This window comes from Megalops cyprinoides, chromosome 22 (assembly GCF_013368585.1).
Source record: "Megalops cyprinoides isolate fMegCyp1 chromosome 22, fMegCyp1.pri, whole genome shotgun sequence".
In the NCBI taxonomy this organism is placed as follows: Eukaryota; Metazoa; Chordata; class Actinopteri; order Elopiformes; family Megalopidae; genus Megalops; species Megalops cyprinoides.
In genome coordinates this window covers 20,350,602-20,422,690 of record NC_050604.1, presented here as the reverse complement: position 1 = coordinate 20,422,690, position 72,089 = coordinate 20,350,602, and the positions used below count along the sequence as shown (strand labels likewise).

Here is a 72,089-nt window from a genome sequence, read left to right as displayed (position 1 = left end):
CCAAAGCGCTGACCCCAGATCAGCTGCGGCTTTTTCGTGGAATGCTTATCCTTAGGATTAGGCTTGGATGATCTGATCCTGGATGGGCTGTTGAGGTTTGAAAGTAAACAGAGCCTCCCACCAACACAAGGAAATCTTCACACTGCCACCAAACAGCTGGTGCAAGATTGCTTCAAACCACAGATCAGTCCTTGCTACCACACATGCATTTATAGAACAGCACAATCTCTGTAACTGTCAAACGCTGCAGCTACGAAATATGCCCACACCTTGCCACAATAATTATATTATCTCAAACACTGAATTATTGCTCCAATATTACCAATAGGCTAAATTAAACAGTAAATATATAAATTAAATTAAACAGTAAACTAAATTAAACAGTAATATATAAGACAGGTTTGTCAAAAAAAAAAAGATGCAGTAGAGAGCCCAGGCTGGATATGCCAAACCACCATGGTGGGAGACTAGGCTGAACTTTTTTGGTGGATAGGCTGCTGTAAATGTGTCTGTCCCACACCAGCTCCATGCTCCCTGGCCTCGGCTCCGGGGCTCGGGGGGAAACTCAGGGGGACGCGTCAGGTGGTGATGCATTGCCGCGCGCAGTTGCACCGCTGCTCCACGCGGGCCCATGTGTCTGTCTCAGGCCCCTCTTTATGACACTGACGGGGCTGCAGATAAGATAAGCCCAGACCGAGGAATACAAATAGCCTGCCTCGGATCTCATCCGAAAACCGACAGCATTCCACGTTGCATTTAAACGGAACCCGCGTCGGCCGGCGGACGAGATAAAACGGACGGATTTAGGGAGGCAATATTACGAGTTCCGCCCCGAATGAGGTGCAGAAACGCAATCTGCCCTTTGCGCTACCCTGTACCCTCTTCCTGAAGCGTTAAGGATATTTACCACGGGCTTAAATCTTAATTAGGGTTAAAAAAAAAAAAAAAAAATGAGAGTCGTGAGAAGCAGACACGCATTTTGTCCTTCCAGCCTCCACTTCCCCCGGTTAAGAGAATACAAATCTTGTATCAGAAGAGGAAGTGAAAGCAATTACAGGACCATTAACAGTCCCTCGCAGAATCCATTAATCGAGGAGCTGCAGCTTGCCACTGTGGCGCTGCACACGTCTGCTGAGCGCATGTAATACAAAACAATTTACATGCAACCAGCACCACTGTGTGACCAAAATCCACCCCGGATTGCTTCGTGCACAACCCACCGCAATCTATCTGCAACGTATTTGCAACTCCTTTGCAGCTCATTGCAGAGCGTTCGGCATCAATCCTATCCCATGCAACTCATTTTATGCCAGTCGGCGGGCAGATATGCGTCATGTGATTCGCCTCTGTCTAAACCATACTGAGCAGCCCGACCTCACCCGTTGTTTTTCTTGTCTTTCCTTGTCCATCCATTTCTGGGAGTTCTAATAAGGATAAACCTCACGGAGCTCTGCCTCTGTCCAAAATACACAAGGCCTTGTTGAGCAGGAATAGCTGCATATTAAATCTGCACTATGATCAATACTGAGCGATGCGTTGAGTGAAGTGACTTCTGGTGGGATGCTGATGTTGTGTTCTTAGATGCTGTTCTGTGTGGAACCTTAATCACAGCAGCTTAAATCCCCCCGCCTAAGCAACCCATAGAGTTTACACATCATCATGCTCATTTTGCTTGACTGAGTTATGAGTCAAAAATGCTTATTCTTTCCCAGGAGATAAATTTGTACACAAAAACTTATCCCTGTGCCTGCAGCTGTCATATCACATTGGGACATATTAAATTTGTAAGTAATAGGCTTTTAATGCTGTATAATGGATAGAGGAGCAAATTAGTCTCAGCGTTAGCCGTGTAAAGTGTAAATATTACATCTGTAACCTGTTAGTCATTGTTTGAATGTTTTGCATGAAAGTGTTTTTGCTGAACGTTAGCTGTAGATACAGCATGTTGAGAACTGTAGTTGTATGAGAAGTGGGAGTTGAGACTCCCCCCTTAGCAAAAGATGGGCTCAGTCCCATTGGTGGGAGGAGACAAGGTCAAACAGGCCAGCTACAGGGATTGGAGCTTCTGGACTGAGGGCTAACCATTCACAAAGAAACACCATTAGCATCTTTTCCACTGCTGAAACCCATACTTGCAAGAACTGCCATGCTAACACCTCACCTACTTTCTCTGTTGACATCACCATGATGTCACCAGTGTCTTAGAATAATAGAATGTCTTAGAATAATAGAATTGCAAAACGCAGTTGCCATTTTTTCCATCCAGAAACAAATTGGACAGCGGATAACTTTATGATGAGATGCACATAAAACCAAACCCAAAGAGGCAAAAATAAACATAGGCTGTAGTGGCTGTAGTGCGATTTTCACAACAAATCCAAACAGAAACGTTCACATTGATCAGACAGTGTAGCTAGCTTGTGGGGAAGATGTATGACAGCTTCTTAACTTAGTATTTTACTGGCATAGATAATTATCTGGCTATGTATTATAATACTTTCATGACCAATTTTATATTTTTAAATTTTTTTTGAGAAGGGATAATAGAATATTTTTCTTCTAGATATTTTTTGGGTCCAGATAACGCTACCTAATATGATGACTGCTAATTTACTTTTAAAGCTATGATTGCTGGTTGCTTGAATGGCTGCGACTCGAACTATTAGCTAGCTAGCTACGGTAGCTAGCCAGCAATTCTCACCAGTAACATGGAATATTCTTGCAACTGACTTCTAAACATGAAATGACATAACTTAATGAAATGTTATGTTATCTTGTCGATACAAGATGGTTCAGATTCGGTGTACCCAAGTGAAATCCTAAACCTTCTGCAGTTAAGTTAATATTTCAACCTCAGCATTTCTTAGGTGCTACTGGTGCTAGGTGATACTTTCATACTATGTATTGTATTTATATGCTTAATGTGAATATGCTCAGGCCATATTATCGTTACCGCAAATTTCCTTTTCTGTTTCCTTTTATGTACAATCTAATGTGAGATTATAGAGGGCAGAGTTTTGTTTAAGAAACACTGTTTTCTTCCTGATCATTGGGCCCGAAGTGGAAGATCAGGTGTTTCAGGCTGCGTCCAAAAAGTCTTCGCATTATAGGCGGGAACAGCTCAAACCACTTGTCTGTGGTCAGCGAGTTAAACATGCATATAAATTCAAAACAAAAACAAAATGGGAACTCCTTTATATGAATGCACACAGTTGCATATGAGTTATTAGTATTTTATGTGAACATTATAACTTAAATATATAGCATATGATACACTAACTCATTATAAGCGTTATGTTTTGCAGTACCATTGTAGCAAGCTAACAAGTCATTTATCTAGCTACTAAATGATGTGTTAGCTATCTGGTTAAAATAACTTTCTAATTAGCTATAATACATGATTAGCTGGCTGGCTATTTGTCTCGCTGCCTACGTACATAGCTATCTAAATCAGGTGTTGAATTGCAGGCTAATGGCTGCCTGTTACTGACTGCTTAATTTTTCTCACTTAAAATCCTTGCAGGGACCAAAAACCAAACATAAACTTATCTCAACAGTACTTTTCTTCTTGAACAATTCTGTTATTGAATGCCATTTTTGCTAGAGGATGAGTAAGGAGAGAAGGGGTCCTAAAGTGAACATTTTAATCCTCCCATCTCCTCCCCGTACGGTCTGCCAACTCCTTGGCCCACTCAGTGATGTCAGAAAATGTTCACTTTTAGGTGACCTCCTTTGAACGGGATAGAGGAGAGGGGGCAGTTTGGGACATGGCATCAGATCAGCTACGATTGGGATGCGGCAATAAGGAGACATGTGCCGAGTTCCACCATTAGGGGGAGCAAGAGAGACTCCGTTCTGCTAGCTTAATTAACGTGATTGAGTGGGCAACGGTGTGGACTCAAGGAAAGGATAACATACCCTTTAAGCTGTCTCACTACTGACACCTTCTGATTACTATTACTGGCAAGCTCCCACAAGCCTACTTTGTGGTTAGCTGATGAATTGAGGACGTTGAAGAGTCGCTTGCTGGAACTAATTTGCATTCACATCTTGTTGCTCTGTTTCAAACAGGCAGTAAAAACATAAGTTACGTGGGCAATGTGTAATTTTTGACTACACATATCATATGACACAATATGTGGGCCAAGGATGATAGACACCTAGCTAGCATAAGGCAGCCGAATTAAATATTTGATAACATCCACTATTGCTACCTTGCCTTACAGTTGGGAGGTGGAACTGTATGCTGGGATATGGTGGGTTTTAGACAAGTTATTTCCTGCTTTTGATAAGTCTTAGTTCTTGATTCCCAGTTAATTGACTAACCTTCATAATTGATTATGGCTTGCTAGATCAACAGAGGGGTAGATATAGCTAGCTGCCGGCAGAAGCTAACTTTGGCATACATAAGTCTTCGAAGCCCTACTGAGTATGCTTGCACCACACATGCTGATCAGGTTATTAATTTTACTCTGTTAACCAACTTACCCTGACAGCACCTCATGTCATTGAGATCCAATGCGCTTTGAGGCTGGGGGGATATTCATAAACATTCAAAATCACATCAAATGGATAAAAAAGGATTGTGCAGTGGTAGGCCTTCTTCATTCAAAGTTTGTCCGTAAACCTTATCTCAAGTGGGACCCAAATCGTAACACCCCCACCACCACCACCCTTCCCATGCGCGTTTGCAACAGTGGTCGCATCACAATATTCCTCTTCCAAGCTGTCCACGTGCAGTTGAAAATATGCCAAACATTAATTAATAACACAGCGCGCAGCCTGAACAGCTCTGCCGGTTCAGCAGGCGACGCATTACCATTGAAAGGTTCGGTGCAGCGTGAGGCATTTTATTTTACTCTTTTTTTTTTTTTTTTTTACTGCGGCGACTCATAAATTCCTGTGAGGTGTGTTTGGGAATGCAGAGCTTGTGCCTGAGCGGTGCGCGCATATCCTACACTCGCTGTCAGCTCGCAGCATCTTCTTTATCGTGTGTTTTCAGGATAGATGCCTTTTTGTGTGCATTCATCTGCTGCTGCCCCTGCGCTTTATTATCTCATTTTGACAGGCGGCCCCGCCCACCTGCCGCTGCGTCGTTTCCCCGCGAATACCTCAGGGACAAGCGGGGCGAAGCCTCCGGTGAACTCAATCGCAAAGTGCTAAATACGCGGCGTGCTAGGAATGCTAATTTACTGTACCGCCGCCACCGCCGCCGCTCACTCGGGCTTCTTGCCGGTTGCAGCCCGAAAGACCTCTTGTCATTGCAGGCTGAAGTGGTGCGGCTTCAAGCGCCAAGTTCCGCTTTTTTAGAAATATATGAAATATTCATCTGAAAAGGCAGGCCGCGGTTGGCGTTATGTGAGAGCTGATAAAATAACCCTTTTTTCGGCTTGTCGTTATATTATTATTATTATTATTATTATTATTTCCGTTTATTTTTTTACATACTGTGAAAAAGTATTATTAAATCAGGCATCATTTCTGTTTTAGCGGAATAAGATATGTTTGATTTATTTGAATTTGCGTTAGCTCTTCCTCAGGTTGTAGCAGATGTAGATGTCTTGCTAGAAGTAACTGTGGTTGTAGTAATTCTTGGAGCGGCTGTAGTAGTTGTGTATAAATTAGCCCGGTCATCATGCCCTCATCTTCTACAGTAGCGACGGGATTGATTTCAGGTGTTGACTGGTGTTCTTGAAGGGGGCCCTCTCTCTCCTCTCCTGTTTCGACCTGTCATCACCCATCTCTATGGGTGCTGAGCGCCATGATCCAGCATTTAGAAGACCCTTTCACCCAACCCTCCTGGGGTATGCAAACACAAGAAATGCTGTAACAAACCCAGTGCTGTTGGTTACATTAACACTGTAAACTGTAAACATTTTTTTTAAAGAAAAAGCATCTTTAGAGGGTAATTTCTCTATCATCCTTTCATGGTGTCAACTTCTAAGAAATTCACAGGTCAGTAACTAAATAAATGGGCACACCGGGAAAGCAGAGAAAAACCATCTGATATGGAATGGGACGTTTTAGCATTTTGGGTTGGCTTTTTGATGTCCCACCGACAGCATCCCATGCCATCCAGATGGGCAGGCTAAGCTGCCCGCCCCTCAGAGAGCATGCTGGGAAGAGATCCAGCCAGAGCCCCCGTCGCCCTCTGTGGAATGAACTGGAATGGAATGTGGAAAAATGTCAGCAGAGGACCGGAGTTTGGAACATGACAGATTGTGACAGGGAGGCCGTACCGCAGAGTGGCCAAACACTGCCTTCGTGCCCCGCGCCAGTCCTCCCATGGGCATGCGGTCTGAGCACCTGAAAAATCATGGCCAATCGAGTCCGACTGTCTCCACATGCTTGGCGGTCTGGAGTCCAACTACAAAAGATCATCAACATTCTCGTGCTGCGTAGCAGGTTATGGATCTTGGCTTCAAATTAAATTCAAATCAAATTTACTGAGAGGCTCTGACTCGAATTGAAATTTATTACAGCTTAGACTAACTGGTGGCCTCTTTAGGGCTTCTTCAGTGCCTAGTACCCTGATTTTAGACATTTTAAGATTATAATCATAAGGATATGTTGCATAAGGACATGAGTTCATATGGGAGGGAGGCCACATTTTGAAGTATGCATCTACTTACAGATTGTATAATGACAATTCATTTTTTTGAATTGTGCATCTGCATTCAAGAAATTTACAAAAATGTCATCTTTAATTGTGTTACAGCAGAAAACCCTGTGTTAGGACAAGGAGGAGGCTGGGAGGTGAGAACGAGAGCGAGAAAAAGAGTCATTTGAAGCAGCAAAACACAGAGGTCTGAAAAACCCAAATATATAGAAAAACATATGTTTTTCCCACTGGGTGTCTTTGGTTTAGTTTGTTGTTTTGTCTTGAATTTGTGACAGAGGACTAAAAACTAAATAAAATTTACTTATTTCATCCTTTGGGTATGTTGGCTTTCTGTCTGAGGACTGGTTTTTGCCTTTCTCTGTGTGCTGAATCATCATGCAGCGCATGTCACAATATAATTTAATTTAATGCCATATTTATCTATTGCCAACTCTCTCTCCCTCTTTTTTCTTTATATAGAAATATATCTACTCTCCGGTGGATTCTCTTTTTTAATTAATAGCCTCAAATACTTCTCAGCAAGTGCATATGTATTCTGAATAGTGCAGGCACGTGAGTGATATGATATTGCATCAGAAAATGGGATTGTGATACACTTAAACTACGAAATGAACTTCTATTTTCCCAGTCCTCATACAATGAGTGTACAACAATCCCCATCGGGCGATTATGTTCACATGTGAATGGTCCTCTTCCGAAGTGTTTTTAGGCCAAAAACATTTACCTGGTGAATGCCTTTACTGGGTAGAGAATTATATTGCCATACACATGCGAATGGTGATCGTGAAGCTTTGCCTCTTGTTATGAAGAACACTTTCGTGAGATTTCACCCCAAAATCTGATAATCCTGATTCTGTCAGCCCTGCTTCAACCCGACGCATCAGTAATTTCACCCCAACAGCCTCTGCCTCCACTCCACCCCCTCCTCGCACACGGAATGGATTTGGTCAAATTGCCTAAACCCAGAGCAGTTGTAATTTCTGGAGAGGCTGCCGAGTGGCGCTTTGAAGTGCCTCTGGAAAAAAAAAAGCAGGACGGCGATGTCATTGGGTATGCAGGCAATCGGAGCGAGGCGAGGTGAGGGGGAAGGCGGTGTTAAGTGCTCTCCGCCAGGAGTCGAGCCGTCCCCCGTAGGTCGGAGCGCCGCTCTTGGCAGTCGGATTCCCTTTGAAGCAATTACCCTTTCACCTGCACGAGCTCATCAGAGCCGGCCGCCCAAACACGAGCAGAGAGGGCTCAGCCGAAGGCGGTCGCGCTGAACAAAGCACGCCAAATAAAAGGTTTCTGATAGTCCCCATGATGCTGCACGTTTACCAGTTTATTCGTTATTCTGTATCTAACAGTGCATTTAAATGAAATAAATTCATAATGTACGATTTGGAAATTTAGAGCCCAAATTTATTATATGCACATTATTATTATTATTATTATTATTATTATTATTGTTATTGCAGGGCTAAGGGTTAGTGCGTTTTTTCAGACTAGCGGTGTTTTGAGTCGAGATAGAAAGTGAGACCATTGAAAAAGACCCTCTTATCAATTCCAGAAGGATTAAAGTGTCACTGTTTCAGATAAGTGAGCCTTCAGAGCACCTTCAGCGTAAAAACGAACTGTGCGTGTTTTTAATGTCACATGTCTCTCAAAACAAGTCCAATGTGACAGACAGCGGGATCTGCATGTTTGTTGGGCTCGAACGCGCAGCTGTTTTTTTTTTCAACGCGTGATTTTTTTTAAGGTACCAACATGCTTCTTTCGCGAGGAATATAAATGTACAGTGTGGAAAATAAACGCACGGAAATACATGTATATGTGTCTGGAATTTGGCTCACACGCGGGCCTGTCATGGTCTTCTGCGGCTAATCTTTATGCTCTCTGTGACCTCCTCACTGCAAACCCTGCTAAATATATTATTCCCGAGGGGCTTTCATTGCTGCTTGGTGTCAGAAATCAATATGTATGAGGCGCGTAGATGGGAATTTCTAATAGATCTCCGCGGCCCTACGCTGCTCTTCAATATCTGCCTTGGACTATTAGTGCCGGCTCAGTGGCGGTGAAATAACCGAGATAATCTTTTAAGGTACCTTTCTTAAGGTGGAACCGCAACTCCGGCTCTCATTCTGTTTTTCAGCTAGAGCTCTCTGACTGCTGGTCACTGGATTGTTTTTGTGTGAAAATATCCGTTGTAAACTCTGTATTGTGTCTGCATGTTAAACTGAGAGCCGTTTGCTGATGTATAATTTTGGTATTTGCATGTGGCAAAAGTCTGTGAGCCTTTTCTCACTCTCTCTAGCACCTGGGTGGTATTCTCATTCACATTTTAACCTATGATAACCTACGACAAGGACTGAATAGGGAATGTTATTCAAAGCAGCTATCACTATTGGGTTATTTCTTAGTTATCTCTGCTTCTGCTTCAGCTATAGAATAATGTATAAAACTCCCCCACTAGCCCCCACGTCACACATAAAGTAATTATATATATCCTTCACCATCCATAAAATTATATGTTACACACGCGCATAGATAGACACACACACACACAGACACACGCACGCACACACACACACACACTGTCCCATTTTATCATCATTTTACGTCGTCTCGGGCCTTTTAAAAAGCGACACACATGCGTGCGAGTGTGTGCGCCCCGCGTGCGCGCGCGCATGTGTGGGGGCGCGTGTGAGAACGTCGAGCGGTTGTTTGCGAGGGTGTGCTCCAGCACTAATTGCCCGTATTCCAAAAACGGGGGGTAAGATTTGCTGCAGCGCACAGGAGCTTGGAGTCTGGCTGCTTTGCTCGTGTCTCTCCTCTCACAGTAGAAAAGACATCCGGCGTCAGCAGGCAGTTAGGGGATTGGAGGGGGGGGATGGGGGTGGGGGGGGGAGGGGGAGGGGGAGGGGAGGGGGGCTCAGACAGCACACAGTCCCAGGGGAAAGAGAGGCTGAAATTATTCTACGGTCATGGGCTTTTTTTTCCTCTCCGTCTCATACTGAGGACCTCCAAGTATAATCCGCTCTTCTCACAGTGCCGGTATATTTAGCATCCCTGAGACAAAAGGTTATCTCCCTGTACGCCGGACATCGACCACAGATTTAGCCATGCGACATAGCAGCAGGAATTCCTTTATTTAACATTTCATTGTCTTATTATTATTATTATTGTTATTATTATTATTGAGCTCTCATCAAGTACACACCAATGTTTATCATCTCCAATTAAACTAATTGCATTCACTCCCTCTCCATTCTAAATTACAGGTAGTGCATTGTGCACACTGTGACCAACTGGGGCATGTAATTCTCCTGATTTAGACACGTAAAGCTCCCCCCCCCCCCCCCCAGCAATACCTCTCTTCTTCTAATTCTCTTACTGCCTCACAAACCTTCATAAGGGTGTACCAAAGGATCTTTAAGATTAAACTCTCCTTTTTTTCTTGTTTACATCCAGGTGATTTTTCTTCTTATTATTTTTGATTATCAGCATTCTGTGTGTGTATGACACCTGTGTTTGAATTGTATTGATGAGCACCAGCATGCATGAGGTGATATTGTTATGTTCTGCCAGAAAGGCTGCTGTGTCGTTATGGGAATGATGGGCAGCTGGGATGAGACTCTCCGATTGGCCCTGGTGGGGAGCGACAGTCACCTTGTGACGCCTCGTGATCAGATCGGTGTCAAATCTCAAACCGCTGTGAGTAACCGAAATAGGAAGGAAGCTGCCCACAAGACCAGCCGTGAAGGTTCCAAACAGACCAAGAGGGAGTTGGTTGATTTATCTCATTTTGCATTCAAATGACTTGCTCAGGGACACCACCACAGCACATGGAAGAAGAGCTACATGTATAGCGGGTCATGTTGGGTAAATACTTTAACAGATGTATAGAATATATAGGTTCCAGTGTTTCTCAAGCCTTGGTGTACCATGCTGCTCTTAGCTCCAACTGTGAGCTCAGTTAGTTAGGCTTGATTGAACAGTTCCTTGATGGCTGACTTGGATTTGACATCCCTTGACAGTTTTCTGCTGTGTCTGACATTGGGATAGAAATGTGTTGTCAGAGCTATGTTTGCGCTACTAGAAAGATAAAAGAAAAGGGCCTTCTCTTTTCTTCCTCTGTTCGTTTAGGACTGTGGTCTGATTTGATTAAGTTTAATTCTTTAATTGTTCTGGGCCCTGTAACTATTAATCAGTCCAACAGGCAATTAGCTGTAATCAAGTATCTCAAATGTAATCTGTGCTGCAAAACTAAGGGCCACGTTCACATCTATTTTGTTTGGCTGTTTGAGTCGAACGCAAGTGAGGTTCAGGTTTTGTTTGAAGCTATATTTGAAACCTCTGACTGTGACGTAGTCACGGCAGCTCTGGAGAAAAAATATCCAAGTGGGGGGGGGGGACCGTGGATGTGAAGTCTGCTGGCGGGACATGCTTGTCTTTGCTGCAACCACGTCATGCTCTCCTGATGTCGCACAAGAATCGGAAAAGGACAGTGTCTTCCGTACGTAGACACGACACTTTTCCCCACTGCTTTCTGCTTCCGTAATGGTTAATTGGGAAAAAAAAATCACCAAATAACACAGAGGAAAAGCAAGGTTGCGGCAGGCGGAGGGGGTCTGTATTCTCCACCATGGCCGTTTATTCTCTGGAGAACATCCACTGCAGGTAAACAGGTGAACCGAGCAGATAGAAAATGTGAAACTAGTGGAACTCTGGTCTGCATGCAGCAGCAAGTGGACCAATCAAACGGTTGCAAAATGAATTCAGGTCAAACGGAATTCTTCTGGTCTGAAATGGAGCAACCAAACCGAAAAGGGCTCCTCGGAAAGTGCAAAAGGTTGCGAATCACTTGCATGTGAACTTGGACTGTGAGTGCTGCAGGAGGCAGTAATAAGCAAAATGTCAAAGTATCAAAATATCATCACCCTGATCCTTTTTCTAAACACAGCTCCAGCTACACATTTCATACTTCAGTGATTTATGGCAGATAACTATCAAAAAAAAAAAAAACAAATCCAAATCAGCAGTCAAGTAACAGCTCAATCAGCTCAGATTAATTGGGATCAGCTGGAACTAAAACCAGCGCACACAGTGGTCCATCAGGGCCGCGATTCAGAAACAGCTCCCTGTAGTATTTTGTTCTATCCTTCAGCCAACGGAGCAGTCTTTTCATGGAAAGCGATTGTTTTGGTGTAATAGTAGGAGGGACGTAGGGAGGGATTAAGCTGAATGAGGAAAGCCTATGTTGTCCAGTAAAAAAAAAAACAGCCCAGAAAAGGTCACAGGAGATCCCGCTGCATGAGGTCCTGGTAGCAGGAGGTGTGAAGGCTTGATTTTCGGTATGCAGTAACACAGAGCAAGGCCAGGCCAGGCCCCTGTCTCTGTTAATCTAGATAATGACCTCCCTCAGGCATAAATACACTGAGATCATAAAGTCCGCCCCAGCTCACGGGGATCGGTGCCAGAGGAAGGGGAAGGCCCTTACTGGTGTGGGAATGACGGCGGGGGGGGGGGGGGGGGGGGGGGTGTCACAGGGGACCTCAACACCACACCTCACAATGGAAGGAGAGTTCCTTAATTGCACCAGATCATCTACGAATATTAATATCAGTCACTCCCGATTGGAAATGAAAATACATAAAATACAAACACTAAATCAAAATAGCTGTCCCCTAAACTTCTTGATCCTGCTGAACATTTGAAGTGCTTTAGTGTCTTGCCGGGAAAGAAATTGGTTTATGTTTGATGGAAATGTAGCAAAAGTGAAGTGTATAGTACTTCATCCCAAAGTCTTGAAAATTGTAACTAAAGTTTGAAACAAAACTTTCTTTCCAAGAAACTTTAATGTCCTTAAATAAACACACAGAAGTGGTCAACGCTTTGCAACTTTGTGTGCAACTCTGATAAATGTTCAAATCGCAATTACACACATAACTCACACATACGAAACAGCAGAAATTAATTAATTCAAAAATTAATCTCACCATTGGGGAGCAAACAAAATGGACACCTGGGAGAGGGGGAGATACAGAGAATAAACATTATAATGTAGAGCTATAACTGTGTCTGCATCCCTTGCAACATCTGTGAATGTTAGTTTGAAAACATACTGTGCGGTACATAGGTGTTTGCATGCACACATTTGATGGTGACGAAAAACCCTTACCATACTGCAAATCAATCATAGATTAATTAGGAAATTGATTAAAAAGAAGATGGGATTAAAAGCATTCAACTGGGATTAAACTAATTTTAAGGGCAATTTCAAAGTGAGGGGCTGTTAAGATCATATCGTTTTGAGGATGTTAAATGATGTAACGTCCCATCTTAATTGCTACCATAAAAAAAATCTGCTATGCCCAGCTCCACATTTGAGCTTCATTAATCACAGCGAGCTCTAACAAGGGGAGATACGCGCTGAAAATGTTTTGGCTTGGCTGTGCCACGTTCGATGAAAAACAAAAACGGCTGGATCCCTTAAAGGAGTCCCTGCGTCACGCAGCCTCCGAATTCCAACCAGCCAAACGCGTTGAGCAGACTTCAAATACGGGAAGATTCCTTAGGTGCATGAGATCAAAGCCCAGGAGAAATCTGTCCTCGCCTCCTCCAAAGACGGAAGAAAACAGCAAACACGAGGAAGTGCGAGGAGTGGGAAGAACAATGTGTCTCCCTCTCTCTCTTTACACCCCTCCCTCATTCCTACTCTCCCTCCGTCTCAGGGAAATGAAGTTTTATGGGCATGATGAACCAATGATGAAGTGTTGCTAGTTACATACAATATTGTGTAACTAAGTGTATTGTGTGTGTGAGGGAGATAGAGAGAGAAGAGAGGGAAAGAGAGCGAGAGAGAGAGAGAGAGAGAGAGAGAGAGAGAGAGAGAGAGAGAGAGAGAGAGAGAGAGAGAGAGAGAGAGAGAGAGTGACAGATGTAATGGTACATGAAGTAAAATAATAATAGTATTAATAATCACCAATAAAAGTAAGTACCATTAAAGTTTGACCTGTTCTGACCCTCTGGCGCTGAGAGTGTGACAGGTGGCTGAAGGCTGGGCCACTACTGCTGCTGTGAGCCCTCCTCAGAATATTACTCCCAGCCTCCCTGTCAGCCGCCTTTGTAAACAGGGAGAAGGAGAGGCCTGATAACAAAGTCAGTTTTGTGTGAGTTAGCTTCATTGACCCAATGTTCCAAAATGAGGAGTGTTTTTGGTTTTGTTTCTTAATTTGGGTACTTCTTATTAGCGGCGCTGGTCTACGCCTGGTGTGCATCGGTGTGGATCAGTCACCTCCGGTACCGCCAGCTGACGGAAGGGGGAAACACTACACGGTCCGGCTCTCGGGGGTTTGAAACGTTTTTAAAATAACGCGTCCTTGGGACTCCATTTCAGATGCATCTAGAGTCGGAGCGCTATCTCCGCTAGAGCGTGTCCCCAGCGACGGCGGCGGTGCGGGCTGCCGGGAGGAAGCTGGCGCGCATCCCCCCGGGGGTCGTCCCTGCGGAGAGCCGCGGCAGCTGCGGTCTGCTCTGCCTGGCGCCGATCCAACCCAGCCGTGCCTCGTTTGGGCCTTCGTCTGCGGGCCACGCATCTGCACCGCCGCACCTGTTCACATCCAGCTCCCCCTGCATGCGAAGAACAGAGCCCCCCCATCCCCCCCCCCAGCCCCCACCCCCCCTTTTTTTAAACCCGGGGTTACCAGTCAGGCGCTGCTTCTCACATGATAAAGAGAAGAGAAGGAGAGATCTGTCTGAGGCCCTGGCTAGATACACTTATGCCCTGCTGTGTGTATCTCAGGTTCATTGTTCTCTCACAGTCAGAAGAATTCAACTGTCAGGGAAAAGGGAAAGGGGGGGGGGGGGGGGGAGACAGCATTTATGGACTAAATCCATTTTTAGACAGAACCGAAAAGCCCCATCTGTGACAGGCGTTTAGCATTACCTAATTGGGGGCCGTGGGATGCAGTCAGGCTCCTGACTGTGTTGTACACAGGCTCCGCACACCTGACGCCGAGGCGGCTCTCCGACCCCTCTCTCGGCGTGTGTGTGTGAGTGTGCGTGCGGACGAGGCCGCTCTCTTTAAAGATTAACCGCGAGCAGCTTTCGAACAGCATGTGGGGTGACTCCGGCTGCTTCCTCACCTTGGAGACCGGGGATAGGCGTGCGCCCGCGCCTTGATGGCTTCATTATCCTGCTCAGAACGGGGCGGGGGGAGGAGGGGGGGGGGGCGGTGAAAGCACACAGGCAGGTAAAGACCTCGCCGTTAGCAGAAAGACCGGGGGTGAAAAATCCGTGATTGCCGCGGCGCCGATTTGTCCGCGTCTTCCTGTGCTGGGAGACACACGTTCTGAGAAGAGAAAAAAAAAAACGCTGAATTGTCCATTCATCCAGGCAGCGGCTGAGAACGGTGGAAAAGGCATCATCACGGGCGATAATAATTACCCAGCGTGTGATTTGTGGCAGCATCCCAGCTGGGCAGCAGAGATTTGGTCCTCCCTCTCATGTTGGCCTGCAGATATGACGGATTGAATTACGGCCACGGTGTAGTCTGCGCTATAGGTCCCGCCTTAGCAAATAAACCAGAAAATAATTACTGCACCTCATCACGTGTTTTGTCATAAGTCGCATCGGGCAGGAACGTAAAATACATTCATATTATGTTTATGAAATCAGAACGCAAAAATCAATTCAAATGAAGTTCGATTTAAATGGCTCAAACTGAGTCTGTTGACGGGATATGAAAATGTATAGACGCTGATACTGGTGGTGGGAGGTGTCTCTCAAACAGCGTTATATACTATAATCTGCAGATAAGTTTATCAGAATAGTTCTTAAACCGATAGTGTTTAATGGATTTGCATCTGGAAAGTTTCTGAGAGTGACACAATGAATGGTCATTCTTTTGATTTTTAGAGGAGGACTTAATAGGAGCCAGAGTTGAAATTTGGAACCATTGCACCTATACTTGCATCTGCAAAGCTTCTTTGGTAACCCTAGAAATCTTAGACATATTTTCATGGTTTACCGTTTACTGTTTGTGCTTTTTCTAGCTAAGGAGTAATTATTAAAATTTTTCACAGCAATAAGACCATCGCTAAGAGTAAATGGAACGGATACGCTATATTGAAGCGACGGGCCTCACATTTGTTCTTTTAAAAATGATTGTGGTTGTGAGGTAAAAAAAAAAAATGCTGTCAGATGGAGTGTGGCGGTGAATCATTCATTTCTCTGAAGTAAGGGGTGTGTTTTAGGACCCATTTGTGTACACTAGGGGGTAGAGGGTGTGAGGTCGAGTTAGGTTTAATTGAAGATTATCTGCTTAATTACTCAAGCACAGCCAGCGCTAAATTGCCTTGGATAAAGAGACCATCTTCACAGACCTCTGGGTTCAACGCTGCGCCCAATTAGAGAAATCCTCAATCTGTCTTCTTTTTTTTTCCGCCGGAGCATATTATCTACATGCAGGGGAGGAATTAGACAAAGCACGCGGACAATGAGATGATCCTTCGCTGTTTCCTGGCCTTCTTGTAAACCCCCAAGATGTCGACGGAGGAAAACAAAAAAAAAAAAAAAAAAAAGGTCGGAAAAGATACCTCTTGGTACGCTGACAGAATTACCGCCCACGCAATGCGGGTACAGTGCCTTCATGTTTCCAGGCGTCCGTTGACCTAAAAAATGGTTTAATCCATACTTCCTGTCAGTCATGTTTATCTTGCGACCGTGCTGCCCGGAGGGGGGGGGGATGGGGGGGGGGGTGGTTGTTTCACGAGACGGGGGCTCATCCTTTTGTCTGTCTGACCCCGGTGAGGGACGAGGTTCAGGGTCACGTGACCTGCCGGGGCAGCCTCATTGCTCATCTCCTCACTCCGCCCCCCCCCCCCCCCCACCCCCCACCCCCCACTCCCCCCTGCCCACCGCCCCTCTTCCACTCCAGTCAGAGGCCATCGAAGGGCCGCCTTAAGATGCTCAGGAGGGGATGGATCCTGACAATTCAAGGTCGTTTACCGAGCACGGATCTGCGCACCTTTCAAAGGACACCAACGTGGCCGCGGGGAAGGGAGAATCCTGGTCCTTTGATGGTTGTTTCTCTTCTCTTCACCACATGACAAAACCAGACAAAACCAGAGTATTTTTACCTCCCACAGTATGTGAAGCAGTGTGGTCAAGGGTTAAATACCTCATTGCTGTACAGTCATCACAGTATGCTTCAGTTAATTTCGAGTTTGGTTATGCAAGAAATATTCAGACAGTATCTTTTTCACAAGTTTATTTTTTGCTGTAGATGTGGACAATGTGGTCTTTACAGCTCCCACAAAGAGCACCATGGTATCCTAAAACAAACAACTATTTTTGATCACACTTTTCAAACCCCACAACGTAAAGAAATATATGTGCACATGAGCAAGCATAACAAATATTACAGAATGTCCAGTTCCCAACGATATTCTGTAAACACAGTGCAGTGTAACATCAGAGAGGAACAGTCAATATTTTAAAGAATTACTGTGGGACTAAAAAGGATGCTACAGGCAAAGATTAATGATTAATTCTTGTGTCTTGTGCAATCCTCTTTAGACACAAATGTCAGGTCAAGCTTGTTTTCTGACGATCTCAAGCAGATCCCTGAGGAAACGTTAGATGGCCATCTTGAATTATTTGAGCACTTAGGAGAATATGAGCATAATAATTGATGACAAATGTTGCAAATGAATCACAGAAATGCAGGTGTCACATAGCTCCCTGGCCATAAGTAGAATATAATACACTATTGGTCTGTATTATAAAGCCAAACAAAAACATGCATTAGTATATCTGTCCAACATCTGACTTAGACGCACACGTGGAACATTGAGTTAAGATAACTAGACTTTAAGTTTGAACTTAAATTTGCCAGCTAGATGCCTGAAATTAAACCTGTACTAGCTACCTAGATACATATCACTGAAGAAGGGGTAGCTAGCTATGTATCACTGAAGAGGGGGTAGTAGGCTACATATCCCTGAAGAGCGGAGAGCTACCTGTATATCACCAAAGAAGTGGTAGCAAGCTATATATCACTGAAGAAGTGCTAGCTAGTTATATATCAATGAAGAAGAGGTAGTTAGCTACATATACCTGAAGAGGGGATAGCTACCTATATTTCACTGAAGAAGTAATATTTTATGTATGCTATTATGAGCTTAGCAAAAAAGGCATAAAAACAAACGTAAATGTGTGAAAGAAGGTTTGCAATCAACATACATTTTGTAATGACTTCAAACAATCAATGTAGCATGAACACTATCCTCAACATATTGATTCAAAGGCATCAGAGACACCAGGCATGTGCAAAGCTAGTTGAAAGCTGTGGCATGCCCATCCCTTGGATAGATCGACTCCTTAGGAAACATCCATCCACAAACATAAACCAGCCGCCAACAGACGCAGCAATGCCGTGACTCATTAGAGAATAAAATCCGTAACGTTCAGGACCACAGTTTAGAAATCTCTGATCACAGGATCGCAGTTTTCTGTGATGCACAGAGGAGGGGGGGGGGCATTTTTGCCTTGTGCTTACCCAGTTTTTCTCTTTCCTGGTCAAATTCACACAGCCACAGAGCAGAGCGCTGACTTTCAGACAATTGATAAGAACGAGCATTGTGATGCGCGCCACCTCGGCCGCTTCATTTGGAAAAACAGCAAAGCGCCGGGTGAAACGCGAGGCCTTCCGCACACAATGGCACTGTCTCTTTGGAAGCCCTCGCATACATTACAGCTGCTTTACATTAACAGTCCTGCTTTCACGGGAGAGACGACTGCAGCGTGGGTGTGGGGGGGGGTGGTTGACAAAAAAAGGGACCGGATCTCCACGCTGTTGAGAAAACGTAATTGGCTACTTCTCTGAACAACAGTTAGTTATTCTCAATTAAACATGAAAAGATGTTCATATTGAACGGACGAGGCCTTTTTTCTGTCTTTTTTTTTATTATTGTTCTTCTTCAAGGTAATCTGATACAGAATCTGCTGCCCTCTTTTGTTTCATTGTACAGTTCTGTAATTGTGTCATCTGGTATCTGCAATGCTATGAAAATCAGCCAAATAAAAAAATGCACACTTTTTAAGGACACAATGGGCCTTAGTCTCCCCTGCTGATGTGCACAGTATAAATTGTTAAGTATAAGGCGCTGATATGAAGCCCACTCCCCCCCCAGAAATAATTGTCCCATGTCCTATGTAATACAAAAAGGCAAAAAAAATATATATTTAAATTAATTTAAAATATTGTAAAATACTTTTGCTGGGAATTTGACGGGAGATTGGATTAAATAAAGCTCAGTAAATCCACATTACCCAATAAGGAAGAGGAAGGGAGAACATTGGGCTTTGATTTAATCTGACCCGGGGGTAATATGCTGCCACTTTTAGCTGGGTCATTGGGGTTTTTCGGGTTGTGAAATGTTTTCTGGAAATCAGAACGCAATCAATGAACATGTTGGCCCCAATTGTCCTGCCTCGCAGACGCCGTGGTCCATTAAGCTAAAATTGAGCGGGCTGAATCATGTCAATCGTGGGCGGTGTTGTGAATGATTACATCCGTCTAAATCCGGTAGAAATAGGGGGCATGATGCACTGAGGGAATGGTTTTGCAATGTCATTCATATGGTATGTACGTTATATCAAAGAAATAATGTACTGATTAGATTATTTCAATGCCCCAAACTATTAATATTGGTAGCATTAAACCACAGAAAGAAACAACTTTAATTTGATTCTTGTTTCCTGGCATAAAATATATTGTTTGTGTTCAACAGATTTTGATGGCATATACATGATAACATTTAAACATATTATTGTTATCATTATTACTACTATTTTAAAAAAAGGATTTAATTATGATCTGACTTCCTCGTCTGAGGTTGCCTGTAGGTCTCTTTGTACGGCCTGAATGTTTCAGAGTGTTTCCTTGTGATACAGAGCTCTGCTCTCTGCAACACATTCCCAAGAACATATTGTTCCCTTCAGCGGCGTCCTTACATTAGATTACATTAGCTTAGCAGACACTCTCATCCTGAACTGCTTGCATTGTTTACAAGTTACCCATTCACACAACGGGGTATTTACCGAGGCAGTTCAGGTGGAGCACCTCGCCAAAGGGTACGATGGCGATCGAAGCCGGCCTCCTGGGAATCGAACCGACAACGTTTGGGTTACAGGCCCCGCGGCTCCCTCGGCCCTTAGAGCTAACTGGCGCCTCTCTCACTCCGTTAGCGCCGTTAGCCCCCGGGGAGTGCTGGCTAAGCAGAGGTGGCCGTCGGCTTCGCCGCGGTGATCGACAGCGGGGGGGATACCGAACCCACCCCTCGCACTAATTCCGTTTAGCAGCGTTGCGCTGAGTTTGCCGAAAGCCGGAACCGATGACGCTGCAATCGGACGCCTTGGGAACGCTTTAGGAGCGCCACGTTCGGATTGCTGCCTTTATAGCCAGTGAGGAGCATAACAATCAGGAGGTTATTTTGCAGGTAAGTGCAAAAAAGTAGTAAACACCCTAATTGCCATTAGCTATATTTTGTGATAAACCCACGCTTTCTGTGAGATAGACAGATAGAGCTATCCATGCTTTAAGAGGATAGCTTTAGGTTTATCCCTAGTCTACCCTCCTCTCTATCTATCCTATCTATCCCTATTTTCTTTCACTCTACTCTAGTTTAGCACTTAACTCAGTGTTTTACTGAACAAATGTTTGATAAGAACAAGGAATCACTACCAAGAAATTCGGACGTTCAACTTTTCGATCGCTAACTAGCACGATACACCTCACCGAAAATCAACCAAAAACCTGCTGGTATTTCCTTCTTTCCATCTGCTTTGGTGCTGACTAGCGAAGCACTGACATCGTCACACGGTGTGCTGACCCCGGCCTTGGCCAGTGTCGGGTATAGTAGGTTATGGGGCCAGAGGGTAATGGGTCTTGCTCCAGTGGATAAGCGTGGGGAGCCGAGTCCTCAGTGAGTATAATGGTGACATAAAGATCTGCAGTGCAGTGGGGGAACCAGCAGGACACGGCGGAGGTCAGCTCCCACTCTCTACCTCTCCCTCTCTCTCTCTCCCTCTCCCTGCTTTTCTTTCCTTCCTTTATCCAATGAAGCATTTTGACAAACAGATTTATTGGTTACGTCATATTTCTTCTCTCTTTTAATCAAATGCCGGGGCGGCGGGGCTGACTTGCGTTTAGATTAATATCGCAATTGATCAAATTGGATGGAGGTGTCCGCACACCCACGCTGCTTCCAGAGGGAGGGCCGCGCTCCTCTCAGAGTTCCAGTAATCTGGACCTCCCTCGCGTGCCCCTGTGTGTGTGTGTGTGTGTGTGTGTGTGTGTTCAGGTGCATACATACTGCATGTGTGTGTTCATATGCTCATGCATTAATGTGTGTTTGTGTGTATATGGAAATGTGTGTGCATATGTTGTCATGCCCTAAGCGCGTATGTGTGTGTGTTTTGTGTACATATGTGCACGTGCATGCATGTGTGTCTGTGTGTGTGTTGTTGTGCCTATGGGTGTGTTGTACATTTATGTGTGTGTGTTTTTCGTGCATGTACGTTTGTGTGCGTGTGTGTGCGTGTGTTTGTATATACGTATGTGCGTGTGTGTGTGTGTGTGTGTGTGTGTGTGTGTGTGTGTGTGTGTGTGTGTGCGGTGCAGGCAAGCAGGAGAGCAGGTGCAGCCGGCGAGCCTGGCACTGCAGCGGGAAGTCATTTTAACAAATGCGCGGCCGCGTCTGGGGTTAGCGGTGGCCCCTCAGCGTCCCCGAGCCGCCCGCTCCGAGCCCGCCTGCCACTCAAGCTGAGGCGGCGCCGCGCGCCTCCACGCTTCGATCACGCGTGACACGAGGGTCAGCCGCCTCGGCGGTGAGGTGAACGCGCTGCCCCCCGGGACGGCGAGCGGGGAAATTACCACACATCTTTTGTTGCTAAGTGCACGGCTGACTGATGAACAGAAGCGGCCTTTGGCAGACGCTAACTGCAGGGGTGTCGTGGGGGGATTGAACGGGGAGCGGGTGGCTGGTGGGGGGTGGTGGGGGGGGGGCGAGCTACTGATTAAGGGTGAAGACTGCCTAGGAGGGAGAAAGGGGGAGGGAGGGGAGGGGGGGGGAGCAATTTAACACAGGCTCAAAGCCTCTGCCATCTCAGAAGACTGACCGATGACTTTCAGCGAGGAGAATTCTGCCGTGCTGCATCAGCAGCCTTATTGTATGTGTCTTTTCTCTGTTTGTTTATAGATTTTGGCAGCGGATGGTTATGAATAAGTAAAGAAAAATTTAACCTCAGGTTTACTAGAGAGGGAATCGAATGGCCTTCTCTTTCAGACGTATACAAAGATTAAAGGCACATCATTTCCAGTGGAAATTCGGGATTAAACTATTGTTTTCAGTGAAGGTGATGAATGATGCTGTACTTAGATGTATAAAATGAAAAAGTCAACAGTTAGAGACTTCTATCCCCTCCATAATTCATTATGCATTGTGGCATTGTACCAAAATGTCAGAAAATGAATACTTTTTTTTAATGATTCTGAGAAGTTGAACTGAAATAGCCGCCATTTAACCTCCAAGACATAAGCAGACGAAAGCCCTCCCACGAGAGAGTGAGTGTGAGACAGAGAGAGAGAGAGCGAGAGGGGGAGAGGGAGAGAGAGGGAGAGAGGGAGGGAGGGAGAGAGAAAGAGAGAGAGAGAGAGAGAGAGAGAGAGAGAGAGAGAGAGAGAGAGAGAGAGAGAGAGAGAGAGAGAGAGAGAGAGAGAGAGAGAGAGAGAGCACCTGTGCCATTGTTATGCCTGTTGCCTGGTAACAACATTCTTCACTGAGCAACACAGAGTGAGCGGAAACCATGCATGAAGAAAACCTTCCCCTTTAAAGTGAACAAAGAATGCCATATTTCATGGACATTTGAAGAAAACATTTAGTCAGAGATGGATGGATATTGCATCTGCATCTTAATTAAGCAATATGTCTGTCTACAGTGATTTCAACAAAAACTGTCCAATGCTGGTTCCTGGAATGAATTTTTTCGGGCCAGAAATGGGTTTTGCTGCACAGCTTTAATATTACGTATTAAAGTTAAAAAAAAAAAAAATGTTTCTAAACAAATGCATTTTGGAAGTAAAATTTCACTGAAAGTCAGAATGTGAACAAATCCCATCGATACGTCAGAATTAGAACAATATGTACATATTTTGTAAAAATGCTGAATAGAAGACACAAACAACAGACGAATGAAGATTTTTAAACAAAGAAAGAAATATTGCCCATTTCTGCACCTTACGGACAATGCCTTCCGGTGGGAATGGGGGGGGGGGGGGGTCTCGAGGCGGGGGGACTGGCATTATCTCCAACATCTGGGTTTGGGTCTGAACGACTTGAGCTGTCCTCCCTCATGAAGGGCCTCGGGGTATGAGGCCTTGGCGTGAACTATGAAAGCTACGCCTCGCCACAGCTTCTGTCGCCCGCATGAAACACTTTCGCCTTTGATGGTTGTTTCTGTCAGGCCTCCACCACATCCCCCTCCCTATCCCTTCCCCACCTCCCTCCCCACCCCACCCCCACCCCCAACCCCCCCCTCTCTTTCTGTGTCATGTGAATGCTGCCAGAGACGCCTTGCAGCTCAAAGCCTTCGCCAGCCTTGGATGGCAGGCTCCTCTTCCTCCCGCGGTCGATAAGCGAGGCCCCCCATTTTCATTTCAGGAAGGTGCGCCAGCGTGCCTGCAGCCCCGCTCCTTGGAGGCCCACTTTTTTTTTTTTTTTTTTTTTTTTTTTTACTTAGGAGTAATTACTTAAAGAGGCAGGAGTTGAGTGTGTGCCTAACCTATGATTTACGCCTCTCGTCCCCTTTGGCAGACATTGAAGGCGTCAGCATTTTAACCCTGTGCCCCCCTAATGTGATTTGATAGGTCAGGCTTTGTTGCAGTGCGCCCTCTGACTGTCTTGAGAGGGCTCCTGGTCTGCGGCCACGACACTTTCCAATTAGTTTATCGCTTCCCTCTGAACAAAAAAAAAAAAAAAAAAAAGAAAAACCGAGACGCATCACGAGACGGGCTTGCGGACACAGAGCAGGCAGTGTCAGAGCGGCCCCGCTCTATCCTCCGGGCTGCTAATTGAATGAGGTGCGCCGGGGAGGGGGGGGGCGTTAGCAGAGATCATGCAGCTCACGCGCTCACGTGGAGGCAGAGGGTCTCTCCTCACGCCAGGTTTCGTATAACTGTCAGGAAGGTCAAATTCCAACAGCCCGAACACCGCCCCGTCAGGAGGGAGCCGGTCACTGACACCGATCTACCGTTACAATGGCCAATCAGAAGATTCGTACATTGAAAACTGTTTTTTTTTTTTTTGTGCTGGAAATTGCCACAAATAACTTTGAATGGTTTTTTTAAAGGCCAGCTGGGGTACATGAATCTGTGACATAGAGAAAAAAGAAACATATCTGCAACATTATCATTACTGATTTCAGTCTACCTACTTACTTGCAATCAGTTAAAATCAAAAATAAAAATCTTTTGCAAAAGTTTGCATTTGGTGGAGAAAGAAACATCCAGAGACGTATCTTCTTCAAAAGGAGATAGCACTATCATCTATGGATATTTAGTGCATTTGTGCATTTTACAATGTACCTAAAAATAAATACAACGTTTAAAAAACTGCAGCATTCGCAAAGAAAGGACAGAAAATCAGAATGGAACTGTGCTGTTTTGGGAAAGTAAACTTTTGATGTTTCTAACGAGCCCTGCGCCAGACAGAACCATTATTTACACACACACAGCTGAAACGCCCCCTTCTTGCCTGCAGAAGCCCCCTCTCTTTGTCACCCCCTCGACGCTCACGTCGCTTTTAGCTACCTGTCCTGCTCCTGGGGTGGCCACAGATGCATTACTGGGGGGGGGGGAGGGAAGTGTTGTCTGTGGCAGAGAAATTGATTTTAAATGCTCTCTGCAAAGGCACTGTTTACTACCCGCACTGACAGCGGCAGCATCAAAACAAGATTTGTTTTCCTCCTCGGAAAAAAATAAGCATTTCCTTAAGTCATTGGCAGAGAAAAAAAAAAACTGTTGTGTTTTACCTAATGAGTTCAAAAAAAAAAAAAACCCACAATAATTGTGGATTTAATGTGGCACTGAAAATACCCATATAACTGACCACAAACCACACAATTACATTACTGTCAAAACTATGGTGCAAGCATGTTCAGCGATCAAATGTATGTAAAAGTGTAAATGCACATACAATTAAATATCACACAGGCGCACGCGGTTCCTTGTAATGTCAGGAATGGAGGCGTCTTGACTGGACGGTGAAGGATTTTGAGAATCAGTCAGTTCCCGCTGTCTTCCCAGCCCAATCATACATCACCAGCCGCTGCACGTTGGAGGTGCCTGATGCTCCCCTAATGCTTTCCTTAATTCATTAGACCTCATTATTTATGGGTTTAACGTGACAAACAGTAGACAGATTGTTTTCCCCATGCCTCACAGGCGCTCCGTCTTATGGGTTTCAAGGAGCACCGGGGCGACTTGTGTCACACATCTATTTGTTGCCAATTAGAGAGCTAAAAAAGGGGAGGGGGGATTTAACACTTCATATACAATGTACAGCTGTGAGCTCTTCCTCACAAAGTCTTCGATCTGATATACGCCGAAATACGAACCTGAGTAAGAGACGCAGTGTGACAGCTGTATATGAAGCGGGTCCTCATGACAGAGCACCGTACCTTAAAAACAAAATGGAGGTCCCCCGACTGGGACTCCAACAGGGCTATAAGGGCTCAGAGACCACCTGCGTTCTGAGCCGGGGTCATCAAAATGATTCATTTCACACCGGGGCACTTCTATTTCCTCTCTGCCTGGTGGATGCAGGCGATGTTGCACTACTGTGTGTAAGGGTTTTTTTTTTTTTTTAATATATATATTTTTTTACACTGTTTATTTTGTTAGCCTGGAATTTCAGCGTTCATCCAATCCTATCTTTCTGCTGCATCCCGCACTCTGTTTGACTTAATGACTTTTATACATCAACAGGTTGCACACCTTTAATACTGAACCATAACAACCTCTAAACACACGGGCATTGTGCATGAACGTGGGTGGGTGGGGGGGGGGGGGCGGTTGAAGGACTACAGAAGTCAGGGGCTGAAAAACGAAACTCATCTACAAAGTCCCCGCTGTCACTAAGCCACTAGTAAGGGAAGTTTAGCCTCCCCCTGCCTCCAGCCAGCGCATTAATAATTAAGAGCGCAGGCTCCCACAGAAACAGGCTTTACAGAAACCTCTGTGAAGCTCTGTGGAGAGCTAGGGCTTCTCTCAGGATGTGAAGACACACACGCGCGCGCGCGCGCTCACTGTGGGAACGCTTTTTTTTGACAGGAATTCAAAAGCGTGTGGGTGGAGGCGCAGGCACAATCATTACCGCTCATTTGTCAACACAAAACAAGACCATGTGACCGCCATCTTTCTAATCAGGGCCCCGGCAATTATCATTAAGTCAATCTGGAGCCATTGTTACGGAAATCACGGTTGTAAAAACTTAGCGATAATTAAGCTCAAGAAACTCAAGAAATGATCCTCCACTCCAGCAGCCGAGTAGCATTGATTCAGTCTTCCCTCTGGTTGAGAGTATTCCTAAGTTGATATAATGATTTTTTATTTTTTTGAGATTTAGTACTCCGAAAGGAAGCAGTCTCAAGATACCCTTCTTAGTTGCACCGGGAGAAAGAGTTTGATGGAATCCAGGTTACTTTCGTGCATTGGTGCCATGGTGATTGACAATGTGAATTCAGAGTAAGGAAACCCAGGTGTTGTCCAGTAACAGTAGGCTGTTTGCCTCTGTTTGCGTTAAAATTTAAATGTAGTCAGTGAAATCAAATTTGCCTGAATTACATTAATTGCATTGTTTGATTTCATGTTTCAGAAAGTCATTTAGGTTCCAATCATTATTTTACACCTACAACTGGATTATATTATTCACCTCACTGGAAAGAAGCCATTTTGTCATTCAGAAGCTGAATTGAAGTCTAATTGATTGTGATCCAAATGCTGCCAACTGTCATTTAAAAGGGAATCTGAAATGGGAGTCTTCCTCTGTTCTTCAAAGAGAGTTCACCAAGGACATCCAATTCCGTCAAGGTCAGTTACACAAGGATCAGTGAAGGCGGATAGGTCAGGCGAACTGCTGGTACATCCAGTCACTCTTGATTTGGAAACATTCAGATAAATTTCTGATTACAGGTACAGTGAGCATCTCCCTGAGATCCAGGGCATTGGCAGTTTAAAGTTATGTATGAACCAAGCCAACCCACGAGTCTTTGTTTAAAGAGCTCTTGAAGATTCACGTCTACCTCTGTAGGCATGGTGACACGTGATGGGTTGTAAGTGCCCATTTAAACATGTACACATGAGATGCTCATTCACAAGCTGAAGTCTTGGATCTTTTAACATTTGGGATCTGGGGCTGCCTCGGTTTGCTCAGCTCCAGGCTTTTTTTTTGGGGGGGGGGGGGGGGGGGGGGGGGGGGGGGGGCGGCGATAAAATAATGGGATGAACTCTTGCGATGTGTAAGTCTGTATTATTCAGAGCTCTTTCCCCTGCTGTTTGTGCGAACAGAGCCAGATTCCTTTATTACAGATCTTTCGTCCAGCTGCATATCTACACTCCAAGAACGAAACATATGCCTCCTGGACATCTACACTGCTCACAAACACTTGAGGCCAAAGGAAAGAACATGTGGATAACAACACCATTGACCTCCAGCTCTATAAGCTTAAACGCCATCACCAACATGCTCAGCATTAGGGAACTGGACGTTCACCTCCAGATCCAAAACTTTCACTTTGCATTGACACCAAAAGGTAGAGGATGTTTCAAGAAATTCTGATGTGAATTCATTACGCATGGGTAAGAATTAGTTACACATATATACCGTTATATTTTGATGCTGATTTTTTTTTTTCTTACTTTTTCCTCTCCCAAAAAATAACAAGCAGTCAGTAGCAGATGCAAACAACAGAACAAAAGCTTTGATCTTTTTTGTGGGTCCACGTTCAGTTCCTTAGAGACTGAATTGGTTGGCCAAAATTAACATGTTCCTTAATTGGGATCACCATTCTGACCTCATATTTCAGCAGCTTTCTACCACATGCATTTTAATGGCATACTGAGTCCACTCCGGAAAGGGTTATCTAGATCACACCGCCAGCTAGCTTTGACTGAACATACATCACTCAAACAGAGGCAGACAGCTGGATCATTTGCATAGATGATAGAGTGATTACACTGCTATAGATCATTAATCACAATAGCGTTCATAAGTGCCCCTAATGTTATCCTTTGGGTTGTGGCTCAGTTGAAACTCTTCCATTTTGACTTACTCGGGCTCGTCTCTCCCGTGTGTCTGTCAGAGAAGATGAAGAGTTCTCACTGAGGGCTTCGCTAGTCTGCTGGCATCAGTTTCAATCACACAGAGGGGCCCTCTTTTAAGAAAAAAATAAAAACAAACTTTGAATTTAAATCAGTTTCAAAAGCAATATTCTCCTTTTCTCCCATTTATGAATTTTGACTCGCCCGTTGTTATTGACTATGAGAGCTGTGAATATAGAAGACTGGGAGAGAAAAACGCCAAATTCTGTGCACCAGATCAGACAAAGTGCTGCTTTCTTTGCCAGGTTTTTCTTTTTTCTTCCATGGTGTCTGAACTCAATGGGAACATAACCCAGAACCTTCCGGTGGGCTTTTTTGGAACAGAGGGGTAAGGATTTCCATTTTGTCCAGCGTTGTATTAAATACTGGGCATAGGACATGTTTTTTTTGCACTATGGGATGCTGAAGCCCGCCAAGAACATGGTGCACACAGGGCGGCCACTTGGTACACCTGTCAGGTTCAGCTTTATTGTTAATCTCTCAATTTCGGGATTTGTCTTCCAGTCAGAATAGCATTCTGTAAGCACAACTGTTTCCAAGTACAGTCTTCCTGATAAGAGAACATCTTGCTGCATTTGCCGTAAAAATATGTATCTTCCAATCACTGCCCACTGGACCTTGACAGGCACAGGGGACGGCCTTATATCCAAGAAGTAGGAATTGCGTCTTAAACGATGTGGCGGCGGGCCTAAAGTTCTGCTTTGCAGGACGCGAGATCAAGTCATCTGACACGTTTCCACTTGCGCAGCTAGTGGCCACAAGGGGAAATATTCTCATGGGACAAAGGGCTTAAAGCCATGATAAAAAACAAAATATTTGTACAAAATAACGCAAAAAAGCAACAGCATGAGCATGTCCAACTGCTATACTTTTAACAAATTGTACTAAATGATCCAGTCCATGTAATGCATTTCACATTGACAGACTTATTTGCAATAAGGTGCAGTTGGCAGCCTTGCAAATGCTTGATCATTTGAAATATCCCATCTGAAATGGTGGCCTGCAATGCTAAATGCACTGTACTTGTTTCCCCCCCCAATCAATACACGCATGTTTTCATATGTCCCAGAACAGAGGCACACTGGGATGGAGCTGGCTGAATACCTTTTCAAGAATAAATACTTTAATATAAATTAAAAAATAAATAAATAAATAAAAATAAAAACCCCTCCCAGGACTGGATCAATACATAGACCCAATCTAAACTAAAACAAGGAGCGCAAAAAAAAAAAAGTTTAAAACAAGGAGTTTAAAACAACTCAAGCAATCCTCTCAGCTCCATCCTGTTGTTGCTGTTTTTTTTTTTTCCTCTTATAATCCTCCTTCCATTTGTGTCACCTGGTAGGAGGTGTGGCCACTCAAGCAGTTATCCAATGCCGGAGCAGATATCCTCATGCGCACTGACATTCTCATGCACACAAACTAACACACGTGAAATCGATGTGAAAAAGCTTCATTGTTGCAAGGTTTGTAATCATTTGATAAATTCAAGATTCTGGACACAAACACGCATTCATACAATGAAATAAAAAAAGAAAATTGGAGGAAAAATTTGTCCATCTTTCATCTTCACATTTTCCAAGAGAAAGTCAGAGGAACACACCCCATCTCCTTCATTTCATCATTTCCATCAGTTTTCCAAACGTAGTTATCCAATTATATAGCTGTGATTAATATATACCATTATATATGATTATGATTAAATCAGATTTTTTAGCCAGAATGGAAGAGGTCACAGCTTTGAAAATTCTGTTTGTTCCTTCTCTCCAGGGGAAGGTGTGTGTTCTGAATTGCTTACAGAAGCAGTGTTACGGTGCTCCGAAAAAAAAAAAGAAAAAAAAACCACCACAACATTACATTGCCCAGTTTCATTGTCCAGGTTCCATATGTGTATTTCATTACGGTGGCCGTCCTATCATGTCTTTAATTCGTATGTTTTTCACGTACAGATAATGCCGGTTCCTCTTTCAGTGTCACATATGAAGGACAAGAGAGAGTGAGGAAAAGAGGAGAGAGTCACAGCTGCATACTGAAGGCGACTGCGCCGGGTGTTAACATGCGACATGGACAGGATACAGATTTCAATGCAGTTTACGTTTTTTAACATGTACATGTGTTCCTCTAATGCACAGACCATCTAAAATGCTAGTGCCTGGACTCCTTCCCCCTTAGTAGGACCCGGTGTCCAGCCGTGAGGTTTTGAATAATGTGGAGGGATTTCAGCGGCGTGTCTGGAGACGCGTGTGCCCATCAATCAGCCGCCGATGCCCCTCTGGGGCCGCATGCGCTCGGGACGGCTGGACCCTAAATGTGTAAATCTTTCCATTCATCACTTACCTGAGAGCTGTGGCCTGTCACCACCGCGCACACGCACACACACACACACACACACACACGCATGTGCGCACACACACGCACACACACATACACGCACACACATACATATACACACACACGCACACACACACGCACACACACATACACGCACACACACATACACACACCAACACTCTGGACGCCATGGTGACGGACCCAGGATAACTAATCAATCTAAACCTGCCTGGCTCCGGTAGATTGGGGGGAAACTGGAGAGCCCTGGGAGGAGCAGTTGGGACAGAACCAGGAGCCAGCACACCCCCCTCAGACAGGCGTCCCCTGCCAGAATCACTCTCAGGCCCTGCAGCATCACTCTCTCTCTCTCTCTCTCTCTCTCTGTTGGTCAATCCATTAGCGCACCACGTGGTAAAGCTGGTCCAGATCTCATACAGACACGCAATCAAACTCAGCATACCGAAAATGGCTCTGTTAGAGAGGGGACATCAGAATCAGCTCTTAAGTTTTACTCTTACAACAAATTCAACTCCCAGGCCCTATTCTTACATCAAATTAAACTCCTACATCTTACTCTAACATCAAATCCCATTCTGATTTCCTACTTGGGCATCAAATTCAACAAAATAATAGAGCCGTCAAATCTTTGAGCATGGGATTTGGGTATACTCATACTCATACTAAGTATTAAACTTTGCATTAGAATGTGCAGAAAGATAAAAAGTGATATGTATTCCATATTTTGTGTTATTGACACTTCTTTTCTCGTGTATGTAGAGTATGAAATGTCCTCAAAAGCAGAAATCCAAAACCTTACCTAAGACCTTAATTTTCATTCTGGTTTACGTGATGTTTGAATATCCATCCCAGTGTTCTTCATTAGCTTCATTAGCAAATACGTACCCCTGATAACTTGTGTCAGATTTATTGTGTGTATGCTGTGTGTATGAATTTGTTTTCAATGAAGACGCACATAAACATATAAAACTATTGATGCCCAAATAAGGGGTTTGCATAATTTCAGCTGTGTGTACTGGATAACGGTGTTTTCCTTAAAGGTAATGGTGGGTGTAGGTTCCAAATGGAGGGTTGCGCTGCGAACAGCCATTTTCTAGCACATTTTTAAAAGCCTTAAATTACTGTTTTATTTGTTCCCCTCCCTGATTTCGGGTACGTTGCAGAGTCCAGGACTTCCTCCTCACCATCCGTCTCGCAGTCCCTCAGACTTGCACTTCAAAGATTTCTCCCTCGCTCTAACTTCACGTTTAAAAATCTTGTAACCTACTTCAGAGGGCAGCCGTTTTTTTTTTTTCCCACCTGCTCTTAAATGTGTACCAGCCGGTCTTTGGCTGTCACAGCACATCAGGGCTTCGCTGATTACTTCCACCTTGTCTCCTTCATCAGCGAATGATTCTGACACGCACTCACACCCGGCTTTCTCCCCCCATCAATATGCGTGCAACGGAAAAAAAAAACTGCAGACAGTAAATAAATAATGAAAGAGAGGAAAAGGGAGGCTGTGTGTGTTCCTACAGGCTTTTTCTCCATCCGCCTCTGTGACTCAGAGTAGCCCCGCGTTCTGGAACAGGTGAGCACATGCACGGATGGAGAGGAATAAAGAAAAAAAAACAAAAAAAAAACAAGCATGCCGCATTCAGAGGCTGCGGCCCACCTGACATAGGAGTGGAAACACAAGGTCGATTTAAATACGGGGGGGGGGGGGGGGGGCAAAGTTTTTCCGCCGCGGTGAGCTCAGTTTTTTTAATTAGCCCATATCGCCGAGGCCGGCTGTCAAACCTAAATCCGATCCAAGTCTGCAAGATGCAACGAACGTCGAAAGGGAACAGAAAGTTCCGACCGAGGACGCGGGCCCCGCGCTCCCCCCCCCCCCCCCCCCCCCCCCGCTCGTGTGTGCGCGTCCCAGACCCCCGTTCTCATAATCGCGCCTGCTCTTCAAACGACTGGCCTCGCGAGACATGCAACGCCGGCGCGCTGCCTGCACGCACGCAGACTGGAGATTCAATCTCCTTACGCCAGATTCCCAACCGTGCTCTGCATTCCTTCCAGCGCTGTCAAGAAGCACTTTCCCGGGCTTATTTCACCTGCTCCGCGTGGCAGGGGGATAAGGCCAACTGTGAGCCAAGCCCCCGCTGCAGAACTCCCAGCGAGGGCTACCGAAGGACCGGAAAGCTCAGGCTGAGGGCGCACTGTGGATGGCCGTCCAAGGAATATTATTTGAGCATCCAGAAGTGTTCTGTCCGTAGGTGTTACGGGCATGCAAATATCCATAAATAAACCAAAATGGATATTTTTCACAGCAGAATAGGTCCTGTTGTTATAAAAAGAAACACAGGAGTACCTTTGCCAAAATAAGACAGCGTCAACATGAATTTTATGAAAATTTATTATTTTAATATAAACTGCAGCAGTAATTTTCTGATTGGGAGGATACTCTTTCCCATCAAGAGACAGACTTTGTCATCCTTTTTCAGGCTGATGGTAGACTTTTCACAATGCACTATTGTTCTTAGTAGTATGATCACTTAGTTGTAGTATCTACTTAGTAGTAGTAGTAGCACTAAGAATTTACTTAAAAACACTCTTAAAAAACATATGTGCTCCCTCCATTTCTCTCCCTCCCGTTCTGTCTGTGGCAGAACTGAGAATTTCCAGGGCCTAAATACAGTAAATGTGAGCTGTGGAATGCACAGTGGAGAAGGGGAGGGATTAGGGCTTTTTTTCTGCTGTTATTTAATCTCACTGTCCAGTGAGTTTCAGATGCACGTTATCGCCTCGCCCGATCAGCGGCGGAGGGGATTTGGCTCAGACACGGCCCTTTTCCCGGGGGCCTTATCCACCCCTTGCCGCTTGCGCGGGAGGGGTTACGACTGCGCGCTCATCCGGCGCAAAGTCGGCCCCAGTCGATTTCCGCCGTCCCTGCGCCCCGCTCCAGCCCGCCAAACGCGTCCTCCTCCCCCCCTCATCCGCCCTCCCGCCCCCCAGGCTCCGTTAGTCCCCCATGCCCCCCAAAATCAGCGGGCTGCAGAAGGCGAGCCTCCCCCCCTCACCGCTCCCCCCCCCCCCCCCCCCCCACCCCACGTTCCGCCGTGACAAACCGCCTGGGATTTCATCACCGCTTTAAAGCCCTGATGCCTCGAGGAGGAGCTTTCTTTCCTGCTGCGTTTCAGCCTTCAGTGGAAGGCACACCCGTATGGATGCAGGGACATCCACAATGCTTCTTCTTTTCTTGTGATGCAGACAAGAGATAACAGAGAAGGAAGTGTGATGGTGATCATAGTTGATGTTTAATTGTACATGTGAGAATAAAAATTTCCATTATTCTTTGACATCAAATTATTTTTCATGTTTTTTTTGTAGTCTTTTTTATTTAACACGTAAAAGCATCACAACAACAATATACAAATTCTTAGTAATCTTTAAAACCAAAACACATTTACACATGCAACAGTAGGGTTTTAAGACAATGAGTAACTTATTGAATCGTTTATTTGGAATGTGTACATCTGCTTCACTTCAACACATGACTGCTGGCCAAGTTTATCTCTGCAGTGAGAAGATACATACGATCCCTATTTTTCCCCCAGGATAACTCGTCAGATATTTATACCATACTTCACTGTTACAGAATGCTAAAGTTGAATACTTTAATGTAAACTAGAACTCCTTTAGTGGTATTCCTATCTATCTTTTAGACAGCTTGTGATGAACCTTTTTTTTATTTAAAACAAAAAAAAAAATCTGCTAAAAAGGCCCATCGGTTATGCAAAATGCTCATTACGATATCTTTTAAGCGCATTAAAACCATCTAAAATGTAATTGCGACATTTTCTGAACTCCTTTTTCCATACATGCCTTTTGAATTTACACAACACATTTTTTTTTAAGTATTTCACAGCAAGATGTAGACAGAACAATAGGATACGTCTTCCTGCCAGGCTAGAAGTCTTGTGCTAAGAAAGGGAATAATTACATTTCTTCTACAAAAAGTGCAACTCGTTACACAAGACAATGTGCCCTGTTTAGCAACGCGTTGTTGAGGAACTAGAAAAATAAATAAACCGGATCACCATAGCTGTCTGCTCACGCTGTGTCAGTCATGAAACAGTTCGTCAATTAAAGGAGATGACCTCTCAAAGCAGGGGCCACATACATACATGATTCGCAAATGAACAAAATGGGATAAAACTTAAATGAAAGAAAAATAAAAAGAATATGTAAATTCATGAGCGAAGAGTAATCACTTCAATGATTATTGCTCCAGATCTAAAAAGTGTGTAGTGTTGCGATTCGATATTAATCCTTGTGGCCTTTTTTATTTATTTTATTTGTTATGATTGTCTTTTGAGTCCTTTACATAAGAATGACTGTTATTTGTACAGTCACAACACTGAAGCACATTCATAGACACCAAAAATATACATTATGATACTGTCAAAAGGTACATTATTACACAGGAAAGGAAATTACAGAGTTAAACCAACACCATAATGTTTTCTTTAATTTTTTTTTCTCCCCTCCAAAGCTGGGTTTTGGGTCTACGAGCCCCACAAGTGCTTTCTGCGGTGAGTCAGCGTGTTACCTGGCTTCAGGCTGCATGATGCTGTCGTGGTCTCGGCTCTAGAAGAACCACCGGAACGCTTCGCCACTCGTAACCGGCGTCCTCTACAGAGGAGCAGAGATTCAACAAAAACAAGAGAAACAAACGTTAATGGAGGGAAGCAGATGCATCTTTAAGGATATTCTGTAGTCCAGTAACCTTTCATGTTACTTGCCACGCCATCCGTGCGAAGCAGTATCGTATTCGTTTAATAAAATGGAGGTCGCAAGGGTTGCGTGATTGTGAGGCTCTCACAACCTCACCGCGGCTGGAAGGAAGCCACTCAATTCTTTGGATTCCCCTCAAGCCTCTGGCTGAATATTATCCTCAGCCCACAAACTTTAACAAAACTCTTGTCATCAGCATAGTTTATAGCATTATCATAGCACTGCTAACAATATGGCGTTTAACAGCAAACTAAACCCTTATGTCTTCCTCTTCTCTCTTTGTATTTTTACTGTAATGCTGCCAATTATAATGGCAGCTATTTCAATGACATCTCATCTTTCTACAATGTGGTACTGTGCCTTTTCAGCTATTCCAGGTACTGCTATATCGCAATGTAAATACAGCTAATACATCTTCAAAAATGAAGGCCTTGTTTTTTGTATTTATCCTTATTTTTGAACACTTGCATTCAGTTGGGAGTCGACGTTAAGAAGAAGGGGCACCAAGGGTTGATTTTTAGTAAATTACCCATGCAATTGTGTAGCTAGTTTCTATCTACCACTAATAAATACACATGAAATATTCTGCATATCATCAGTATACAACGTGAATAAAAGTTAAGACATCTAAAGTTGTAATCAAATGAAGTGAGTGGGTAACACATGGGAAATAAATTAAGTTGTAAATTAAATTAACCACCTACAGTTTACATCTGCTTATAACTCTTTATTGACAGTTTCCAGTCATGAAATCACACTTAATTGACAATACATAAACAGGCCTAAACTAAGGCTTAAACTAAAGTGAGGCGGATTAATTTTAATTTCTCTGGACAAAGGTTCTTAGGGCAAGGATGGACATGGAAAAAAAACAATAAATCTTTACCTGTATTTGTTTTCCAGAGATACTGAGAGGCCACTGCAAGGCACTGATTCCATTAATTGTTTCTTTCTTTTTTTTTTTACTCACGTGTCATTTTTGAAAACCAAAATGAACTGTACCCGTTGAAAAAAAAAATATTGTAACAAACACAACACTTCAGACTGAACTATTCAGTAGTTTAACACCAAGTCCCCCTCAGCTACAATTAGGCTTTCAGTTAGAGTGGTTCCATCAACAGCAGAGGGATGCCCCACATCATCTTGTTCTAAAGACACACCAAGCCACATGACTAAAATGGCCTGGCAAACAAACAAAAATGAAATAGCTCCCACCAACCTCAAACATCCAAATGCAATACTGAGGTGGAGCGGGACTTGGTTTGAACTCTTTCAAACTCTTTTAATCAAATTTAATCAAAAAAGTAAAAAAATTATCAAAAAGCCCCTTAACCACTCTCTAAAGAGGGCAGCAATGGCACTGTTAAAGTCAATCGTTTTTGATAGAAACCAAGGTTCCGTTAGCAAATAAAATTGACTGAGCAGAAATCCCAATTTCCATTCAATTTGCTGGTGCCATTCACACTTAAATCTTAACACAAAATGTTAAGATGTTTATTATATTAGCACTAGATTGTCATGTCCGTGTCATAAGAAACCTGCAGCCACTCTGACAATGTCATGTCTGTTGTTAGGAAGCCTCGGCTATATATGATTACTGGTTGAATTGTTTTATTCAATTCTGTGTTGAGCTGAATCTTGGTGATCTGCTGTCAAGTTTGGTTTGTGCGAGAGATATTACATGGAATTTAATCAGCATTTATAAAAACCACGATCTGGATTGATCTTGATCCCACAACGTGAGGTTGTCCATGCGAGCTGTTTTAGAGAATGTCTGATCAGTACTGTGCCATTTCGCCAGACAGTGTGGGCTGAAAAGCCTTATCTGCACATTCTTCTTCTTATTCCATCCAAGTCTCCCTATTTAACTCCTCCTACAGCTTCTCAGCTACACTTACAAAACTTGGCAAGTACCTTCAGCTTGTATGGGATTACGTTGCTTGTGCTTTTTGTGTTGACACCTAAAATATTTTTTGAGATATTTACAATTTTACATGAAGAAGTTTCTCATTGACTAACATGGATAGAATGTGTAGCAGGTTTTCAGAATCCCAACATTTTAACACCTGCAGCTGATGTCACAATGGGCCTGCTACAGCAGCCACAGATATAGACCATCTCTCCAGCAATGTAGAACTACTAGCTACTGCCGTGTTAGGCTTTTCCCAGCCAACCTAAAGTTTGGCTTGACCTTCCAATTTGTTTTGAGGGCCTGTGCAAACATTAGTATGTTTACTAGTACTAGGTTCTTTAGATGTGGTTCCATTTTTTTTTACAGATAATATAATATTATTTGTACACTGTACTAACTACTAGTTACTGTACTAACTACTAGTTACCAACTTCCCTTTAGTTTCACATATATCAATATATACCTCCATTAATTTGTTACTCTCACCACCCTTACACAAGGTTCAGTGTGAATGTGTGCATGTGTAATTAAATTTGTGTCTGTATGCAGGGAAAAGACTGTGGAAGGTCAGCCACAATAAAAATCATTTAGGTAGACAAAGACCTGCTTTGATGTAACTAAAAAAATCATCAAAAACATCTTTGCCTCACAGCAAAAATAACAAAAGGTACTCATCCTGGATGAAGATGTCTGCTGTAAAAAATAAAGATAGATATCTAACAGGAGAACGAATAAATGAATCGTGATAAAAAAAAGGGCTTATATCCAAATAACACAAAATACCACATGCCTGGTGTATGAAATTTAGCCATGAGTAAGGTATGTTTGTTCTAAAACACAGATGCATGGCAAGGTGCAGTTGAACCCAACAGAGCACATCACTCAAAGTGCTTTTGCATCATAACACGACCTACAGAGCGAAACTGAACCAGCCTGTTAGCTAAAGTAACTTCGTTGCACAGAAGTGAGAGGTAAATTTGTTTTTATGCTTTCTCACCGACTGACTGACGTAACAGGGTTGCCCACACGGATCTGATTTTCCTCTAGAGCACTTTCACGACCGCTGTCTTGGAAAGACTCGGAACGTCGTGCGAGTATTCTAGCATTGTGTGCTGCCGTTCCTGCCTCCACCCCCCCCCCAACGCCACAATGGGAAAGTGCGTAACAAAAGTGCCGCCGTCAAGGATTCGCTTTCAAGCATCTGTTTAGCAGCATCACACCAATGGCAAAGATGGGAAAGGTCACCTGCAATGAGTCATCTTGCAGAAGGACATGCTACAGCACTGAAAACGCACACGCATAAACGTCACACGGACGCAAGAAGAAAAAAAACATTCACAAAAATGATCCAAACATGCACACAGTCACACGCATACTGTGTGCTGTTTATGTCGTTTATTTGATTTAAAAGAATGTAACTAATTTATTCTATTCTTAAAAACTGTGTAATATCTGTATGAATAGATGTGATTTTTAAAAATTTGTTACTCTTGCATGCATTACAATTTTCAGCATTTGGCACATAGCTACTGTATGTACACACCGCTATGCCCATTGGTGCCTTGTCTTTGGAGAGTACAGAGCACAAGTATGTTGGAAATTTTCACAGCTCAATATCCTGCATCTCATACACACCGATAATAATAGTTCTTATGGCTTTTGTGTTTTTGTTATTTAACAAAACACAAAGTGAGCTGGTATACTACCCAATGGTTGCAGGTGAAATCAAGGATGATATCAAGATATCAACTTGGCTAGTTAACTAGCTGACCACAATACTTAAAAGCTTCTCAAGGTGTTACTACTATTCTAGCAGCTAGCCTTGTCAACAACAGTATCTTGCTATTAAGCTGTCTGTCGAGTTAGCAATCTGGCTTCTTTGATGAAAGAATTGTTGTCAACTAAAGCTTTAGTTGATTAATCAGTTCAATTAACCAATAAATTGTTAAAGCTCTAATATTTCTTAAGTAGTACTACTTACCATTTATGTCATTCACAGGCATTTACTGTATTAGAGCAGTTATATTTGCTGTATATACCTGTCGGTCTTACACTGCCAATGAGATGCAAATTCCAATTTCTCCATTGTACATCTGTTTTGAGGAGTACAGGATGGACACAGAGACAATGCTAGATATTGCTTGTTAGTTGTAAGATCGATGTTTTTTTGTTAATAAAGCCCACAATTACAGCGTGAATCACCAATTTACTGTAAGTGAATTGCAACAATGGCCAAGGAAAAGAAAACATGCAACAGTCACGACCCTAAATTGTTACATCTTTCACAAGAAAATCCAAGACATGGTACAATTTATAGTTTTTCTCTGCTTTTTTCTGAATATAGGTAACTACACATTTTCCTACTGGAAGCTCTCAGTTTATTCTCTTCCAACTTATAATGATCACTGATTATCTGTACATGAACCCTTAAATTGGTATTTCAAATAACTGGCTGATGGTCCCTTGAGCAAGGGAGTGTTAATGGGTAGCAATCTAATAACATGTGCTGCCCCCACAATGAAGATATTCATGTCATTTGTTTAAAATAATAAGAACTGCCTGAAGGTCCATTACAGCATTCCTCTGATGTTAATTTCAGTGGTTTTGCCCTTCATGGTTTTGAGAGTTTGTGGTCCGCAACCCTTTCCATTCCTGGCCACAGGTATCCCAGCAACCCATGCAACACCGCTTCCCGACGTTCTCTGTTCAGCCATTGGCTGCGCTGTTCTTATGACGCCGCGCCCACCTTATTTTTAACGTGTTTACAGAACCACTTACTGTACCAGAGTGCGGAAAAGGTGCGATGGATCGATGCCGAAGACGAGAAGTGAAACATAGTGATGACTCAGCCAAAAATTAGGATTAATGGATAAACTCGGAAGTGGCCTTTGGAGTGAAGCTTTGGCAGGTAGACTGTACAGCATTAATGAGTCGGCTGCGGGTTACATTAAGAAAAATGTTGCTTTTTTCATATTCATTCAAGGTCGCCAACAAATCTCCCACAAACACTAAGGGGTTAGTGTATCCCCCATGTGTATAATACAACTGTAGCGCCAGGTGCTCTTAAGTGTCTGAGGATTTCAGGCTGAGATACCCAGTTTTAGTTTTGTGGTCCTCTGTATTTGCATTTGTCATTGGAAAAAACATGCACATACAGGTCGTCATGTACAAGCCAAAAACAGTGGGATGGCAAAATGGAGTTGGCTGTGCAGAGCAAAGATGTCCCATGTGTGATAATAAATTGACAGTATAATATGAGTATATGAGTTTAAAAAAAAAACATTCATATGCATACCAGTATTTTGCATTATATTGTTTATGTGGTTGATGGTTCTGTAAACAGGACTCCGCAGATACTCTCTGGATCAGCCAGCATCTCCTCATGAAGTGAGCATTACACCCACAACTAATGAGAGGAATTCAATTACTTTTACATGGTGCTGTTCAGTTCCTACTGTATCATTTGCTGCACTTTAATTAGAAATGCCTTTTTTTGGCATGTTTTACACCGTTCATGGTCGAGTGCTTTGTTTGCTGTTCAGTTTCATGCTGTTTATTAACGTAAAACTTGACTATCTCTACAAAACGCAGTTGTGCTGGTTAATTGTAGTGTCAGCACATTAAGCACGATTACATTAATACATTCATTTTAAGCAGAGGTCTGGCTTTTAGGCAAGGTCTTTATTTTGAGTTTCACTGTTTTGTTTTGATTTTTTCGTTCACTGGAATACTCTGGCCCGTTTGGGTCTCAGTGCAACTCCCGCCACCACCATGCTAGGAATACAACGTGTTACTTGTTTCTGAACATTTTCACACAAAAAACAGCTGCGGCAATTAAACGTCAAACACGATACAAATCACCGAAAGGGAAAGCGCGCTCTGAGGTAAAACCCGGGCACATTACCGCGGGCGCCTCGAATGGGGACACTAAAATGAGGATACATAACGAAACGAGCGAGAGAGAGAGAGAGAGAGAGAGAGAGAGAGAGAGAGTTCCTGTCTGAACCTCATCTGCAGTGCGAGCACATCTCCACGTTCACCAGTAATTAAGAGCGGGTTTTGCAGAAAAGAAAAGAGCCCCTCTCTCAAGTCCCTCAAATGAAAGAAAACGGAGCCGTTGCGCGCGCACACACACACACACACACACACACACACACACACACACACGGCACATGGGCCTCTGGAAAGCATAGCCTCCCTAATGCATCAGTAACCAGAGCATTTAAATCTCCTCCTCTTCCTCTGCCCAAAATCCGGAATGGGTATAGGTGTGCAAAAAAAAAACCCAGCAAAACCCTTAAAATGTATTGATCTCGCAGTGACCGGTCCCGGTGTGGCTCACTGGCGACAATAATGATCCTGATCTATGCTGCAAATGTCTCTGTTTTGTTAAGTCCTGTTGTATTGATCTGGGAGGAATGGGGGGGGGGGGGGGGGGGGGGGCTTTGAGTGCAGCTCAGAGTCACTCCTGGGCCCTGCACCGGCGCACTGCAGTCACCGGGAACACAAAGAAGGCTCAATTAGCGCGGCCCAGGCTCTAGCCACCCCCCACCCCCCCCCGTGTCCGCGCGCCATCAAAGTCACTCCGTCAACAGCCGGGGAGAGCCGCCATGTGCTGCGGACACAGGGGGCAGCTCCGAGGTTTCGCCTCCAATCAAGACGGGGGTATGACAGCCGCTCAACCCCGCTTTAACCCGCATGTCCCCGCGGCGCGGCTCACCGCTCAGCCGGGACCAAAGGGCCGAGACCCACTTACATCCGCCGCCCCTGCAGGGCCCGGCTACGTGCTGCACACATTTCTCTCTCTCTGTCTCTCTCTCTCTCTCTCTTTTTTTTAAACTCGAGGCATGTTAAAATCCCTCCCTCTTGCAGGCCTTTGCAGGCACAGAATGTATCCGCCCCGGCTCTTTGGGGGGATCAGAAACTTAAGATAATGTATAACCTGGGGTGGGAAGTGAGCAGCAGGAGCCTGATTGCCACCCACATCAAAATGGGAGGCCAGGTGCGTCTAATGATGGAGGACGCGTGTCCCGTGCTGACGGCATCCGGGGGGGGGTGTGCAGGGTGGGGGGGGCTAGTGGAGCCGAGCTGCTGACTCATAATCAAACGCTAATCCTCCGGCTGTTAGGGCTGTGGTTTTTGCGGCCTCTCCCCTCCTGCACCCCCCCCCCCCACACCCCCCCCGCCGCACCTCCGCGCCCCACGTCTCCGCTTGCCCCGAGGGCAGGCCGCAGATAAAGCACTTGAGACGGTGGGGGACGATAATGGGCGGCACCGCGGAGCCTCAAATTCAATCGCCGCGGCCGCGTCGATGCGGATGAGCGTGAAAGTGAAATATGCTTGGGGAGGAACGCTAAAGACGCCACAGAGGGCTGAGCAGAAATAAATAAATAAATATGTGAAATATAAGGGAGAGCCAGCTTGCCGGGGCTCGGTTTCCTGAGCGAAATCCCGGTTGCATTTAAAACAGCGCTATTTTAACCGCAGACTGTGAATTAATGACCCTTTTGAACCTCGGGTGATTGCGAAGGCGCTCGTGTGCGTGGGGGAGAGGTGTCTGGCTCTCTGCTGGTTTCGCTTCAATCCGTTCCCTTCTTCTCCTTGCGCAAAATTCGCCTCAATTAAGCAGGCGACTTCTAAAGGAACACGTACATGACCCCCCCCCCCCCCCCCCCCCCCCACACACACACCCCCCTCCTCCTCCCTCTACCAAATCTAAAGATTTTTCCTGAAAACGCAGCCCCAGAACTTCGCAGAAAGAAAGAAAGAAAGAAATCTGCAATCGGGGAGAGCGGCGGCGTGGTGAGAGATGGTGGAGATGTGTGTGTCGCGCATGAAAAGGCGTCTTCCAGGCCCAAAAGAGAGGAGGGAATCTCAGAGACAATGGCTCATTGTCAGCGGGCAGACCTTCGCTTCCTCGCTGGGAGAGGATGAATAGCAGGCTGGGGGACGGAGCTGATGCGCGCCAGAGTGCTCATTATAACGCATGGCCCATACGTTACTCTGACATGCCCCATTATTTATTAACGTATGGACTGGGAACCAGGCCACCTTCCACAACGGCAGTCCTTTGGAGGCGATTCTGACAGCTTTGGAAATAAATAAATAATCCCCCCAGCGTTGACGCAAGGGCTCCCTGTCTCTTCCTCTGGTGTGCTGGCTGGCTCTGCGCCGTAATTACAAACACATTTCAAGCGCCGCCCCCTTGACTGCAACCAAAACTGAAAAAAAACTCCAGTGCGTGGTAAGGTCAAGAAATTATTATTATTTTTTTTTAAATCTACTGTTATCAAACACCTCCTCCAGCCTTGACCAGCCATGGAAGAGCTGGTTTTCAAAAGGTATTTTTGACGGCCCGCCCCAACACAACTCCCTACCCCTAACCCCCCCACCAAATGAATAAACTTGTACAAGTGACTGCCATAAATTAAATTAAATATACGACCTTGATGAATGTACCGACAGACAAAGAACAGGAAGTAATGAAAGAGAGGGGGGGGGGGGGGGGAACACCCAGCCATCGGAAACGGACGGTTTTAACTACGCAAGCAACGGGCGATTCAGGGCCATTCCGCAGCCTGCAAAGTTTCATGGGATCAGTCAGCCTTAACTGATGTGTTATATATAGCCTGTCACTTTATTCTGCGGGAATATTGGGGCGTTGCCGAGCTCAAACCTGGAAGGTATAACAATCAATCACCAGCGGTCTGAAGGGGAGATCTCATCTCGCAGCCTGTAGCCAATATTCCAGCCACCAGGGCTGCTTATACTAAACAGCCCAGCTCAAGGCCACCGCCATGGCCAGCACGCTCATCTGTTCATCTGCAGCTGATTGCTTCTGTCTGGCCTGAAAATATCAGCGTTTATTGGTTAAGGTATGTTTTTACCTTATTGAAAATACAGGACAAAGACAAATATCGCAATACGAACAGGTGATGCTTTAAAACACTGGCAAAACCATTTTTAAAATAATTTTAATATTAATTTTATAATGCCTGGATAAACATATCCATTCGAAGCAGCTTTGTGACATATTTTTCAGTATGGAACACTGCGGCCTTCCACACATATTCTACATCAGTCTTTTCAGTGGTCTGTGACCATGTCCAATCTTTTGATATACAAATAGGATTTTTCCCCTGCCTCCCATATATGTTTCTTAACAGAAGTGTGATGATGTTAGGGATTGATGCCCTTCGTACACCAGACTGGATGATGTCACACCCACGGACTAATTATATTCCCGATAACACCGTTCCCTCTCCAAACTCTGCAGCAATCTCAATGACCGCATGGCATCTTAATGACTTTCACTATCAATGGAGATGACTATCTGCACATCTCCCGTGTTTCTGAATATCCGTGATGACTCACGACATCGTCCAAATTCATTAGCATTTCAGTTAGATTACATCAACAGCGGCACGCACAAGTATCAAGGTACGTCACGTCCAGCCAAGTGCTGTTACATCCTGTTACACTTCAGTGAATGAAAGGACAGGAAGAGGACGCTTTTATGAAATACATACAGTCGTAAAAATGACAAATCAATTTACAGACTTACACAGATGGTTTGGGTCATTTTGGTACAAAGTTGAGAATTTCCTTCAACTGTGATTATTTTGAATCTTTCCCTCTTCACTATTAAGCAGTTGTATGATTTCAATCAAAGCAACCAGCAAATCTGTATTTCAGCATCCACAAAAAATAAGGACACACATAATCCAATACAGCAACACCCTGCAGCACTCTGAAGATATGAGAGAATATGGACAGATGCCCTGACAGTGAGAATGCATGGCACCATCTGTAGGGTCATTTTGACATCAGAATCTACCATTTGCCACCAGATAGTTGTTAGCTAGTTTATAAGATGGTAGCTATGTAACATTTGCCGTTAGTGGATCAGCAATGTTACCATAATAATCAGAAGGAAAAAGAGGTTTAAAATTTGGCACAGATCTATTGGCACCATTAAAAGCAAAACTGTTTAACAAAGAACTGATTTTTGTGACAATACTTACACATTACTGTGTCTGTTTTTACAACTGGCTTGCTAGATAGTGCAGGGAAGTAGGCCTACAAGATCTTTGTGCTTAGCCTTTATATAATATGCTTTGTTGGTAGCAAGATGTTGTTTAAGCAGCTTGGTCTCTCTGTGTGCATAACTAACTGGTTAGATTTTTTTATATAACAACCTATCTACAACAACTTCTACAACAATTATAATCAGTTTGTTAAATATGTAGCTACCCATTATGTTATCTGTTTTATTTGAATGATTCGGAACTTGGAATCCTAGCTATATGAAAGCAGATTCAAATAAAACCCCTTTTGCAAAGCAAAAGAAATTTGATTTCAGAACCCATTTACAGAAAACAATGGAGCTAGACTGTGGAATTACTGCCTTCTAGTAAGTTCATCCAGCTAGTTAACCGAACAGTTATCCAGATATTGTTCATTTTGCCCACCAGATACTAGCTCATACTTTCACACATTTTGGCTAAACGGCCAGTTATTGGAGACATAACGCCATCCAACTGTGTATTTACTGGAGAAAGACAGGATTTCATCTTTTAATTTAATTATTTCTCCCCGAGCATCATGCAGAGAAGAGGATACATAGTCTATAACAGGAGACAGCAGGAAACATCATGGAACTAAATTTTTGTAACTACTATACATTATTACAGTACATTAAGGACCACATCAAGATGGCTATCAAATTAAAGTGGCTACTGTCAGTTGCTGGCCAGCCATCAGCAGCTTACCAATTGCTTGCAACTTGCTAGCTTGGTAATTAGTCTAATATTGCTATCTATCCTAAGGTATGATTTCAAAGTTTGACTGCTAGCTATGTAGGTTGTGAGCTCTCACACTTATTGTTAAACAGATATAACCTGGTCATTGTGCTTGAAATGTTCCTCATAATGGCTCCAACAAATCTCAGATGCTTCTTAAGTGACTAGAAAACAGCTATCAAGCCAGCCCGACAGATACACACAAGCAACCACACACACATGTAACAAAACCCCCATTTACCCATTGATTTATACTTCAATGGGTATGAAGTGAATGATTGGAATACAGAAAGTAGAAGATACCACTAGTTTTCAAGCCGCAAACACTGAAAAAGTGATATTTAGACAAGCAGATAGCCCACATCCTGGGTCAAAAGCTGTCAGTTAGTGACGAGGAAAATCAGCATTCTATAACATTCAGCATTTTAGCTTAAAATTACTCAGTGACGTACATACAAGTGATAAGACCATAATGTAGTTTTCAGAAGAGTTTTCACACAGGGGTAGTGAGCCTACTTTTCAGTATAATTTATATGCAAAGCATTTTTTTGCTAAGGCTTGTAGCATACTGCAAGAAAATGAAGGTGCAGCTTCAACTCAAAAATATGTACAATGATCTAAAACTAAAAATAAAGTATAAACAATTTCTTGACTGTTCAAGATACTTCTAGACAACACAAAACAACGCCAGGCCATAAATATTTTGTCGTTACCAGGTCTTGAGGGTCTTTGAAAAACAACAAATAAATAAAAAAAAGGTTAGGTGCTTGTGTGTTGTTTGAGGCCAGGTATAACAATATTATATTTGTAATGAATTTGCTTAATCTGCCTGTTGAAGGGGGAGGGTTACTGGTTGATTTCCACAGAGAATCATCATCCTTAATAGCAATAATGGTGTCCTGTAGCACATCAAAGATGACCAGCCCACCTCTATCCACTCATAATGACAACACAATCAGACAAAAATCCGTTTCCGCATCTCTTCCTCAAAAATATTTCCCACTGACAACACATGGGTAAGTTCTCCGACTATAAAGTGCAGCTGATGTGTATAACAAGTATATTTGGGCAAATCAAGGTAAGTATGCTGTGGTTCTTTGTGAGTAATGAGGAATCGCAATACATGGTTTTTGCTGACTGGGCAGTATGGAGAATAATTCTCTGTTGAAAAGGCTTGGTGCTGTGGGAGAGGTGTGGTTATGTGGGAGATTAAACAGAGGAGCAAGGCAGGGAAAGGGAATCCATCTCCTTTCAAACATCCCAAAGCAGATTATTATTTTTTTTTTTTCTGACAGCATTTAGCTTCAATTCGAGACCTTTCACAGTCTCCTGACATGATCTTTGAACTTCAGCAAGAAAGTTTTAAAATAATGCTAAACAGACAGACAGCTCTGTACAGCATAGTGAAGCTGGAGGGCCAAATATTCTGCAGGCCTTGCTCATGGATTTGGTGAATGCAATTTCAACATGGCATTTCTACTGGACGCCATATTAAAACTGAGAAAAAGATCTCCTTGAGAGACTGCTAGAGCTGCTGAAAGACCGTGAGTACTGCACACCCTTTCCTGACATAAAAATTGATTTAAAAAATAATTTATCTCAAATGTACCACACAGTCTCCTTATTGACATATGCCAAAGTTCTGAAGCTCCTGTTACAAACTACAACACAAGCAAGACTCACTTTTTTCCAGAAAGGTAAAGCAAAGGTAAAGCTGAAACAAAGGAAACCAAAAAAGGCTATGAACAACGCTTTCTTAATGTAAACCTGTTTGTGGAATACCATCACACTAAAACTCACACTCACTTCAGTCGTAGTTTTATAATTATCGTGAACTTGTGTAAACAGTGCCCACTGTGTTCAGAGGAAATCCACACAGGTTACCTGCAGAACCTCTTCCAAACACTGCCCACTGTACCCTTAAAGCTAGAGATGTCTGTAGATTGATAGCATGGATTTCCTAAAAATGGACCACATAGTCGGCTGAGCGCACATCACACAGAAAAAATCTGTCTCTGCCATTGTTGAAGAGTTTTCCGATTTCCTTGCTGTTTATGAATATTCTTGAGGGGATGTGATCTAAAACAGAACATTTACAGTCGACATAGGAATGCAAACAGTACTGAAACCGCCTGCTACGCCCTGGACGGCAAAAAGTAGGAGTTGAATATCTGGTCTTAGTAGTTTACCATTGTCGGTAAGTCTCCCATTGTAATTCTGAGGGATACAGTGAGTCACAGTTTCCAACCTGACTGTGTGCCATACTATATATGCACTCATCCAACAACCCATGCATCAAACCCATTATCGTCTACATAGCTCTCCTGTCTTGTTCATCTCCCTGCTTAATATCCTAATATACATTTTTCCAGCCAGAGTTTGTAAAATATTTCGACATTTAAGTTTCAGCATTACAAGAGGATCAATGCCATTACAACTGCCTTTGTAGAGAGAGGTATCTAAAAACACCAGCACATATGCTAAAGCTGCATATTAGCATAGCGCAGGCCTTATTATCATCTAGCTCAGTTACAATGATTGAAAGGAGATGGAGAAGAGCAGCCCTCAGCAGATGCATTTATGCACCGCTTAGATTCTTTTTTAAATTGAATATCAGGTCTCTTGTAACAAAATAATGCTCATTACAAAAAGCACCTGCAACCCAGCAATTCATCCTCCACACACAATAAAGTCACCACATCACACTACCACATTGTGTAAAACACCTAACTTGAGAAAGTGTCAACACACAGCAGCTAAAACGCTCCACATTTTCAAAGGTATTTAGGGAAAAAAAATCACTCACAGTAGCTGCACGTGGTATACTGGTGGTACAGTTCTCCAGCTTTGCCAATTTTCTGTCAACCGGGAACACACCCACACATACAAATGAGTGAGCTGGCCTCTCAGTAAGAGCACTCACCCTGCTGCAACTCCCAAGATGCATCACACTGCTCATTTTTGTCCCACAGGCGTCTGCCTCAATCAGCCACACCACATGCTCTGAGGATACACGCACAGTATCCTCCTCTCTCCTCTGTCCAATAAAACACACACACACATCTATTCTGCTTACACTACACCAGTGTTTAAGTTCGGATTTTTTTTTTTTTTTTCATCTTTAAGCGTGATTACATCGTGACGCCGCGAGCGGGCTTTCCGTCCGAGGGGCGGGCGCCGGCGGCTAATCCTGACCCCCCAAGCCAAAGTTCTGTGGCACCTCTGCTGCGTGGACATAAATAATGAATGGAGGAACACGGCGGGACATGTGGCCAGTGGAGCTCCGAGATGCGAAAAACAGCATGCGGCGAAGGAGACCTCGAGTGAACGCGTGCGGCCGCGCCTTCGGCTCTTCAGCCAATACCTGCCTGCTCTATACCCCCCCCATCCCTCCGAACGACAGAAGGCTTCATGACGTGAGATGAGGGGCCGTGTGGGTGTACTGGAGCGGAGGGTAAATGAGGCAACACTCTGCCAACTCCAGGAGAAGTTATATCAGAAGAGGAGAGCAGGAGTGGGTCTCATCCTTTCCAAGCAGACTCCTTGGCATATGTATAGGAGCCCCAACACACCACAGCCAGGTCCAGGGCTCTAAATTACCCCTACATTAAGCGCTAGGAGTACAGCTTTCTCAATTAATTAATAGCAGCGTGTGCTTCTTTGTGCATACTGTACACACGATTGTCAATTCTGTACTCTGCGTCTAGCGGTTTGTGACAGCACACTGCAAAAATGTGCTTTAACAAATCAATTTGTTTATTGTGATTGATGTGCTGCTCGCCATTTCACAGCATAGATTCTTCAGCTTCTAAAATGCAGCACAATTAGCACACAATTTCAAATCTAATTGGAAAAAAACAACACAAATCAAAAACAATGTAAGGTTATAGACAAACCCACTCTGAGTAAAAAATGAACATTTTCACTGTCTTTACATAAAAATAGCCCCACTTGAGCAGTTTATCCCATAAAAAAAATACTGTAATTCCTGGAAACCATTTCACCGTCGAGTTACACTACACTACAACCTGAAGACATTCCAGACGTACAGTGCTGGGTTGGTTCAGCGTGGTCTTGTGGAACTGGTCTCTTAATCATGAACATGAAGATTTGATGCATAGCACACAGACTGGATTCCTCCTTTAATGGTGAGATTCAAAGACAGGAGATAGCTACTTATCACACAAAACCAAGCTGACATTTGCTTTAAGGTGGAATGAAACTGGAAACCGCAGACTCTGGATTGTGGCCTTTTTTCCAGCTCTCTATAAATGAACACACTACAATGATTTCAGAAAGAAAAATGTGCGCTAAATTGAAAATAACAGAATAGTTGATTTATAAGGTTTCTTCCACATAAGACTATGAACCTAACTGAGTGGAAACTTCTCTGAGGGAGAAGATATTTTTAACAACTTTGAGATGTGAACTTCTGTGTGTTTCAAAGAATCCTGGAAAGACTACTGTAAAAAGCTAGAGGAATATCTCTTATGAATTTCCTTTTTGCTGAACACCAATGCTAACTGTTGACTCCATCAGTCAAAAAAAACTATTTCTTATTACTTATTTAAAGTATCTAATGTTAATTACTAGCCAAAGCTGAATTAGTTAGCACAGTCTCCTTTTGAAGGGTTTGCCAAACATGTCCAATGCAAAAGGGCAAAGAGGTAACATGACATAAGCACAGCATAGATTTTAATGCCAACCTCACACCTAAATAGGTCTCAACTCAAATTGCCCAGTATGCTATGCCTTGAGCCTAGCTGTAGTCTGTCAAACACTGTGGTCCTGCAAATTCTCCACACCATGAGACATTTCATCTTCCACATATTTCATGTGATGACAGATGTGGGGATCGTGAGACGACTGCTTTAAAGCGCTGTCTTTCAAACGTGACATTAAACCGAGGCTTCGAACTCGCCGCCGTCATTAAAGATCCCGTGGCACTGACCACAAAGAGAAGGGTTGATTTCTGGCCAAATTCCCAACCCTGGTTCCCTAGGTCCAGCCATCTAATCATCTTCCATTTTAACTGGCTAAATAAATCCCTGCCCCTCCACCTCAGATGATGTGTGGAGAACGCTCTGGCACAAAATGGCTGCCTTTGCATCAGCTAGGGGAAAGCTACTTTCTGTTGATTGTTGAGGTGGGTAATTCTCCACCTCCATTCCATTAATTGTTCTGAAATCCTTGAACTGTGTGCATGGCACTGTGGAAATGCAAATGTAAATATCATTACAGGCCTTAGCTCCAATGGTACACTGGCACCATACTGTAACTGTTGGCATTAGAAGGGTGCCAAACACCACACTATTCTTGTTTGTACAACGTAATTTTAGGGTGCAGAGCGCCTCATTATTTTTCCATGTTCGTTTGTTTGTTTTTTAGCCTGACTGAAAAATACCAGCCAAAAATTAAGGCAGTATATCAAAGACTCATGAAACCTCACAGGTTTGCAGGTAGCCAAGGGAATAAGCCACACATCTAGTACACTATTGATTGGACTCATGGTGGCACACTAATAGACTCATGGATTTTCCAACGATGTGGATTAAAAAAGAAAAAGAAGTGATTAAATGGCATCTTCTCTGTTGGACCAACTGCGGTCGCTTTCTCTCAAAAACATGGCTACTGCAGACCTATCAATTCAGCATTTGCACAATGCACACAAATGACATCCAACTTGCCAGCCATCGATCATATGAAATTTGTGAGTGTTATTAGTTAATCCATTCAGGGAAGCACCACATTAAGAAAAGCTCAAAACCCCATGGATTATAGACTGTTATACAAATTGGCTTGAAACTATGTTTTTGAAATATTTAGCTAGTAGTGACAAAGCATGCATTTTTGAGTCGGCTCTTTACAGCTTTAAATGGTTTTCTTATTATTTGCACATCACATGATTTGGTGACAATTATTGATTTTGCATCACCTGGTTGCAACTGATCAATTAAGGTGAATGGCTATAGAAGACAACGGCTATGGCAGACAAAGCTGTCAGCATTGCCCCACTGAAAGACACTGAATTCAGAGCAAAGAAGTTGAATAAACTATATTACTGTTTTTCAGAATTTACCAGATGAGATAAATAATGCGACATTTATTCATATTCAGAACATTTCATTATCAAACTTCTTTCCCTAACCCACCCATGCCACAGCAAAGGAATTCTCTAAATAATGACAGATAAAAACTCTATGAGCCAACTAATGTGCCATTCAAACATACAAAATATGAATGGCACATATTCAGAAACAACTAGTCCTAGCAAAACGCAGTACAGTGTACACATACTATCTTAATGGTACTTTTGAAAACATGGATGTCAGGCCATCAATAAAAACTTTTTTTATGTTGCTGCCTAACATTTAAATACTTTGTGCTCATGTATCACTGATAGCATTGGCCTACAATTTGGTATAAGAAAATCTTTCTTTAACCCTTTATGATTTCTGCTCATTACAAGATTCTGCCTTTTACAATGTGACTGCCATGAGCCAATCAAACCGCAGCATTGATTTTAGGGCTAACTTGCAGCACAACTCAACCGAATTACTTGGTATAAACTGGCATCACTCTAGACATCTATGTCACAGATGAGAATAACACTTGCCTGTGACACACTTTTTTTTAGTATGGGGAAGTACAAACTTGGGGGGGGGTTGCTTGCCTATCAGGCATGTAGCATTTATAACCTTCAAAAATAAAGTCAGGTGAATTTTTTATGTGACTTGGATTATCATTATTATCAAGACCATCTCCACAGTGTGTTAGACATTCAAAGCACATAAACTAATAAAAGACTTGTGAGAGAAAATGATGTTGTTATACAGCTGTTAAACTTAAAATAAGTAAAATAAATCTTAATTATCAACTTTTGGCAGTACATCTTGCAGGTATGGCCTGATAATAGTCTTAAATCAGTACTCAACTAATTTTCTACTAATATTCTTCATAAAAATAGCAAATCCATGTACATAGCAACTAATGTTTCAACATGGCCATGTTGGACTTCGAATAAATACTATAATAATCTGTTCCCATAATGGAGTTTTGACAATTCTGGACACATTTTCAGAAGACCTTACTCAAGAACTTTAAGTAAGATGCACATACATGAAACGACAGGTCTCTCTCAAGTGTCATATAAATCCATAAAAACATTAGCATATTCAAAACAACTTTTGCATACGCACAATACAGGTCACAACCTATCAAATAAACATTACTTTTAGTCCACTACTCACTACACAGTAAAGCACAGTCAAGTGAAATTCCATCATCTAAACTGTAACTGCAAGTAATTCTTATTATTACCCTATTACTATTATTATAAAAAAATAGATCGGAAACAACACATTGTTTAAAAAATGGTTCAATGTAACAAGCACAGAAAACCAAAATAACACGGACCATAACTGATTGGTCACTTTAACAAGAAGTTGTACCAAACGTGTTGTACTGCAATTACAACATTTTGATGCTTATGCAAAAACACTATCATTCATATAATTACAGCGGACATGATCAAGAAGTAGATATAAGATGGCAAGCAACTATGCAATGTGTGTTTGAAACAGGGCTAATCTAACCAGACAACCTCCTGCTTAGCTCTTCTAGCCCTCTACTGATTGGATGAAGAGAGGGGTCACTGTCTGTCAAACATTATCGTTTCCTGGGGGTCTTAAATTCCCCATTATAAGCAATTCCACTATCTATTATCACAAACACTGCAATCAGGAAAATACCAAGACTTTTTTTCGGTTAGTTTCTGTTTTAGAAAGAATTCACCTGATGCCATTAACAGATACGTTGGGTATTTTTTTCTTGAAAGCCTCAGGGCCTCAGGGTCTTCATCAAAAGCATTAAAATATTTCTGCTTGCACAGTATCAGATGTTTGCCATGAAAAATTCATATCGGAAAGGAGCCCACAAAGGGAAGCTTAACGTACAATTGGACAGTCATCCATTGAGATGCTAAACCCTGCTTCACTTCACTCACAAATTGTTGTCAAAAATGAAATTCCACATAAATGTGATTAATTTCATTGTAGAGATACTTGTGGAAACAGAAAATTGATTATTTGAAACCTGGGACTAACTGTCCAATTCCTAAAAATATATCAGAGCTGTACCATGTCATTATCCCATGCCTGCACTTAAAATAAAGACATGCAGTCGGGGCACAAAGTGAAATATTCAGGATTAACAGCGTGATGCTAAATTGATTCCATGATTAATTTTCTACAAAAAAAATAAAACATAATTTTGTCAAATGATGGCATTCTCTTGTGGTACGCTTTGCCCTTAAATTCCAAAATATCAAAATCAAAACATTACAAAACCCTTCCATCTCTCGGCAGAGATGCTTCTCGTTTTACACGCCCTCTGTAATGAAGAGATACCTTTTAACTTCTCAGCCAGAGCGGCCATAAATTATTAATGGCGATCTGTTTAAAATTTAAAGTGCCACACATTAAGGTCCTCCGCACCTGCACTTTCACGCTGTCCACCCTCCACTGGGCGCCCGTCTCCCTCCCCCACCCCCCACCCCCGTAATACGGCCCCATAACAACCAGCTCCCCTCCGCTGCTCAACTGGGGGATGTTCAATCAAACCGGGGCGAAGGGGCCGCCGGCCCCCGCGGCGTAAGGGCGCGGTCTGGGGGGGCCTCCGATTACACCTCGGTCGTAATTGGTGGCAGTGGCAAAAACTATAAATTCTTTAGCAGGGCTGGCGTGCCCACAAGCAGGCCCGGGCCTCGGCAGCCTGGGGAATACGGCTATCTGCAAATGGAAGCTGACAGGAAATCCACAGCCGCGCGGCGAAAAAAAAAAAAAAACAGGACCTGCTCCTCTAAGTAGCCCCGGGTTCCACGCTGGGAGACGTGTATAATTAAGCGGTCGGCGTGCGGCTCGGGTGGCAAAATCCCATTGTCTTGACAGGAGCTTAAGGTTGCCCTTTGGGCCGAGATACACGACGAGGCGAGGCCTTTCCCTCAGACCCAGTCAAATTAATCTGCAGTTTTAAAGCTTGAATAAATCCAGTAACCTCCAGATCTGCAGATCTAAAGGCTGCCTGTCCCTTAGGCTTCACGTACTACACAACCCCCCCCCCCCCCCCCCCCCCCCCCCCCCGTCCCTCGGAGATTGGCTGGGAGCACTTTGCGTTATCTCCAGGGAAGCAAAGGTTGGGGGGGGGAGGGGAATAGGAGGCCACCAAATCATTCTTATCTATTCCGAGCACACCTAAAACAAATTAGACCTGGCTGGTGTCGTTTATTTGACTCCCTGGCTCTCATTAAGGGAATGTTTCTACTCTTTCCTTTTTTTTCATAAAAAAAACAGGATTCCAAAGGCACCGCTGCCTTATAATCATTTATTCATAACAAGCAGTGCAGAAGAGCACCTTTTTGCTGCACCTTTTTCAACAGCTCTGTATTCTTCTTGCACGTGGCATCTCTCACCTTTGACCTCTGTTAATTGTCAGACAGTTTTCAGGGACTCCCCTGCTCAATATGGTGGCCTTTCATATATATATTTTTTTTCATTCGCCCCATCATAATACAGCCAATAATATCAGATCCCCATCAATCACAGCTTGTAAAGGCAATGCTACTCTGTCCTTTGAGTCTTTATGATACCATATAATGTGGCACTGTTTTCTCACCCCATCCTCTTCAACTTAAATGGAAATCTCAGTCAAACACCCCACTCGTAAACTACCTCTGTCTCATTTGTAACGCCCTCTACAGTTTCACCTTAACACCAACAATAAAAAAGTAAACTACTTTTTTAAAATCCATAGTGTCAAAACAGGTTTAACTGTTATGAATTTAGTATGGGGAAACCTTTCTGATGATGACCTGAAATTAGGTTGAATTACAAACAATACTGAAAGTGAATATGAGGAGTGGTTACCTGTAGAGATTGATGTTGAGACTAGAAATATAAAATATTACTTTATGAACAAATATTTTATTATATTATGTTCCTTCCTGGTTTATGGCCTTCAGAGACTGTAGCATGAAACATATCAATCACTTCAGTCACTTACTATGGTGAAACTACGCAACCTCTGATCACCATTGGTTTCCCTAGCACAATAAAGCAGTCTCAATTCTCCTACCCACCCCATGTAATTTTGATAACTTTAGACTGTAAATAGCCCCGTACCTCATGAACGAATCACATTTTTACTCATTTATTTGGCGTTTTAGTGCTCCATTTTGAGCATATGGTAATACAGTCGTCTGCCCATGTAAGAATGGTAAGAGGAGTGTCATTCACTGGACTTCTACACTGCACTATCCTCAACACTCTTTATCATTATAACGTCATATCATTTACTCTTTCATCTCTAGCGCAGTCATCAAATGTCATAACAGTAAATAACGTGCATTTTAAAATATTTCCACTGCAGAATAATCTCTGCTGCAAAAATGAGAGAAAAGAAACTTTCCAGTGTCACTTCATGGCCTTAAGCAACATTTCAATAATTTATACAGGATTTATGATGCATTTCACACTTTAGGACTGTTTATGCACGAAACCTGCGAACAGACAAGCTGGGAAGATTTCAGTCTCATTCTCGAAAATGCAGCATCCACATTGCAAATTTCCCCACTAGGAAATACACTGTAATAATGGCACAAATTTATTAACATGAACTTTTACAGGGATGTCTTTACATATCCAGCTCAATAAAATGGAGGTTCAACAGACACAAACTGGCCAAACCTCAAACACTTAAACTTAATGCTACACTACTACTCAATACTAACCTTGTAATAGCAAACCTGGCTTTTGCCCCGATCACTGTGGCACCGTCAACGGCACTTGTACATGTGTTTATGACATGAGGAGAGATTTGTTTTTATTTACAGAAATGGCAGTGATGCCGTACAGCCCAGATACAGGCAGAAGATCCAGCTCAGAAAATGTCAGGGGCAGATGCAAGACCTCCGCTAGACTAATCCATTCCGAGGTCAATAAGAGACAGAAATGAAACTGGTAGGGCTCGGCGCAGCTCCGCCATTGGGCAATCCTCTGGGGTCTTGAATTAGCGCGCTAAATTAAAGGGGGTATTAGATTAAATTGGCTCTCCGATTTCAGGGGTGTGAGTAAAATTTTGATTTGCATTTCCTGCCGCTGCTTAAGATATAATTAGTTCAGGGTGATTCCCATGTGGAAACAGTGACAGCCAAATCTAAATGGTTGCCAGTGGCTTATCACTCCTTCCAAGGCAAAAAGGTACCTCATGCGAATGTTTGTGTGTGTGTGTGTGTGTGTGTGGGCTGTGGGCATGTTTGTGTGTGTGTGTCTGTGAGAGGAGGGGGGAGGGTGTTACTAATGAGACCACTGGCAAAGCAACTAAGAACAGGTGTACGCACATCTTTGCCAGAATACCATGCCTTTTTGGGACCAGACTCACTCATTTTTCCAGACTCAAATTTCCATCAAAATGGACGCTTTCATATACACAAGTATACCTGTGACACACCTCCCTAAAGCTAGTTCTGTGAGTCTCCAATACATCCATCCACAACCCTTCAAACACAGACGCAGAGATGTCTCCAAAAGGCAGGAGGGAAAAAAATTACAGGTTCAGTGACCCGTAAAATAAATTACAGGACTTTGTCAGAAACCTTTTTTGCTTTTAAAGCAACTTTGGTTTTTGTTTTCCGGTGATTCCAACTGTCTTAGAAGATTAATGTTTTGCGAAACCGGGCCAGCGAAACACTCATAATGCAACACACAGTCTTCCTGGACACCTGCTTGAAACACCTGTTAGCACAAGATATACGGGGCAAACATCAAATGAGCTTTCCATTAGCCCCCCTGGCGAGAATTCCATTAACCGAAATAAACCACCTGTAACCTTTACATTTCGTACAATTGCAGTGTTTTAAAGGAGACGCTCCAAACATAGATCTCACAGCCAGGTTTACTGGAATTGTAATTAAATCAGACCTACAAGCCAAAGTTCTGCAGTAGCACTCCAGTCCAAGACCTCCAAATCAATATATTCATCTAGGTGCATTGTTTGTGGAAAATTTATAAATATTTATTATTGATTTACTCTTTATTAGATGGTGAACTTTGACTTTGAGGACTCCACTCCAACACTTCAATTAGTTGCAATTGCTACTGTATGTATTCTCCAGATTTCTTTGGCAAGGAATAAATTGGTGGACATGAAATGGACAGAGATTTGAACTGTACCGGTGCATTATGGGATATGTCTGTGTCTGTACGGTGAATTAAGGTGAAGGAGGGCAGAGTTCTCAAAGGCTTTGTAAAGACAGCAGCTCATATTACAGACTATGTCGGCCAAAATCAGATTATTCTTCCTTTGGACTGTGAGCTAAAATTCTGATTATAGGTGTGTTTAAAATGCATCATCAGGTGTTGAGCAGAACAGTTCAAAGATAAAAACACAATATGGCAGTTGATGGTGCCATCTGAATGAGAGCAGTGATGGTTCAAATCACTGCTACTTAATTATGACACTGCATTGAGATCCAGGATGCATTCTGATTGGGCAAACCCACATCTCGCACTTCCTGGTTTGTGAGGTTTGGAACTAGAGGTTTCAAATTTGCTCTTTAGCAAGCACATTTTACTGAGAAACCAGATGAGAAAAGAAAGCTGAATCACAATTAGAAGGCAAATGTGTTTTATATTTGCTATTTGATTGAGTAACTCTTGAAATAAACTATCAGACATTGACTTTTTAACCAAAAAAAGCTAACCTGTACGGTACAATTTAGTGAATAGTATATAAATGCAATGAATTCATGCCTCTCAGCTATAATAGAGCACATCTCAATTGCTACCCATTTTTGTAGCATTAATAATCATATAAACCAAAATAAGAAAAAGCCTCCCTTTCACAGGATGGAATAAAACACACACTTTAATGTGTTACTTCGCTAACTCCTCCCCCCAGGGGATAGTGCCAACATTTGTGTATTACCTGAGTGAGAGCTGAATCCAGCTGCAATTTATTCATAAAAAATGAAGTGTTGTGGAAAACTAACTTCGTGGCTCTACCCCCTTTCCAATCAAAGTAGGTATAATCAAGTTCACTTCTTCATACAATTATTCCACCAGATACCCAGATACCAAGCTTGTATAAAGATTCACTGCATTCATGTGGAGCATTCAAGTAGGCCTCTGTCAAGAGCCCCGGGAACAAAACTTAAATGGATAAGCAGGCATCGTTTTAACTCGGCGCTTGTGTTCTTCCATAAGTCTACTGGCACACAGTGCAATTTATTCAAGACATGTTTACATGCAAAATTATATGCAAAAAATCATCTGGAACAATTACGTTATAAGCATATCAAAAACATATCCCTCTCATTCAGGCTGAATTTATGTAAATGTTTTTATGAACCCATTGGTTATCATGTACTTTCCTTATATATATATAACTACACTGTCCAAACAGGACTACATCAAGCTACTGGCCCTACAATGTGATTCTTCCTTTATATAATCAATCCATTAATTAGCAATCACTGTACTGTAAAGTTAATCACAGTATTAGAAAATGTAGAAGGTATCATCTTAGTGCAATTAGTACGGGGTCCTGCATCATCACGGGTTAAACAGAACAATAATCAAAAAAGAAACTACCTCGGGTCTACTGCCAATCAATTCAAATGAAATCACCAACAGGAAAGCTGTCTGCTTTTGACCCATAACTCGAGGTGCTCTGAAAATGCATCTGCATCACTCTACATCTTTGCGGCGGCCGGGACTTGTGGGATATCGATTCGCCGTCCAGAGCCAGTTCACGTAATTGGTTAAAATGACCAAGTGCAGAGAGGGACGGCTCACTGCTGAAAACCATTTCCCAGCTCAGCTTGGAGCCGAGCCAAGCCCGGGGTTGTTCGGATGCGTTCCAGCCCCAGCCTGACTGGCAGCAATTAGGGGTGTCTGAGCCAAGCTCAGCTTGTGCTCCGCGCAAACACCCCTAATTACTGCCAATTAGGCTAGGCGGGTAGGCAGATTTGAGAAGCCGGGGATGTTCAGGCATGGGTGGGCATGGAAACAATTTTCAAGGGCTTAAACATGACTAAATGAAAAGGTTAATGCTTTGGAGTGCAGAGATAATAATAAAAAGCGAGAGAGGGTGAGAGAGAGAGAGAGGTGGGGGGGGGAGGGTGAGGGGGGGTTGTGTGTGTGTGTGTGTGTGTGTGTGTATTGGGGGGGGGGGGGGGGGGGGGGGGGGGGCGGGGGGTGAATGGCAGTCTCACCTCGAGCGGCGTGCCTGGTTTTTTCTTCAACTCCTCGCATTTCCTAAATTTGCAGATCTGGTGGCCGGTTTTGCGGTTCCGACAACTGCTACACACCCCGCAGTTGATGAGCCTCCTGCAAGGCGCGCAGACCCCACACCTTTTCCTCTTCTTCTTCGCAGGGTTTCCGCTGGACGCCGAGGAATTATTCTGCGGGCAGTCTGCCAGATTGGCAATTTGAAACGCACTGTCTGTAACGGCTGCCGAGGCTGCGGGGGAGTGAAGGGCTGTCATGACGATGACCCCGGGAGGTAATGAGATGCCCCCTAAAGCCGGAATAGCGGAAAAAGTTCCAACGCGTTCTGGGAGATTCATTATCTCTGCTTCAGCAGCGCCGCATTTCAGCTTGTTCATGCATTCTCCAGCTAAAGGTCTGCAGTGTTCGGGGGATAAGGTAGTGAGGAAATTATTATTTGCCATTTGCAACGTCTCTGGCGGCACGCCAGGCTTTCCCGGCCTCTGGGAGTCATTTCTATGCATGCTGGTCCTATTAGGGTTTATTGCTGCTGATTTCCTTCCCCAGAGCATAGCGTTATCACAGTTCCAAGGGGACACGCCAATTCTGGCACTGGGAAAAATTGGCGTCGTTATGCGAGCAATCTTTGCAGTCTGTGGAAATGCCCCATTCGTTTTATAAAAGTTTGCAAAAGACCTGTACCTTTCCATTTCTGCATTATAATCCAAAAGCTGGCTTAATCCACTTTCCTGAAGATTATCCTTTTGTAACAGAGATACATCAGCATTCTGTCCATTCTCAATACAAAGAGCATTGTTTATGTTAGACATGGCTGTTACTGTCTCGAGGTTTCACAAGAAAGTCTGGGGTTTGAATCGCCTTCGTCAAGCTCAAGCTGGTTACAAACAATACGTTACCATCCTGGTTTATCTTCTCCAGCACTAAAACAAGAAAACAACAATTACTGATACAACTGGCAAACATCCTTTCTAATCAATTTCCCCTTACCTACTTATTAAGAAAGATAAAAAAACACAGCATTTGAGGAATCTGCTGGCATTTCATTTATTTTCTGACTGGATTTTAATGAAACGTATCTCACATTCTCAGAGCTGATCCTTGTCTGGTGACAATTATATGATAGCATGACACACCAACATATCATTATAATGGGAAACAAACATTAGCATGCTTGATGAGACAGGCAGCAGTTAGCTCTATGTCAGAATTTTAAGGAATACAATTTTTAAAATTCCACCAATTCACAAAGCAGCTTTTCCTTTGCTGTTGTCAGCGATACTTTGCTAGTAACTGACAATAACAACATTTAAAAAATCAGCACAGTACAGCCCAAGCAACACTGTTTTTACACTGTTGAATTTTTTGTCTAAATTTCATGTCTCAGTCTACTTTTATGTTAAAAAAACTGACAAAACAGGTCTTTGCAATTAAATGGCCTTGATTACCATGATACAAGCACTATGCCTACTACACATGCTAACACATGGCTCCTTTCAATGAATTTAAAAGCAAATATATATAAATAAATATTATATATATATATATAATATTATATATACACACATACACAATGGCTTTTAGATTAAATGTGCATTGTGTATGGGAAAATGGGAAATGGGAAATATGATCCTTATGTCATAAGTAGTTCCACACAATGTAAATGCACCTCGGTCCGGCCTTTTAACAGCACCTGGTATCCATTCATTTCCAGCCTCATTACATTTGCTCAATGACAGCAAGATAGCCACTGGTGAATTTCAACCCAGCCCCATCCACAGACCCAACAACTGTAGTGTCAGCTGCCTTAGGGGACTCCATTTCCTCTCTCAAGTCCGCCTGGATTTTGTTTCCGCAGATAAAAGCCCATTAGACACTTCTCTGACTCCATTACCTGTTATGGGCTTCCCTTTTTAATTGCCAAACCCCATACGTTTCACCAACTCTTGCACATTTCAAAAATCTTTTCAACGGGCAGAACCGTGCATCATGCTGGAAAAATGAATTATAAACATGCATGCTAGGACCAGAGACACAATCATTTCTGGCCCTTTTGGCCTTAGGAATAATCAATCACAAACTAACAATTATCATTTCTTACTTTTTGAGAAGTAATTCATTCTTTGTTTCTGCTTAAACTCCACAAATTCACTTTGTACTTCTCACACAATGAAATATGTAACAAAATATTCATAGAGCCATATGTACCCTTTTCACTATATTGTATCATGCATTCTTACTTAATCAAATTTAAGTACATTTAAAATACAACTTTTAAACTGAAAGACTTGCGAGATCTAACTGGCGTAGGGTTGATTCCCAGGTAGGACAGTACTGTTGTACCCCTTATCAAGGCAATTAACCTAAATATCCAACAGTACAAATGGATTATATATAAAATGTGATCCATGGAATTTGCCCTGGATAAATCCATCTGCTTAGCGAATAAATAATAATACATTTTTATTTTTAAAATACAACAAAGCAGGACAGTACACAATATGTCCCGTGCTCTGTGTCTTTTGTTGTCACAAACCTAGGCAAGCAAGACAGCTTATACATGCATTATTCAAATATGGAAAATACATGAATAAAAGGACACACATGCGCTTTTACCCAAATATAACATAAAGACCGGCGACCAAACTAATATGGCTAACTAATCAGCCTTCGTCGAGGTCATAATTACTTAATCAATCCTTCCCCAGGGCAAAAAAAAAAAAAAACGACGCCAAAGGCAATCAAGTCACGGCTATTGATTTTCAACCTGTAAACAAAGTTTAGTGAAACAGAAATGCTCAATACTTAGTGAGAGGGGGGGAAAGTAAAGTGCGTCCGATTCGGATCGCCCTGCTGCCGCTGCAGCACGATGCCATTAATTACTCGCCGTCTGGTCTGTCGGAGACACTTAGATCAAAGGTCATGCATAGAAAATCCGAGGAGGGGTCTGAACGGCGCAATTAAACCGATAAATTAATCCGCCCGCGCCTGAATCACTTTGGCACCAGCACAACCAAGGTAAAATCGGGTTGTCAGAAAGCATGCAAATATGAGGTTGGGGGGGAAAATGGAAGAGCATCACATCACCTACCAGGTTCCCGATGAGAAGAGATTCCAGACGCTACCAGTCTGCCAATATATAGCAACGCATTACTGCACGGCGAGATGGGGGGAAAATAACGCAAGATTGAAGATACACAGTTCGCGTTCAAAACAAAGGGCGCATTTTACTGACTTCTATTTAAAGAAAAGTAGAAAAAGAAGAGAAGTGGGACGAAAGGGGGTTTTAAAAGCGGCTAGCAATGTACCTCGGAGCGGAAGGTGAAATACGGAAGGTTAGGTGTTTCCTCTTGGTCCGGGGTGTATTGTGTCGCAGCCGAGTGTTAGCTCGGTCCGTGTCTCCTGTCGCTGCGTGTGGCTGATTGGTGCTGAGGTGAGGAAGCTGGGATGTGGACACCTACTGATCATTGGCTGGAAATTACTATAGAAACATGAGGAGCACTTGGGAGGGGGATGGCTTAGGGCTCTCTGTTGGGAAATAGCATTGGGAAGCTGCGTCTTGAGCTTTTTTCCCTCTCCCCTCTTTCTTTCTCTCGCTATTTTTTAATTCGCACACATGACGAAGCGTTCGGAGGGGCATGGCATTTTAAGGATACGTCTCTTAATAGGGATTTTGTGGTTCGTTCAAAAACTTGTAAAATTAATTAGAATCGAGGCGTGTGGTGATTAAGATAAAATGCTCCTACCAGGGTGGTGTGCTGTTTTTTTCCGGAGAGAGACAGCCATAATTACGGAGACCTGCGTGCACGACCGCGGGGATTCATCATTATTATAAATTCTTCCCGATGGCCACATATGTCTGTAGGCTCGAGGCTAAATCGTTCTTGTGTATATTTTTGTGAATATATGCTCGTACTTGTACATATATATAATAAAAATACGCGTTTTATATAACAAAAAATGCAGTATAATCGAAATCTACATTATGCACTTTATAAACTAGAAAAAATAATTTATACTGAATAATTATCTATACGCAATATCACGTGCAAGCATAAAGATGTAGAGTAGTGTGCATATAAAACTATTTAATGAGCATAGCTACTCTAGTAGGCTACAATGATATAATCTTTATATGTCAAAAACCAGGTGGGTTGGAAATAATTTCCATGAAAAAAAATTCCTTGCATTTGTCTGGAACTGTAAAGGTGCTGGATATTGTGTGTTGTGCTGACACGATTCATCAAACTTCATGTATTTCCAAACACAGGAATAGCAACAAAGACTCACTGTTTTCTTGATGTCATGTCAGTTTATAATAGTTTATTATACTTTATGTATTGCAGAATAGCCATTACAGTTTTAAGGGTTATGATCAATGTGAAAGGGCTTAATGTCATACTTTAATGTCCTGATCTTTAACAGCATATCAAAAAAGTTGTTGAATGCATGTGGTTGGTAGCTAGTTATAGTTAAGTCAGTAATGGGAAGACTTGGGCAACAGAATGCATTAAACTATTTATTCTGTGTTGTAAATGTTTGGGTGACTTGAATCTATAAACACCTTTTGCCTTTCCCAGTGAAGCGCTTTCATTGAGTTGAGTCAGTCAATCATTGATGAAGAATTCTAATAAAAATGGCTTACAGCTGGGCCCTGATCAGACACACTGTAAACCCATGGCTTAGTGTTACTATTTGTATAAGATGCACATCACAACAGAGTCTGCCCGGTGCCCGACTCACAATGATTCATGATCGGCCAAGTATTTCCTTCCTTGTATTTGTTCCATCCACTGGAAGATATTTTGGTCATCAGTTGAAATTCACCCCTATTCAGGGAGAGAAAAGGTGAGGGAGATGTGTGTCATACCGCCATTTGTGTATCTGGGTCAGTTTTATATTTGGAATACACATGACCGCTGTTATATTTGATCACAGTCAATTCCCATTGAGATCGATCAGTGTTAGCATCATTGCTCAAGGTCTGTGTTTGATTTCAGAAGATATCTCTTCTCTAAATACAAGGAAGGAGCCAGTAGAAGTCAAAGTTTTAGAGAGTCATCATGAAAATTCTTGCTTTAGGTTTTGCTTCGGGGAGAACAATTTTTTTGAGATCAGTTAATTCATAGTGTAGCACTCAGGGACGGATGTGAGGCACAGAGTTGCCTTGGATGAATGTTTTGCCAGCAGTGTTGGGCCCTGTACATTTGCACATTGGGGATCCGTGTAAGCCTCAATGACTGAAAAACATTTTATCTTATGGGCATCCTCCCCTCCTGGGAAATCCACCTAGGTGGTCTTAACCTCCTCGGTGAGCCGCATGAGCGTGCGTTGCAGAAAGTGCCCGGAATCGGCCCCGCGCAACTGGCTTTGTTCCTGGCTGCGTGCCTCCTCTTTGCTCCCATATTTCCCCTCTCTCCGGATTTTAACTGAACTCCAAGGAGTAATTAATAACCACTGTGGCAGATGGAAGTGAAGCCAGCAATCTGACGATGGAAATAAGATCCTGGGGGGGGGGGGGGGGGGCAGTGAGCAGGGTCATGAGACATACGTGTATGTGTGTGTGTGTGTGTGTGTGTGTGGCTGGGTGGCACAGAGTCCACCTGATCTGTGTGTGTGTGTGTGTGTGTGTGTGTGTGTGTGGTGTGTGTGTGCGGTTGTGTGCATCTGTGCATGCAAGTGTATGCGAGTGTGTGCATGTGTATGCATGTCTCGTCTGTTCGTCCACTGCCCTTGTTCCAGAAGGACCATACTTTATACCACCCTCATATGTACCTTATAACTGAAGCTTCACTGCCACTATAATGAAAACACTGAACAATATCATGGTATGGTGCAAAAGAGGGAATTTCTTAAAGCATACGCACATGCAAAGTTTTTCTGCTGCATGCTAAGAAATCAGTGAAGGAAATGTTACCCACAAGTCATGACGGGGATACATAAATGTGTGGACATTCTCTTCATAACGATAAAATGGCAAGACTGCTTTTCTGTTTGGAAAAGTAAGGAGATGGTGATTAGCAAAGTCAAACACAACATAGGCAACATAGGTGTTAATCTGACAGCTGTTTAGCAGGCTTGCTGATTAGTGGCTGGTCTGTCATGGAATGATCGCATTGAATATAGTGAATTTAACCATTTTTAAGTTCCTTGCAGGTTCTGAATAAGTCACCACCCTTGTCTGAATACACCATGGCTCAGAAATGAGGCCATTTTCAAGAAATCATTTGTGATGATGTTGAAGATGGTTCCACTTGGGTCTGAATAATATAGCAGGCCAAAGCCTCCTCAGCCTTATGAATTGTAAGGAAATAGCAGCTATGATGTCGCTTTCATTAAAATGATGACGGTACCTATATAAAGGGTTATTCCACAATGGAAAACATTGTACAGTTGGAGGTATGTTCTGAATGCCCACCGTCACCTTTTGACAGAACTGCGATCACTGTTAAAAAAAAGTGTGATAATACATTTCAAAACCCCAGCCGTAGTACCTCTGACGCATATTTGTATAGAGCAATGACCTTGGTTCTATTAATGCAGTAAATGAGCTGATTTTCCTTGTGTTGAAGCAGTGCTTCAGCATGACCACAGCAGCCTTTCATGGTAACATAAGGTATATAACCCTTACACAAGCCCCTTTCTGTAACCATCGGTCAATTGAACTATACAGACCACCCTTGATTGTATCTGTGCTGGCTTGGACACCACGTCCAAATAGACCATAAGCGATGATAACATTCCCATACAAACAGTTCTGCTGTATATGATAATACAAGTAGCTTCATGCATACAGTATAAAACTTTGAGATAGCTCAAGCATTACGATTTAGTTACAGCAAAGTGGGGTTTAAATGAGTTTGAAATTAACCTGTTCCACTTTATCTGAGGCAACATTAAAATTCAAGTTGTCATTTATTTTGATGTCAAAATAATATACTTTAGACTACACCTCTTCTCAGACAATAATCTACCCTCCAGTCCCCTGCCGATGAGCTGCACTGTTGTTATATTAATGCCAGTTTATAATATTAATGCCAGTAAACAGCATTACGTAATGAAGATGCTTTACCTGTCCATTACTTACATTAGTTTATTCAAACCATCCATGTTTGCATATTTCACTTGAAAGCACAATTAAAAAATAATGATTTTCTAGGAAAGCACTCATTATTGGGCACAGTTCCAAGAAAGCGTTGGACATTGAACCACCATTAGTGGCATCAGGGATGAAACACGAAGGGGCCAGAGATCTGGTTTTTACACCCCTTAATCGGTACAAATTGAACGCGTACTTTAACAGTTAATATACTGCAGTATCCCAGGGGTGCACACACTGTTATCGCCCACTTTCCCCAGGTGAGGGTAACATTAGCCACAAGGCACAGAAAGGCACAACATCCAAATTAATTATGGCGTGCATGCAGAAGTGTATCAGTGCAATGATATTTATTTCCAGTGGGCCTGACCTGACATATCCAAAAAACCCAAAAAAGGATGTGCAAAATATGGGCACAAATATGAGGTTTCACCCCCTTCTGTGTGCCTACCCTTGTCCCTACTGGAGCACTTCATTACACAATGAAATAATGAACAACAAAATACCCTGAAAACAGGCATAACTAACTTGCCTACCGTACTGATTTGACAATGTAATCTGGATTGTAATGGAGGAAAAGATATGACAAAACATCACAATACAAAACTATCTAGTTTGTCTAGAACTGTAAAGGTACTGTTGCAGTCAATGATGTGGCATTGTTACAATTTTTTTTTTTTAAAAAAAAGGAGTTAAACAAGTTTGCTAATTTAGCAATTGCCATGGCACTATGGCATAGCCATGGTAGGTCTTAGCTAATTTTCTCATTATATATAAGGTATTGCTCCATTTATCTAAAATGTAAGAATCCTGAAAGAAGTTAAGAGTTAAAGTAAATATATCACCAAAGCTGCTAGGGTGATGATCACCATGGTACACCATTTCATTCATTCTTTGGTGAAGATGCTGTTCACTAATCATTCATCATACCCCAGGACCGAATTTTCAGAGCTTCCTCTACTAGGAATGAAAAGGAACACAATTTTACTTCTATGGCATACCCTCCCACTCCTGGTCTTCAGAGTCTCACCCGGTCTTCACACAATGTAGCTGCAAATTTCAGCAAAGTTAAAAATGGAAATACGACTTATGTGTTGCTTCATACAAAGTGTTGTAGTATTTATTTTTAGTGGACAAATCCTTCATATTAAACAACTACAGTGTGTACTATGTACAGTGGTTTAGCTGTATGGTGCTGAAACAGATCATACACAAACAACAAATATTCATTCACTCACAGATTCAACCACTGCAATGGCTCATTGTCTGCTCTCTAGGGCGGCAGTGTAGCATAGTGGTTAAGGAGCAGGACTCGTAACTGAGCAGGACTCGTAACCGAAAGGTTGCCGGTTCGATCCCCACTGGGACACTGCTGCTGTACCCTTGGGCAAGGTACTTAACCCACAATTGCCTCAGTAAAAATATCCAGCTGTATAAATGGATAACATTGTAAAGAACTGTAACCTATGTAAGTCGCTTTGGATAAAAGCGTCTGCTAAATGAATAAATGTAAATGTAGTGAACACCCTTCCTATTTGAAGCCCCTCCCACAAGAACATTTCTTAGGTCAGTTCAGTATCACAATTTCCCTGCATACTTCTGACACAATACCTTCTCTTCCTTTCTCCTCTCACTGGTCATTCTTTATTTTTTTTTCTCTTCATGACCCTGATGTCTCCACTCACCTCCTAAATTCCAAACTCGTAACATTACAATTGCTTACCGGACACTCCAATCCAGATGGACTTACATAGCTTACATTTTTATATGCTATCGATTTGTGCAATTCAGGTTAAACACCTTGCCCAAGGGCACAACAGCTGTGTTCCTCTTGAAAATTGAACCACCAGCCTGTGGGTTACGAGCCCTGCTCTGTACCACCTTGATTTACTCCCCCTGATCAACATTTCTTAACTACTGGTTTCTTTTCTCTACCTTTAAGGATGTCCTCTATCTTTATGCAACTCCTGCAAAAGCCCCTTTGGGTCCCCTGGCCCTCAAAAATTATAGGCCATTCTCATTTCTTCCCTTTCCCTCAAAAACCATACAAAATGCTCTTCGCAAACAATTATCCTTCATCTCCTACAGAATGACCTCCGAGACCCCCTTCAAGTCCGGCTTAAGACCTGGCCACTCCACAGAAACAGCTCTCCCGGTGGTCCCCCATCCGTACAGCGTAGGGTTGCTGCCGCCCCTATTCTCTGAGGCGATCAGGCTGAGATTTTCCCTGTGGCATTTGCCATGGAGGATAATCTGATCCTCCCGGTGACCTTCACTGAGCCTGGACACAGCTGTAGGGTGACTCGCCTTGCGCCTGACATACCGCGGCTACAAGGTGTCTTCCCACAGGTTCTTATACCACGGTTCCACCGACGCTTCCCCACTCATTTTTCCCCCCTTTGACATACAGGTCGCCTTACAGGTGACAGGTGTAAGCATAAAATTATTCCCCAAAGCCGCCGGGCAGAATGGCATTGAGACAAGTCGGGTCCTGGCATTCTGTCCGCTCATATCGAGTATGTAAACGACTAGCTGACTATAAATCAATCCCGATGTTTTCCATGGAGCATTGCTTTGGATTGCCAATCGCCTCGAAGGTCTACAGTCAACAAAACAGTCATGTTCATCCGTGCCAGGTGATTGTTCTCTGCTCTTTACATGCTTAAGACCAAAGCTGACAAAGTGTTAGATTTTAAATGGTAAATGGACTGCATTTATATAGCACTTTTCTACTCATTTGAGTACTCAAAGCACTTTACAGTTATATGCCTCACATCTTCCTACCAGTGGCAGAGGCTGCTATACAGGCTTACCAACTGGCCACTGGGAGCTGTTGGGGGTTCAGTGTCTTGCTCAAGGACACTTCGACACTCTGCCAGGATAAGCCAGATTCAAACCAGGGACCTTCCAATCCCCAGTCGACTGCTCTATCTCCTGAGCCACTGTCGCCTCCGTTTTAACAGTGGTACCGTTTTGATGGCCTTTTTTGCATTATTTTAGTGACATGCAAATCATGTCTGTGGTGCCATATTTGATAGCAAAGCCAAGAATGGTGGAAAATCTCATGGAATACATCTTGATCAAGGTCATGATAAATGTCTATATATGAAGACGTACATGAAATACTATTTCCTATAACACATTCCTGTCATGCTACTGTACAATTATCACACCGTGTAATGTCTGGCATGAAAGCAATGTGTTTATTATATGGGAAATGTAATCGTGAAACACATAATATGGTAGATTTACCAAAAAATGCTAAAATATAATAATATGAGTTTTATTCAATACTGTGTGAATCTGTGGAAACATCCACTGACCTAATGAACACACTTCAGTTGCAAGCAAAAGGGACAAATATAAATACATGTAAAATGCTGCCAGCCGCTAAAGTGAGTGTGTGAGACTGAGAAGGGAATATGACCGCAGGCTATCTGAGGCCCATGGCAGCCCAGTCTGTCACAAGGGAGCAAACTCAGGCCTTATGCACCACAGACGGGGGACACCACCCCTTCACTGGGAGGTCTAGACCTTATCAGGGCAGCATATGGCTGCTTCCTGGAAGTCTAGCCGGGGAGAGAACAGCACTGCAGCGGCAGCAGAGGTGGTTAGTGCTCTGGATTTATGGCCGGAGGTCAAAGGTTCAAGTCCCAGGTGGGACACAGCTGCTCTAACCATGAGGAGGGGTTATTGTTGTAATCATTACCACTGACAACATCCAGCTGTACAAACTGATGTGCAAAAATGGACACGTAAATTTGATTAGGGAAGGTCTAACAAGGGGAACGACAATACTGTTTTGTTTCGTTTTCTGGACCACCAGTCTTGTTGAGTACCACAGAATCCTCCGAAGCGCCCATTCAGGGATGAGAAAGGCTTTCAAACGAACAAATTTACACAGCTTCTCTTATTTGTTGATAAACAAAACACATTAGGCTTGAAAAAATACAGCATATCTTTAAAAATTATCGCCAAGTAGTAGATGCGTTGACAATCAATCAGCCAAAAATGGATACTATACACTCTAGTACTGCTAGCATTACTGCCGTAATTCACCTCTATGTGTTTGTTTCTTAAATACAGCCCTAGTCGAGCAGAGCAGGACAGAGCTCTGAGCCTTAGTGATGTTTGAGCTCGCCAAACAAGCGACAGTCATGTGGCTCAGCTTGAGCCGCCTGCCTGTAAAGGGGAAGGGGGGGCAACACTTCTGCCTTCATGCTAATTTCGGCAAACACAGACATCCTGCCCGTGTGCCGAGCCATGTGGGCGAACGACAGACACAAACAGCGACTCTTCGGAGACGCGCTGCTAACCCTGCCCTCCGAAGTCACAGCGCCGGAAGCATCCAGCCGTTGTGGATTCCTCCTCTTTCCTTTGTCCTCCGTCCATTAAAAAACTTCCCCCTGGTACCACATGCGGTTGGCTACTTCAGTTTATAAAGGAGGGGCTTTCCCTCTCCCGTAAGTAAATAGACACACTTTAATTGCAGATGTTACAGTGCAGAGATGGGGACGTTATTCTGTGAAAGGCATAAAACGGACAAACTAGTCTCCCTATGGTCATTTAAGATTCCATGACATCAACAATTGTTTTCTCACAAATGGTCAGTCGTGCAAAACTATTTCTGTTGCATGTGTCTTACACATTTTCTCTGGCAGCGGTGTTTAAGTGTTATCAAAGGAATATTTAGTATTTTTACATGCAGCTGTTATTATGACAGTAACACCCATTACTGACATTGTGGATACAGAGTTTCACAACATCTTTAATTTATGTTCCTTTCCTATGTGGAAGTTTTATTTTTACAGTACCAGCCAAAGGTTTGGACACACC

General features: G+C 43.1%; 1 protein-coding gene across 2 annotated transcripts; it reads right to left on the bottom strand.

Moving 5' to 3' along the window:
- Positions 1-34,682: 34,682 nt before the first annotated feature.
- Positions 34,683-63,710, bottom strand: cxxc4 (CXXC finger 4). Of its 2 annotated transcripts, none has more exons than XM_036517251.1 (3): positions 63,246-63,710; positions 60,142-61,077; positions 34,683-35,057 (listed from the first exon to the last, which is right to left on the bottom strand). In XM_036517251.1, exons 2-3 carry the CDS (start codon positions 60,964-60,966, stop codon positions 35,013-35,015), a joined length of 870 nt encoding a protein of 289 aa, XP_036373144.1. In that variant the 5' UTR covers positions 60,967-61,077; positions 63,246-63,710; the 3' UTR covers positions 34,683-35,012. The 2 variants fall into 2 exon arrangements, with proteins under 2 accessions (XP_036373144.1, XP_036373146.1); XM_036517253.1 differs by having other exon boundaries at positions 63,463-63,710.
- Positions 63,711-72,089: the final 8,379 nt, after the last annotated feature.

Bases quoted from the DNA above. Each gene is read 5' to 3' on its own strand.
- cxxc4 (XM_036517251.1), bottom strand. From the start codon at position 60,966: ATGTCTAACATAAACAATGCTCTTTGTATTGAGAATGGACAGAATGCT. The intron at 35,058-60,141 runs GTGAGACTGCCA...GCTCCTCTGTAG, and splicing joins AACCAGGCACGCCGCTCGAG to AGGACGCCGGTTACGAGTGG.